This window comes from Mesoplodon mirus (assembly GCF_964341445.2).
Source record: "Mesoplodon mirus genome assembly, chromosome: 16".
NCBI classification, from domain to species: Eukaryota; Metazoa; Chordata; class Mammalia; order Artiodactyla; family Ziphiidae; genus Mesoplodon; species Mesoplodon mirus.
The window spans coordinates 73,401,733-73,473,821 of NC_138992.1; the positions used below are offsets into that span (position 1 = coordinate 73,401,733).

Genomic DNA, 72,089 nt, shown 5'->3' on the forward strand with positions numbered 1-72,089 from the left:
GTCACCATCCCCTCCTCCGCTCGTGCTGCTGGTCCGTGTGAAAGGCAAGGTCAGTCTGGTTCCCTGGGGACCCTGACAGCAGGTCTGGGGTGGGGATGAGCTGACCAGCCTCTTTCTTGAGACCATATGGTCTCTTCATTCCCATTGTTCTCAGCTTTGGAACCTGTCAAAACTCCAAGACAGTGAGAAAATTTATACCTCACCTCCTGTTGCATGTGGTCAATGCCCCCTCTTTTTTTCCGGGCACCAGGCATCATGTCATCAACTGTTGATCTGGCCAGGTCTGGGCCAGGTCTTGAGGAAGTTACGAAGGAAGATGAGGTTACAAGGCTTTGAGAACTAACTGTCGACTGAAAAAAAAAAAAAGCACAACCTAAAAGTTGAGAGCTACGTTTTATTCACCGGACATTCTGAGGACTTCAAGTCCCTGACACAGCATCTCAGATAACTCTGAAAGACTCCTCAGAAGAGGCAAGGTGGTGGGGGAAGGGTGAAGCCAAGAGATATAGGAGTTTTTGCAACAAAGACCAGGTAGTTGGAACATCTAAAGATTACTGTGAATTCAGGAAAACCAGATATCTCAAGTTAAGGAATTTAGCCCTTTTCGGTGTATGAGAGAATGCAAAGTCTGGGCTCACTGAAATTGTTCCTTTGATATGCACCCCAGCTCTCTGGGGCCAGTATCCTGTGCTTTCTCAACCTGAGTTTCCTCAGGACTCACCATAGGGAGTGGCTGCAGTCTGATGGCTGCTAGATGGCAGGTATTCTTTCCTTCCTGCGTTCCCTCAGGACTCACCATTGGGGCGGCTGTAATGCGATGGCTTGATGGCTGCAACATCCTTTGTTTACAGATATGGCAGGCAACATTTTTCATTCACATAATCATCCCAATAAATAAAACAAATGGCTTTAATTTAAAACACGTTTAGTCAACAGCAGACCTATGCCAGCTGGCACAGCCTGATTAGGCTGGTCAGACCAGGCACAGGAAAGCAGGGCTGAGGAGCTGCCTCTGAGGCCAGAGTCCCTGGAGGGGATTTGGTGGGAGCTGATGTCACCCCCTCCTCGAGTCTTCCTCAGCAGCCACAGGACAGTGGCCTAAGGCCAGAGTCTTGGAAAGGGAGAGGGCATGGGGAGGGAAGGGTCTTGGAAAGGGAGAGGGCATGGGCAGCTGGCCCTGTCCCACAGGGGAGCCTGGAGAGTGCAAACACAGGGGCCTCCCTGTGTCAGCCAGTTCAGGGGCCAGGGGGGCCCAGCTGCCCCACCAGTGTTCCCAGTCCACAGGGAAAGAGCTTCCTTAGCCAGAAACAGCCCAGGAAGTCGATGTCTGCCAAGTGCCTGTAGCAAGTGGATGGAAGAAGAGTAAAACGTGGTCTTCACAGTGTTGAGAAATGCAGGTAAAGAATGAGAATTTTTGGTGGCCAGAGTGTGTTTCTTTGATTGCATGAGACTGGATCATGTTGGTGGAGAGTTATGAATATTATGCATAATTAGGAAGACAACGCAGTTCTAAAGTGAGCGGTAAAGGTGAGGCACACCATAGAGAATGGGCTGACGGAGGAGGCTGGAGGGGCATGAGGGTCACTTGTATGGGGCCAGGGGGCTGCTGGGACTTGGGGCGCAGCGGGAGGGAAAATAGCTTCAGCAACTGAAAGAAACACGCCGTGTAACAATCTCATCCTCTTATTCCACAGAAACAAAACACTGTGCTTTTCTTTTGCATCTTTGTTCCCTCTAGTCTCAGCCCCAGGAGCCCTTTCCCGGACATCGCAGCTTTGGCTGAAGTAACATTAAACACTCAGTTAGGATGCCAGAGGAGCACCTTTCCCAATTCTGGAGTGAGCATTTGTCCCCTCCTTCTATGTGGCCATAGCCTTGCTGTGATTAATGTAGACAATTGGCTTCACTTTTAAATGATGCCCTTGTTTTTCTTATTCAGGTTCATCTTTGTAGGACCCCAAGTCACAAATCCACCAGATGGGGGGACCTTATCACCAGCATGATTGATACTCATTTGCCATGTGCTCCTTCAAAAGGAATACAGGGTGACCCATTCCCCAGTCATCTGCATTCTAGGTTGACTAAAGGAAGGGTTGTCTTTTCTCTCTCGATTCTTCTGTGTTTATTTCGACCTTCATAAGTCAGTGGGGAGAATGAGCTTGCAGATTGTGCAAGACAGAAATTGAAGATATTTCTTGGCCTCTTAGAACATTTCACCAGCGCAATCTTGTTGGGACAGGCAGTATGGCATGCCCGTGACCATGGCAGAAATGCCGATGTCAGCTCTACCCCCGCCCTACTTTGTCTCGAAAGAGTCACACTGGCATGATATGCACCATCTGTTTCTTGACTTGGCCTGTCGGTCTTTCTTTCCTTCTTCCCTCCCTCCTTCCTTTCTTGCAAAAAATCAGTTTTATAATGTATAATTTATATACCATAAAATTCATCAATTTTAGGAGTTTGATTTGCTGAATTTTAACAAATGTATAGAATCAGGTAACCACTCCCACAATTAGAGAACACTTCTGTCACCTAGGGGTCTCTTGCAGTCAACTTCCTCCTGCTAGCCCACCCCTGGATGTGAGCAGTATATAAAGAGCATGGCGGCATAAAGTCCCCTAGGGCTTCCTATTCTTTATCTACAGTAGTTGCATTTTGCCGGTCATTTCTTAATTGGTATCCCGGAGAATCAGGAATCCTGAAAATCTGTCTACCTTTCTCCCACTTCTTCAGAGGCACCCGCTGAACTCACCACTTTCATTGACTTGCCCCATGTATATCAAAGATAAGTTTGCTCCATGTTTCCAAACGTATGTCGCTCTAACTGACATCTCTTCAGAGGCTGAAAGAGCAGTCTGAGTTTAAAGAGAAAGAAATGCACGTCTGAAACTAAATCAAGTAAACTCTACATCCACCCTTGCTTCCTATTACCCTTTGGTCTGATTTAGATAAGGTTTTAGATCTGAGAGATGGCTACCCTTATTCTACTAACCTACGGGAAGAGGAACAGATAAGAGTTGAGAACAAGGCCCAGTGAAGAATCGGGGGACAGGCAATGGCTGTGTAAATGTTGGCGTGGGGAGGTGAACAAAACACATAATAAATTGTTTGTTGAGTATGCGTTAAGCGCGGTGCTGGGTTCTGGGACACCAACCCAGAATAGGCTGTGGGTCTTGCCCACAAGGAGCTCACAGTCCAGGAGGGGAGGCAGCCAGGTCACCAGGCGGTGATGATATGATGAAATGCACGAAATGACAGAGGCACCCCGTTTGCTACGGGAGTGAGCACACAGAGCATGAAGTCCAGGGACGCCTCCTGGGCACTGTGATAGCTAAGACCAAGCTTGAAGAACTTGCAGAGTATAAAACCCGAGGATTTGTTTTTCAGGGTTGTTCATGGTAGTAAGCAACTCATAGTGTAGAAATTGGAGAATATTAAAAATTAAGTGGTATCATTCAGAAGCGCTCAAGAAGTGAGAAAAAATTTTAAGTGTGATCTGAATCAGATTATATGCAAATCTAAAATGATTTAATTAAATTCTAAAAGACATGGCGGGTGTGGCAGAGGGAGATCGTGCCCTGTAATGGCGCAGGCACTGTGGCAGGGGCTGAGAAGCCAGGCTCTGCATTTGAGGGGCTGATGCTCTTGCTGCCTTCCCAAGGATGGAAGAACTTGTAACTTCATAATGACGTATGAGGATGTTAAAATGTTACTTGAGGGACTGTAGTAGATGGGTCATGATGGCTATAGCTGTCCATGGCCCTCCGCAAAGGGAAGCATCGGGCCATTGTTTTTCAAGTAACTATGGCTTTTATCAAGTGTGGGGATGTCAAATGAAAGTAATCTTGCTACCTTGGCTAAAATGACTCAACTAGCGCCAAGTACACCCATGTAGATGCATTACAGAACTACACCATGAGAAATAACTTGGCATGAAATGCTGCTAGTATGAGTGATCCCTTCAGGCTGGTGTGAACATGAGGCAGGCAAGAAAAAGTGGATCACTGGAGCTGGCTTTGTATTCTACAGGACTGTGAGTCATCCTTGAAGTACTCTGTGATCTGCTGAATATTCCAGTTTTAGAATGACTCTAAGTTGCTGAGAAGGTCCTGGGGTTCCTCATGACTGCAGATATTCTTACATAAACCCTTATCACCGAGAGCAATCTGGGTGTGTCTCACCTTTTCTAACTACAAAAGCCTTGAGGACAGGCAGGGTGAATGGGGCTCTAGGGTAAAGACAGATGAGCAAGAGACTTAGTTCTGCCAAAACGATAGGTGCTTCTGGAAGACACTTTGTAGCAGAATATAGTATCCTTAGTAAGTTCACGCTGCAGAAAAATGTATTTTCTATTTGCTTTTGGATTTAGATGAAGAAATCAAGTTGTGAAAATTGGCTTTATGACTTAATTGACGATGTGGGGATATTGACATTCAAAAGCGGTGAAGGGTCTGAGATTTCACCCTACTGGCAGCTAGTTAAGTTAGCCTGCCAGTTTCATGGAAGCTGGCGGAGAATACGAGACTCCTGGCTCAGAGACAAAGCAATTGCGGCATTCAGAGTGTCAGCATTCCCACTTGTTTCTCAAGCCCCAATTCCCACGGGGTGACACTTAGAGGGTCAAGACTCCTGCACGCATGCACAGTGGCTTGCCTAACAGGAGAGGAACTTTGAACTTAGGGACCCTGAATCTTTTATAATTGGTAGTAAGCGTGCCTGCCATTATTTTTGTAGGGGAAACAAATAATAATGTACAGGAAACAAATGTGTCCTTTTCCCTGGAGGGAGGTTCCATCTCTGTCTTTCCAAGCTCTTTGCTGTACAATCATCCTTGCAAAGATAAATCCTTGAAAAGGGAGTCAGTGCCTCTGCGGGAAAGACAAACAGAAAACACAGAGACTCACAGAGAACTGTCTCCCAACAGTGACCCATGAATAGAATCATGAAATAGATTTAGAGGGTTTAAAACCACAGAAGGATATTTCAGGTCATAGGGTAAGCACTGTTTAGTGAAGCTCTCTTTTGTTATAGCTATAAAGTGAAAAAAATTTTTTTTACCTTTTTTTTCATTGGCAAAAAGTTTGAGACACATAGGCTAAGATATTAAATTATAGAGTTCTTACATTCTGGGTGACATGACTTGGCTTCAATTATACTAATCTGTGCAGTAGTAATGTGTATTACATTGGGGTTCTTCTGTAATATAAATTTTGAACACAGTTCCATAGACTATATATTCTAATCATATTTGATAAACACATTCAAATGCTATTTTTTGCAAATCAGAACATTCCAGATACTAAATATTTTTTTAACTAAATGGGTTGGTGTTTTTTTTTTTTTTAGAGCTTTTTGATGTGGACCATTTTTAAAGTCTTTATTGAATTTGTTACAATATTGCTTCCTTTTATGTTTTGTTATTTTGGCCACGAGGCATGTGGGATCTTAGCTTCCTGACTAGGGATCGAACCCACACCCCCTGCATTGGAAGGTGAAGTATTAAGCACTGGACCGCCAGGGGAGACCCAACTAAATGGAGTTTTAAGAAGATAATTTTACCTTATTTAGGTTTTGGGTTGATAATGGGCAAAATGTGTAATATGAGTTCAGACTACCTACAGAAGAAAATATAATGTTGGAAATTTTACGTTATGAACTGAACTGATGCTTTGCCAAGCACTGGATTTAATAAAGAACACACACAAAAATTAACAAATATTTGACTTCTCAACAGCTCCAAAGCTAATATTTATTTCAGCTTACTTGTATCCTTGTGAAATGAATGTTTTGAACAGACAAAATGAATGTTGGGTCTTTAATGTATTTGCTAAATTCAATATTTGAAAAAAAACACTTCACACAATAGACAAAATTTTGTTAAAAATCCAGTTTCATAAATATTTACTGAGTTCACACATGCAAAAGATCTGAGTTAGGTCAACAGATATAAAGATATGTAAGATACCTACCTGGCTTCATGTTGATCATATGGATTAGAGTGATTATAATTTCAAAGGGTAGAAATTATATCCAGTTTTCTATTGTACATACCTACAACATTGCCTCTATTTTAAATAAGTTTTAACTATTATTATTGCTAAGACAAGGGCTGCAGTAAGGGTTATAATGCTAACATATTACTTTATATGAAGTGAAAAACTTACTCATTTAGTTGAGTATTTCTAAATCTTGGGGGAAATCAGTTTTAAGAATGGACATAGATCATGTTTCAGAAACTGACCATCCACAATCTTAACATATGCAAGACATTGTCCCAAGAATAGTATGATTTACCAAAGAGAGAACTTTAGTGGCAGAAGCAAACACCATATCACTGGATCTACTAAAAAACAGAATTATTGATTTTATAGGATTAAATCATTTAAGGGAAGAATATACAAATAATACTCTTTTTGGAAGTTTAATACTTAAACATGAAGAAATACCATCAGTTTGTTGTTTTGTTTTGCTTTCTCAGAAAAGTAGTAAAACCACTGTTACCTAGGGTTCACCTGGCCTGAACTTTTAATTAATTTAATTGTCCCCATAAAATGCACTTTTATACAAAAAAAGAAAAATACAAGGAAACTAACTGGCAGAGACTTACCACAAGCACACTAAGTTTCTCCAAGGTAAACGTGGGGGTCAGGAGTCATTCAGACAAACCAAAATATGCTCATCATTTAAGACGTTAATAACGTTTCATAAATGGGTCTGACTTATTTCACACACATTGCAGAGCAGAAAGAGAGGTGGTGCTTGTAGGAAGAAGGTAGTAACAACACCCAGGCGTTCAGTAGAGCTCCTTGTCTGACGTCCTCAGGACTGTAGCAAGTCGGTTAACTGAGAAAACTCAAAGTGGGGAATTATAGAACAGATTAGACATCTTAGGCAATTAGAAGATGTAAATATATCATCATTTGTCTATCTTTTAGTGTAAGGCAGGGCTTTCTTTGCTGGCACTTGTTGCAGTGTCAACTATATGGGTGACGCATTGTCCACAGGATGACCAGATTGGTTTCTTTAAGTCCAGCAATCTGATTTCAGCATCAGTTTGAACTTTCACAATTCTTTTTCTTCACAATCAGTTTTTGCTCCAACACCTAATTTGATGGAAATTTTTGTTTTTGGTGATGCACCTTAATCAAGATATTTAACGCTTTCAGCTTTATATTTATACTCATGTTTGATTCTCTTATATGATATTTAATTTACGTGTAATTATAATAACAACCACAATGGCAAAATGGGGTTGAAATAAACAAAACTAACTCTTACGGTGTATATAAAGTTTTACTAGTGGGAGTGAAAGGGGGCAGGTGTCCCAAGAGCACATACCCTTACTAGGTGTGAGCACATAGAGAGGAGTATGTGTGAAGCCGGTTAAGTGGAAGGTGGTTAAAGAAGTTTCTGCTCTAAGTCAATGCTTGTTGCCATCAGCACTTATACAGAAGAAATATTAGTCCTCATATTTTTCGACTCCTAGAGAAAAGATTATTTTTGAAAGATCAGTTTGCCTCAGTTCACAAACCTATTATCTTACATTTACTTTCATATAATTTTCATTAGTATGTATGCAGTTTTTCAAGCTTCTAGCAACTTGTTACTGAAAACACAAGTTTCTTTCAATCAAATTCCTATGAAGTTTCAACAGCGGAATGGATAAAGAAGACGTGGTACATATATATAATGGAATATTACTGAGCCATAAAAAAGAATGAAATAATGCCATTTGCAGCAACATGGATGGACCTAGAGATTGTCATACTAAGTAAGTCAGAGAAAGACAAATATATCACTTACATGTGGCATGTAGAAAAAAAGGGTACAAATGAACTTATCTACAAAACCGAAATAGAGTTACAGATGTAGAAAATAAACTTATGGTTACCAGGGGATAAGGGGGGTGGAGGGATAAATTGGAAGATTGGGATTGACATATACACACTACTATACATATGATAACTAATAAGGACCTGCTGTATAGCACAGGGAACTCTACTCAATACTCTGTAATGACCTATATGGGAAAAGAATCTAAAAAAGAGTGGATATATGTATATGTATAACTGATTCACTTTGCTGTACAGCAGAAACTAACACAACATTGTAGATCAACTATACTCCAATAAAAATGTTTTTTAAAATTCCTATGAAGGTTCTAAGACAATATCGCTGTCCCGCATGTAAATTGTTCTTCTGGTCATAAAGTTTCTCCTAAGGATTACATGCTGTCTTTTATCAATATCTATTATCAGTTGTTACCTGAATACTAAAGCACTTGGAACTACAACCTTTAAACTCACTCTCATTCTTTGCATGTGCCTTGTCATCTTCTCTCTCAAGTCTTAATCCCTTTCCTGCAGTATAAATGCCTCAGAGCTTTTAATATCTGTGTGTCTCACGAAGGCTTTGTATAGTGCCACAGTGAGCATAGCCCAGTATTCCTTTCCACTATCCTTGGAATATACTATTAATTATTTTTACAAACCTCAGCCAGACTTTCCAATAATGCTTTTAATATTTTCACAACTACTATGCAACTCACATCTTTTGCTGATCTCATGGTGCAGTTTGAGGTGATTCGGTTGAGCTGAATGAAGCCTTCACTTCAACCCTGGTTTTTATATTTATCCCTGGATTTGGTAACCATAATTACCCTGTGTGACCTTCACCTTCAGATTTCTTTGGAAAGCAGCATTGCTTAATTGTGAAGTTGCTCCCCAAAGCTGACAAAGACGGTGCCAGTTCCTTAAGATTTGGTGCCGTCAACACTCCAGGAACTGTTCCTATGTTGATTTGTATTTGTACGTGACTTTGTGCTGTGATTATAAGCGAGGAAACCAAGCAATCAATAGTCTTTGTTTATTGTATCTGTATAACCACAAGCAAATTCTACAGGTGCTCTGAACTCAGAGGAAGTGGTAAGAGTCAGCTGTCTCTAACAATTTGCTCAGCAATGGATGTTCATAATCCATTCTGTATACCTAAAGTTTTTAAGGTCATTAATATTAAAGCTCAGGGAGATCAGCTCGGTGCTTTGTGACCACCTGGATGGGTGGGATAGGGAGGGTGGGAGGGAGGGATACGCAAGAGGGAGGAGATATGGGAACATATGTGTATGTATAACTGATTCACTTTGTTATAAAGCAGAAACTAACACACCATTGTAAAGCAATTATACTCCAATAAAGATGTTAAAAAAAAAAAACCCAATGACTTTTGGCTGCGAACAGTAAAACCGGCTGCATTTTAAGTTGATTTTGTGTAAATATTCTAACATTTAAAATGATACTGCTCACCTGAATATTCACTTTCAAGATGGAGGATAAACTTACTAACGCTTATTATAATACTTATTAAAATTTAGTAAGGACTCATATTATTGCTAAAATCAGTGGCATAGTAGAAGGCAGTTACTTCTGTTAAATGCTTCTGCAAGTACATTTGAAGGGCCTATCTTGACCCAGAGATTACATACTCTAGATTGACGGGCCACCCTGAGACAACCTTTATATCGCCGGCCATTCCTCTGCCCCTCAGCCTCTGGAAGGCACTGTATGGGTAAGGTGGACGTGGCACCGAGGCAAGCCCGGAGTGTTTTCTCACATCGTGAAAGCCCAGAATCAAGGTAAGTTCTTCACCTGCCTAGAGGATGGTTTATTCTGGTGGGTGAAGGTAAAGGGAAAAAAATCTATGCAGACATACAAGATACAAATGCATAAACATTTAGACTGGGGCGCCGAAAGAATAAAGAGTCAAGTAAAACTCCTCCCATCCCCGCCCAACTCCCGCTCCGCCTGGAAGAGCGCCGAGAGGCGATTTAAAGCTGCAGGCTCTGCCTACACAAGCGCCGACGGAAAAAAAGCATAGGTTTCTCTTAAAACGGATTGCAACGTCCTCCGTTCCTCAATAATCAGAGTGATGGGTCGTCTAGACTGTCCCTATGGCTCTATTTCAGCCATACGCTGTCGTGCAAAGAGAGATTTAATTTAAATTTCCACACGGCACTCAGCATCCTTCCGTGCCTGGGAAGTAGCTCCGCCACATCCCGGAGTGATTTGAAAACCCAAACACCGCCGTCCGACCGGAATAACTGAGGCGCCGCCGTCCAGCACTGCCCGGAGCTACCGGCCGGCCGCCCCGCCTCCGGTCGCCCCGCCCAGGGGGAGGGGCCTGGCTCACCCCCCGCCCCTCACCCGCGCCCCGCCCCCTTGCGTAACCCGGATACACACCCACGCTCCCCTTTCACCTTACGGCCGTTGGCTAACGTGTAAGCCAGGCGCGCGGGCCGGCTGAGTAACTGGGAGCGCGCCGCCCGGGGGAGTCGGGCGTGCGGAAAGGCGGCGAGGGGATTCTCGGCGCGGCTCGGCCTTTCCCGGGAGCGAGCGATGGGGCGTGCGGGCGCCAGGGAGCGGGCGCCGGTGTAGTCCGCTCGCTGCCCGACCCGGGAGCGCGGGCAGGCCTGTGAGGGCTGCCGCCCCGAGCGCCCGGCCTCCCGCCATGGCCCCCATGGGCATCCGCCTGTCCCCACTGGGGGTGGCCGTGTTCTGCCTGCTGGGGCTCGGCGTGCTCTACCACCTCTACTCGGGCTTCCTGGCCGGCCGCTTCAGCTTCTTCGGCCTGGGCGGCGAGCCGAGCGGCGGGGCGGCGGGGCCCGCGGCCTCGGCCGACGGGGGCACAGTGGACCTGCGCGAGATGCTGGCCGTGTCGGTGCTGGCGGCCGTGCGCGGCGGCGACGAAGTGCGGCGCGTCCGCGAGAGCAACGTCCTCCACGAGAAGTCCAAGGGGAAGACGCGCGAGGGGGCCGACGACAAGATGACCAGCGGGGACGTGCTGTCCAACCGCAAGATGTTCTACCTGCTCAAGACCGCCTTCCCCAACGTGCAGGTGGGCGTCGCGAGCCGGCGCTGGGGCGGGGGGCGGAGCGGGGGCCTGGGCGCGGGTCCCGGCGCGTCGACTCCTGCAGCAGCCCCAGGCGTTCCGGCTCTGGCTCCCGATTTTGCAGATCTGGAGATGGAGACGCACAGGTTTAGGTGCTCAAGGTCATAACAGAGAGTTCGTGGAAGAGCTGGGTGAGGTCGCGGGGCGTCCGACTCGGGGCGCGTGACCTGGCCCCTCCCCAGGTGTGCGCGCCCGCTTGGCACCTGGGATCTGGAGCTTTGGCTTCTGGGTGGGCCCTGCTCTCCAAAGGCAGAGAAAGTTAACTTCGCTCCCTGCCGAAGGCTCTTTTGTCGAATGAAAGGGTTGGACTAGCACCCCCAAGGCCCTCTAGCCTCCTTTCATCTAATTGCTGGAAGGGTCGTGACTGTAAAATACACGTTTTCTGGCGAACCTGCCAGGAACCAGCTGAAGGCCACGGTAGACGTCTTGCTGCAGAGCTCTGGGTGTGCAGGACATTTGTGGCTGGTGTGCCCACGATTTACTTTAGCTGTGGTCTCATCAGGACCCTCTTACTGGCATGTATTTGGGGGGCCCTTCAAGGAAGTGTTTCGAAGTATATTTCCCAGCGACTTCAGCCTTCTATCCCTTATTTACTCCAAAAAGTAAGGATTGAAGAACGTTTCTGGGGAAGGAATTGACATTTTCTTAGGGAAATCCAGACATTTTGGATTTGTTATTAATACTTTAAACTTCATCATTTCAGCGCAGCTGCTGTTGAATGAATAAAGCTTTTAAAAATGTATTACAATCCAGAGGAAGAGCTGCCGTAGTGTGGCGGTACTTTCTATGTTTTAGCTCACCTAACGGTAGATTTTGGCGACGGGGAAGAAAAATTGTTTCCAGTGGAATTTTATTGATTAGGTAAACAGTGAAATGTAAACCCCAGCTTCTTTGGAAGGTATCTGACCTTTTACTGTTGTTCCTGTAAGACTTAGGAGTATTGTCATTGTAGAATTACATATCTTGTTAAACCCTCTCTCCAGTCTGTTGTATTACTGCTTTTTCTTTTTTTTGGTCTTTTTTTCTTACTTTTCTTTTTTTGTCTTTTTAAAAATTTTTTTACAGTGGGAAGGAACTTTGGCTCTCGTATCACGAGCTGCTGGGTACCTGATGTAATTGACATGATAGTTCTCAAACAAAACATAGAACATTTCAGGTTTTTCTTTTGCCCTACTGTGCTTTATCATCACAAATAATACTTATCTTGTGTTTGCTTCTGGATGTAAGATGTGCTTGTAAGATTTCTTTTTCACTTCTCCGAAGCACATGTGTTCCCTAAGAGTTTGTGGAAAAAAACGGGAATTTCAGAGAAGTTGATATATGCTAGTTATAACAATAGTAATAATAACCATTTATTGAGTGTATTTTAGGTGTCCAGATCCTGGCTACATAGGACTTGACTTGATCCTCACAGCAACTTTAAGAAGTAAATTTTATTTTCCCACTTTCCACGTGGGAGACCTGAGACTCATGACACTCCACTCCACAGTTTATATGAACTACCTTTAGGAGGCTACTTAAAACTTGTAGTATGATTTTCTGGGGAAAATGTAAAATTGTAGAAGCTTAAAGGCAATAATAGTGAAATATAGCAGCAGAGTTGACTTTTTAAAAAAGGCCAGTACAAAAATATTCTCAAATATTGAATATGTATATCCATATGTACGTGTGTGTTCAAATGTGAACTCCACCCCACTGCACATCTATCCAAACTTTTGCCTTGCGTAACTTCCACAGGATTCTGCATTTGTTTTCTCCCTTCTTAACAAACGCTGGGGGAATAGCTGCCAAGGGTGATGAGCTGCATTTTGTTAAAACACAAAAACTAAGCTTTTTACAGATGTTGAAGTCTGCTTTTATGTAAAATAACTTTTTGTTTTCTCGTGACTGAATGTTTGCATGTACGTCTTTTGCGTGTCTTTTGTGTTCGTGTTGGATAGTGATTAGTGGAATAGAGGAGGTTATGTTCATTTACACAGTGTCACAGTAGAATGGTGTCATGATGGGCTGTCTCCTTTTGTCAGTAAGTTGTTAGACTAGAGGCCAGATGTTACTGCCATCTAGGTAGTGACTCAGCCCTACATTCTTTCCTGTCTCCTTCCCTTCCTCCAACACCCAGAAGTACAGTCTTAAATGTCTAGTTGTTTTTGAAGCTGCACCTGAAATTTTTTGGTGAAGATCTTAAGTCGAATCCCACTCAGTTTATGTCCCCATGGAAAATTAGCATTGAGAAACCACAGATCCTCTTTTCTTTTATCCTGGTGCCCTATGCATATGGAGAGAGGTCCCTTTCTCCCATGACTTCCCTGTCTGGAGTCAGAGGCTTGAACTTGCCTATCTTAATTGTTCACTCCTTAGTAAGAGAATATTGCAGGTGTCACTCACTCTCAACTGGGCAGTTTTGCCCCGAGGGGACATTTGGCAATGTCTGGAGATTTTTGGTTGTCACAACTGGGGGCAAAATGCTCTTGGCATCTAGTAGGTAGAGGATAAACATCCCATAATGCACAGAACAGTCCCCCTTAATGAAGAATTACCTGGCCTAATTTTTCAATTGGTGCCGAGGTTGAGAAGCCCTACTCTAAAGCAGTGCCTGTTGGACTTCTCTGGCGGTCCAGTGGTTAAGACTCCCCTCTTCCAGCGCTTCTACTGCAGGGAGCCCAGGTTTGACCCCAGGTGGGGAACTAATATCCCACATGCTGCCCGGCGTGGCCAAAAAAACACAAAGGTGCGTGCTGTCCTAAGAAAACTCAAGTTTGGCCTAGGATCTCTGGATTCCCTTTTGTCTTCAGTCTTTCTCACATTTGGGATCTTGGGAGAGTTCTCAGGGCAGCCTTTCTCCTCTTCCTAAATGCATTGGCAATGCTTGATTTCATTGTGTGAAAATAATAGTAACTGCAGCCATTTGTATGACACTGTGTCTCATTGTATGCTTGTGGATAATGATGAAAATGAAGGCTGAAGATAGGTTTTTGGAGTGGATTTGCACTACAGAACACATTTAGATTTATAGTTTTGATTTAATGTACAGAGAACTCTCTTTTTAATGGGCTCCTGTCCTCAATTTGTTGAAAGTTTTTGACAATGATTTATTTGAAGATAAAGCCTTCCTTGACCTCAGGGATGAGAGACTCTTCTCTCTCAACAGGAGTACTCACTGGAAAAGTTTGAGAAGTGCTAATATAGTGCAAAGAACACTTGCCTTAACGTCTTGTCCTGTCACCAGGCTAGGTGATCCTGGCCAGTCATTTAACTTCTTTGGGCTACAGTTTCCTCTTCTATAAAATTGAGATAACTAGTAATTTTATAATTAATACAGACATAAGCATCACAGACAGAGAAAAACCAAGTTCAAAAGAGTATATATATATATATATATATATATATATATATATATATATATATATAAAACCAAGTTCAAAGGCGGTATAGAGGTGGTAGTGTAGTAAATTCAAGTAGCCTGATGAGCTTGAAACAGATGCACGTGGGAGCCTTACTGTGGAAGAAATTAGGAAGGTAGGCAGAGGCTAGATCCTGTGCTAGTCTCAAAGAAGTTCGAACCTGATCTTTAGTTTAATCCTGGAGTACTAAAAGAAGGCCAGATTTACCTGACTTTTCTTGAAGCCTACATGATGCCATACTTTGTTTGGGCTTTGGCCATTGAGAGGTGAGTGAGACCAGTTAGGAGACTGTTTAAATAGACCTTGTGAGAGATGAGGACCCAAACTCAGGCAATGGGAAAGCTATACTCAGCTTGTTTTACTAGCCAACATTTGTTTCGTCCTTGGTAAGTGGCAAGCCCTGAATTAAGCGTTTTCTTACCATTATTAATTTACTCTTGACAACAAGGTAGGAGGTTAAGTGCTATTTCCTCCATTTTGCAGGTAAATAAATTGAGGCTTGGAGAGGCTAAGTAATTTGCCAAAGGTTACACAGGTAGAAAGTCATCTTAGGCTCACAGAGATTCACTTAATGGTCTGGGAATTATCTCAGGTCTGTATAATTCTGTATATAGGGCAGCATAGGAGTAGCAAATAAAGTGTACTCTTAACTACAGTTTTTAAAGGTTGAAAGAGCTCATGGTGTAGATGCTTAGAGAATGGTTTGGAGGGGGTAGACCAGTTAGGAGGCTTTCTCAAGTGAGAGATGATGCATTTTGAATTGGGGGTCATGGTTGTAGAGAGGATATATGTGGAAGGATATGAGAGCATTTCTAGGGATGTGTGTCAAAAGTGACTTCTGTTTCTGGCTTTCACAGTTGGTGTTTTGCTGGTGCTGAAGGGCAGTGGAGGGTGACAAGTACAAGAGGGCACGTGATGAATGCCATCTTAGACTAGTTAAGTTGGAGCTGCCTTTGAAAGGTCCAAGGGGACTTGTTAAAGTGGTAGTTGAATATATGGGTCTTAAGCTCTGAAGAGACATTTGAATTAGAAATATACATTTGTGAGTCATCAATGTTGTAATATTCATTGAAACCAGTTTTGGACAGGGGTGCTTCGGGAGAGAATATAGTGTGAAAGGGGAAGATCAGGGCCTAGGACCAAGAATAACAAAAACTGAAAATAATTGTTTAGTAAGAATACTAGCAGCCAGCTTTTATTAAGTGCTTACCCTGTGTTAAGCACTATGCTGTTTGTTTGTTTTGCCTGTTGTATTTCATTGATTCAGCCAAAGAACCCTATAGGAAGGTATATTTATCACCCACTTTTAGCAATAAGCACCTACTCTTTATAATGGTTCTGTGTGCAGGTCATTGGTAAATTTTGTGAGTTCTCTTGGTGTCTTGATGAGAAGGAAGCAAAATTTAAAAAGATGGGAAGTAAGGAAATAGAGACATTAAGTAAAGACAAGTCTTTCAAGAAATTGGGCTCTAAGGAACTTGGCTAGGGTATTATGTGGGACTAAGAGAAGGTTCTGTGGATTTTTTTGTTTCATATGTTTGTTTTTAAAGCGTCAGACATCAGAGCATGTTTATTTATAGGGGTATATTTGAGAGGTAATAGCTGGCAGTAAAAGGCTTCTGTAGGTAAGAGGAGAAGAAGACAGCTAGAGATCTATGTATATCCATTTAGAAAATAGTTATTGAATGCCTACTGAAAGCACGGGGTGAAGCATTATATCCAAACACTTATTAGGGTATAATGATTTAGGGAGAAATGCAGTAAATGCTACCTTCTTAAGGCATTAACCAACAGTTTCTTTGATCCCAGAATAACTGAACTGTCATATGAATGGCACTAATTGTATTTTAGGGTCTTGATTTCTTATTCTTCAGTTCCTTGGTGAGGACTGAGACAGATAGGCAGTAGTGATGAGAGTAGATTGAGTGGAGGGTCTTACAGGGAAGAAATGAAACTGCCTTGATGAAGAATAATGTTGTCAATCAAGAAGTATTTACGTAGCATCTACTGTGCCAGGCCCTGGTTTGGGCACTGGGGACAGAGCTATAGTAATGAAGGAAACTGTGTCCTTGAACTCACAGAACTTATGTTCTAGTGAGCCAAGATGGATAGTAAACATATAAACACATACGTCAGATACTAATGAGAGCTTTGAAGAGAATAAGATTGTGTGGGGAGAGGGGTGGGGTGGGGTGGGGCCCTGCTCTGGCCGTGGTGGTCAGGGAAGGCCACTCTGGGGCCCTGTCATAGGGGCTGAGAACTGAATGACGAGAAGCAGCCAGACTGTCATGCAGAGGTTTGGGGAGAGTGTCGATGAACAGAAGAGTACAGGTGCAAAGGCCCTGAGGCCAGAGGATCAGATGAGGGCAAGTGAGTCTGGAGTGTAGTAAATAAGGGCACAAATAGAGAAAGGTTACTGGAGCCAGATCATCCCGGACTTAACCTTGTAGGTGATGGTAAGGAGTCTGGATTTTATCTCGATGTAATGAGAAACCATTGGAAGGTTTTAAGCAGGGAGTGACATGTTGTGATTTAGGAAGATGTCAGGTTGCTGGGTTGAGAAGTAAAGCTTCAGAAAGGCAGTAATTGATCTGTTTTGTTCACTATTATATTCCCTTGCCCAAAGCAGTTTAGAATATGTAGTCATTAAATTGTTGTTGAATGAATGAATGAATCAGTGAATGCACGATTGGAGGCAAGAGCAATCAAAGGCTATTTTTGGAATCCAAGTGAGAGAGAGAGGGTGGTTCAGGATATATTTCTTGGTATACATAGTGACAGATATTTAGAATCGAGAGCTAGAATTTCCAGGGCTTACTGGCTGGTGGAATGTGGAAAATAATTGAGGAAGACTTACACTGGTTTTGACGTTAACAACTGTTGGTAAGGCTGTTTACAATGGTGGGAGTGTTTATTAAATTTGTAGGTGTGACGTGGTAGTAGCAGGTAACAAATAGCTGTTGTGAAAAAACAGATCAGGTAATTGTGCTGGTGTTTCTCCCTTACCTGACTCTCAGTGAAAATCTTTTCAAATAAAGTTCTGTAACATGTTAGCACATACTCAGTTGAAAGAATATGAAGAAGCTGATGAACTCCAAGCAAAAATCTTAATCATTAAGGCACAGTGATAGGGCTTCCCTGGTGGTCCAGTGGTTAAGAATCCACCTTCCAAGGCACGGGACGCAGGTTCGATCCCTGGTCAGGGACTAAGATCCCACATGCCACAGGGAAACTAAGCCCACGTGCTGCAACTACTGAGCCTGCGCACCACAACTAGAGAAGCCTGTGTGCTGCAACTACAGAGCCTGCGTGCTCTGGAGCCCGCGCGCCACAAGTAGAGAGAAACCCATGCATAGCAACAAAGAGCCCATGTGCCGCAGTGAAAGATCCTGTGTGCCACAACTAAGACCCGACACAGCCAAAACTAAATCAATTAATTAAAGAAAAAAAACGCAGAAAAAAAGGCACAGTCATTGCCACTCAGACTTGGCACTACCGTTTTTGTAAAACTAGAGTGATCAAGACCCAGGAACTGCTTCTGTTTTCCTGGTGTCACATCCATTATTTATTTTAAGTTTATTCTGGTGTTTGCATGTTCTTACTGCTGCATTCATTCATTGAGGTGGCCTAGCATTGTCATTAAGAGCGTGGGCTCTATAACCAAGATACTTTAGAGTGATATTTGCAAGATGGTAGTATAGGAATTCTCTATTGTCATTCCCTTATAGAACATTGATTTTGGCAGTCACCCATGGACAGGAGTTTCTTTGTGGGAGTCTGGGAGTCCAGCGGAGAAGTTTCAGCACATTACTGAGACAAAAAAATCCAAAAATAGATGCATTGAAGAGGGTAAAAGGAACATTTTCACTTTTCTTATGTTGCCCCTCTGTCAAGGTAACACAGCTCAGTGCCAGGAGAGAGAGACCCCTTCAGCCTGTGATTTCACCCACAGGAGTGTGTGAGTGATTGCCTGGCTTTTCTAGCGATGCAGGACACTGGCCAAAAGGCCTACTTTTTTTCACCTCACCTAGATTACTGAGGTGATCTGCAAGTCTGAGGGGTTGGGAGAAACTGTGGGAACACCTAAATCAGGACTCAACTCATCAAACAGATGCTACTAACCTCTTTGCAAATGCCATCAGGAAGCCTGCCCATAAGCCACTGGGGACTCCTTACCTGCAAACCCCCCCAAGTGGCCTGTGAGCACCCCCAACAATACACGCCTCACCCACACCACCCACCCGCTTTGGCCTGATTTTGGCACATGCTCCCACAGACCATGAGATTAAGCCTTTGCAGATGGCTAGTGAACAAATGCAGAAAGTCACCATGACTCTGGGATGGGGAAAAGGCTCACAGACTTGAGCATTTCAGGACACCACCCTAGAGAAAACAAAAGAGAGGCTCTCGGCACTTGGCCTGGCTTTAGGGGATTGAGATAAAGCAAACTATAACAAGGGACGAAGAAGGTCAATCTGTAATGATAAAAGGGTCATTTCGTTGGGAGGATATAACAGTTGTAAATACCTGTGCACACAACATCGGAGCATCTAAATATATTAAGCAAATATAGATCTGAGGCTAGAAAGAGAGCAATGCAACAGTAGTAGGGACTTCAGTACCCCACTTTCAGTTACAAATCATCCAGACAGATCATCAAGAAAGAAATAATAGACTTGCACCATAGATTGAATGGACCTATCATACATATACAGAACATTTCATCAGCAGCAGAATAATACACATTCTTCTCAAACTCACATAGGATATTCTCCAGGATAGATTACATATTAGGCCAGAAAACAAGTCTTAACAAATTGAAGAATATTGAAATCATATCAAGCATTTTTCTGACCACAATGATGTAAAACTAGAAGTCAGTAACAGAAGGAAAGCTGGAAAATTTACAAATATGTGAAAACTAAACAACACTCAGAAAAAGTCAAAAGGGGAATGAAAAAAATATCTTGAAGTAAACAAAAATGGAATCACAACATACCAAAGCTTATGGGATGCAGCAAAAGCAGTTCCAAGGGGGAAATTTATACACAAAAAAGAAAAAAGCCTACATTAAGAAAAAAGAAAAATCTCAAACAACCTAACTCACACCTCAGGGAACTAGGAAAAGAAGAACAAACTAAGCCCAAAATTAGCAGCAGGAAGGAAATAATAAAGATCAGAGCAGAAATAAGAGACTAGAAAAGCAATAGAAAATATGAACTGAGATCTGGTTTTTTGAAAAGGTAAAATTGCCAAACCTTTAGCGAGACTAAGGTAAGAGAATACTCAAATACATAAAATCAGTAATGAAAGCATAGACATTACACCTGATACTGCAAAACACAAAGGATCATAACAGACTACTATGAACAGTTATATGCCAACAAATTGTATAACCTGGAAGAAATGGATAAATACCTTAAAACAAAAACCTACCAAGACTGAACTAGGAAAAAATAGAATATCTGAACAGATCTGTAATTAGTAAGATTAAATCATTAGTCAAAAGTCTCCCAACAAAGAAAATCCAAGATCCAGATGACTTCTTCAGTGAATTCAACCAAACATTTAATGAGAATTAATTCCAGTCCTTCCCAAATTCTTCCAGAGAATTGAAGAAGTAGCAACAGTCCCAAACTCTCTTTATGAAACCAGCATTACCCTGATACCAAAGTCATACAAAGACACTACAAGAAAAGAGCATTACAGGCCAACATCCCTGATGAATATACATGTAAAAATTCTCAACAAAATACTAGCAAACTGAATTCAACAGCACATTTAAAGGATTAAACACCATGATCAAGTAGAATTTACCCCTGGGATGTAAGGACAGTTTAACATATGCAAATCAGTCAAGGTGATATACCACTTGAACAGAATGAAAGATAAAAATCGTATGATTCAACATACTTCTGTGATAAAAACTCTCAACAAATTAAGTATTGGAGGACTATACCTCAACATAATAAAGGCCATATATGATAGGACCACAGCTAATGTACTCAATGGTGAAAAGCTTTAAGTTTTCCCTCTAAGAAACAAGACGAAGATGCGCACTTTTACGACATCCATTCAACATAGTACTGGAAGTCCTGGCCAGGGCAATTAGGTAAGTAAAACAAATAAAATGCATCCAAATCAGAAAGGAAGAAGTAAAATTGTCTCTGCAGATGAGCCAGTCTAACATATAGAAAACCCTAAAGACTCCACCAAAATACTTTTGAAGTAATAAACAAATTCAGTAAAGTTGCAGGATACAAAATCAATATGCAAAAATCAGTTACATTTCTGTACACTAACAACAGTGAACTACCTGAAAGAGAAATTAAGAAAACAATCCTGTTTACAGTAACATCAAAAACAATAAAATATGAATAAATTTAACCAAGGCAGTGAAAGACCTATATACTGAAAACTGAAAGACATTGATGAAAGAAATGGAAGAAGATACAAATAAATGGAAAGAGATTGCTTGTTCTTGGATTGGGAAAATTAATATTGTTAAAATATCTGTACTCCCCAAAGCAATCTTCAGATTCAGTGCAATCCTTATCAAAATTCCAATGGCATTTTTCAGAGAACTAGAACAAACAATCCTAAAATTCATATGGAACCACAAAAGACCTGAGTAGCCAAGCAAGAACAAAGCTTGAGGCATCACACTTTCTGATTTCAAATTATATTACAAAGCTATAGTAATCAAAACAATATGATAGTGGCATAAAACATACACATAGACCAACGGAATTTAATATAGAGTTCAGAAATAATCCAGTGCATATACGTCCAGCTAATCTTTGACAAGGTGCCAAGAACACACCATGGGGAAAAGATAGTCTCTTCAATAAATGGTGCTGGGAATGCTGGTTATCCATATGCAAAAGAATGAAACTGAACCTTTATCTTACACCACGCAGCAAAAATTAACTCGAAATACACTAGGATTTAAGTGTGACACCTAAAACCTAAAATTCCTTAGCATGGTCTTAGCAATGATTTTTTTTGGAAAAGGCACCAAAAAGCATGGAAAACAAAAGCAAAGATAAACAAGTGGGACAACATCAAACTAAAAAGCTTTTTGCACAGGAAAGGAGACAGTCAACTAAATGAAAAGGCAACCTATGGAATGGCAGAAAGTATTTGCAAACCATATATGTGATAAGGGGTTAATGTCTAAAACATGTAAGGAAGTCACTCAGCTCAGTAGCAAAAGAATAAATAATTCAATTAAAAAATGGGCGGGCCTCCCTGGTGGCGCAGTGGTTGAGAGTCCGCCTGCCGATGCAGGGGATACGGGTTCGTGCCCCGGTCTGGGAGGATCCCATATGCCGCGGAGCGGCTGGGCCCGTGAGCCATGGCCGCTGGGCCTGCGCATCCGGAGCCTGTGCTCCGCAACGGGAGAGGCCACAACAGTGAGAGGCCCGCATACCGCAAAAAAAAAAAAAAAAAAAAAAAAAGGAAAAAAAAAAATGGGCAAAGGACCCAAATAGACATTTTTCCAAAGAAGACATCTAATTAGCCATCTGATGTATGAAAATGTGCTCAGTATCACTAATCATTAGGAAAATACAAATCAAAACCACAGTGAGATATGAATTCACACCTGTTAAGATTGCTTTTATCAAATAGACAAGAGATGAGTGTTGGCAAGGATGTGGAGAAAAGGGAGCTCCTACCTTTTATACTGTTGGTGGGAATGTAAATTGGTACAGCCATTATGGGAAACAGTATGGAGGTTCTTCAAAAAACATTTAAAATAGAACTGCTATATGATCCAGCAGTCTCATTTCTGGATATATATCTGAATAAAATGAAATCAGTATCTGGAGGAAATATCTGTACTCGCAAGTGCATTGTAACAATATTCGTCATAGTTAAGATATGGAAACAACGGATAGATACGTGTCCATCTATGCATGAATGAATAAAGAAAATGTGATGCACACATATAAAGTGGAATGCTATTCAACCTTTAAAAAGAAGGACGTCTTGCCATTTGGGACAACATAGATAAACCTGGAGGGAACTCTGCTAAGTGAAATAAACCAGACAGAGAAGGTAAAATATTGTATCACATTTATATGTGGAATCTTAAAAGAAAAAAGAAAAACAAGTCAAAATTGTACAAACAGTGAGCAGAATGGTGGTTGCCAGAGTTTAGGAGATGGGGTAAAATGGGGAGATGTTGGTGAAGTGTATAAACTTTCAATTAGGGACTTCCCTGGTGGCGCAGTGGTTAAGAATCCACCTGCCAATGCAGGGGACATGGGTTCTAGCCCTGGTCCGGGAAGATCCCACATGCCATGGAGCAACTAAGCCCATGCGCCACAACTACTGAGCCGGCGCTATAGAGCCCAGGAGCCACAACTACTGAGCCCACGTGCCACAACTACTGAAGCCCGTGCACCTAGAGCTCATGCTCCGCAACAAGAGAAGCCACCACAATGAGAAGCCCGCGCACCACAGCGAAGAGTAGCCCCTGCTCACCACAACTAGAGAAAGCCCGTGCACAGCAATGAAGACCCAACACAGCCAAACTTAAATAAATAAATTTATTTTTTTAAAAAGCAACTTTCAATTATAACTAAGATGAATAAGTTCTGAGGATCTAATGTGCAGCAAGGTGACTGGTTTATATTACTGAATTATATACATGAAATTTGCTTCAAGAGTAGATCTTAAGTGTTTTCACCACAAAAGGAAAAAGTAAATACGTGATGTGGTAGATACGTCAATTTACTTAATTGTGGTACTTACTCCATAGTGTATGTGTATATCATCTTGTCATGTTGTACACTTTAAATACATTCAGCTTTGTCAATTATACCTCAGTGAAGCTGGGGGAAAAAGCCAAAATATGTCAAGGAAAGTCATCCCACCATGATATTTATATTTATATATATATATATATATATATATATATATCACATATATATCATGATATATCACATATATATTTTTTTCCTTTTCCCCAAAATGGATTGTTCTGTTTCCAAGAAGGGGTTAAAAAAAGTGTAGGGATTTTGATTGAAGTTGCTTTAAATCTAGAGTTTACAGATGGGAGAATTGACATCTTTATCACTGTTTTTAAGTCATATTGTTTTTAAGGCATAATTTTAAGTCCATTGTCACTTTTTCTGACTCTTATAGTTACTTGTGTTCAGTGTTCCATAATATTGTCAGTCCATTTTCACACTTTTAGATCTGTTATTTTTCCTAAATATTATTAAGTTTTAAATAGCTTGTTTCCTTGATGTTTAGTTTCTTTTTATTTTTCTCTACGTTTAGATTCTCTGTCCTGCTTACACAACAAGCTAATTTCGAATATTAGATTGGAAAGCACTGGAAGACAATGTCGCTGGAATTTCTTACATATTTTCAGTTTTCAGTGGCATTCCTTGAAACAAAAATACTTATCTACTTTCAATTTATGGGATTTTGTCTGAATTGTTTTTCTCTATTCTGTTTTTTCCAGGTAGTGATTTTTTTCTAACTTTAAAACTTTTTTAACTGTCAATTATTTTTAATGCAGATAAATACTGAGGAACATGTGGATGCAACTGATCAGGAGGTTATCTTATGGGATCGTAAAATTCCTGAAGACATCCTAAAGGAAATAGCCACTCCTCAGGAAGTACCAGCAGAGAGTGTTACTGTCTGGATTGACCCCCTTGATGCTACACAGGAATATACGGGTAATTTTCAGTTAAAGCTGATCTCAGACTTTATGTTGCCATTACGTATCGGAGAACCAGAACGAGGGCAGGTGGTGTGTTCCTGGTGGTAGGTACTTCACCAACCTGACACAACTTTTCCAATTAGATTTTAAGATGGAGAGCTGGATTAAAGCACTGTGGTGTATGCAACTTCTGGAGTGGATCAGTTATTCTCAACCTTTTTTTTTTCCTCAGACCACTGTATTATGGCATCCTCCTCTCACTGTGTCACTGATTCTTTAGTGAAGGGATGTTTCTAGCAGTCACAACAACAAAATAGTTCCTATCGGGCCCCAGTTTATTGAAGTGTTGATTTACATATTGATTGATTTATTGAGGTGCTCGTTATTGAGGTATTTATTTATATAGCCAGAACACAATATTCACTTGTGATTTTTGGAATTTAGGTTTTATTCCATATGCATCTGTTCTTGGAATTCAAGATAGTGAATCCTAGGCACCCAGGGAGCAAGTAACCAGCAAAACAGAGTTACTTCTCCCACCTCCTGTTGCTGCTCTTTTCACCTAGTCCTGGCTCCTGTCTCACTTCTGTGGATCTTCTCTCAGTCCTTATTTCTTACACAGAGATATATAATTTTCTCTGTTTGCTTTGTTCTCTTGGTACATAAAAGTTGATTGCTTATAGATCTGTTCTTCTAAACGGTACGTTCTCTGAATGTGGAGGCTTCTGCTTTTTCACCTTTGCACTCTAGCGCTTAAGTACGGAACTTGGCCCAAAACAGACACTCAGTAGAGAACTATTTGGAGAACAGGGAGAAGACACTAGGTGTGTATATCTGATAGTAACTGAAATTATAAAACAATATTTTGCAAAAATAGTACAAATATGGAATATTGAGGGGTTTGTTTGTAAAAAGTTTTTCCTAGACTGCAATTGATTTGATGATATAATAATGATATTTAGTGAGCACATCCCTTGTACAGGGACTATTCTAAATGCTTTTTAAAATTCTAAATGCTTTAAAAATCGAGTTTTTAAATTCAATCCTAAAATTATTATTGTTGGATTTTTTTTTTTTTTTTCTTGTAGAGGATCTTCGAAAGTACGTTACTACTATGGTGTGTGTGGCTGTAAATGGTAAACCTGTGCTAGGAGTAATACATAAGCCATTTTCTGAATATACAGGTAAGAAATATGCTAGAGCTTCCAAGAGTTAACGTTATTAAACCATTTGTCTGTAGTATTTACTGTCCTTTTGGAGTCTCAGCTGTAGCTCAGTAATTGTTAAAGTCAGCCCCCTACCCTACCTCACCCCCTCCCTGGATACAGTGAGGATTTTATTGTTGGTACTAATAATATATGGCAAAGCAGAGCTTTCTAAACCTTGTTTAGAGAATAGAAACTGTGTTAAATGAAGATGAACGATTCTTAGTGTGTCGGGGAATACAATTGGGCATGGACTCCGGGCAGCTGAGCTCCTCTCTGCTTCTGTCATGCTGTTGCTGGGGATAAGGTCCAGGGCTCTTACACGTTGGATTCTGAGATCCACCACGTGAAGTGGACTTAGCCCAACCTGTTGTCATATCAGGAAATGAGCTTGATATTGTGGTGGTTAAGGGCAGTGCCAGTCTCAGCATTACAGTTGGGTGGTATCACTGTGAAAGTCTTAATAATCAGGCCAGTCCCTCTGTAGGCCTGGACGCCCTTCCGAGCTCCTTTAGACCCTTGCTTCCCCACCTTCTTGATGCAGTAATGTTTGTTAGCTTCCTGCAGGTGGCAGGTCAGATCCATGACAGTCGTGTTGGGAGGGGAAATATGGAAGGCCATGCCAAAGAGCTTGCCCAAAGCCTTGTCAGAGCTAATGAATCCTGGGATGACATTTTGGGGTCTGCAGTTTGCCCGAGAGGCTAGTCATGGTCTTCCAGACGTCAGTGATGGTGTGCACTCTGGGTTACAAGTCCACGATGACACCGTGAGTTTTCAGGGTGGTGAAGTGGAGGGAAACAATGAGTGGTATGAGCAGTACTGCTGACAGTCCGAAGGGAATCCTCATACTTTTCATTGGTAAGTCCCATTAGAAACTTGAGGCTAGGATTATGGCCCTTTTGGCGCCAGTGTTCTCTAAGATGATGAAGTTCTTGATGGAGACAGTACCTACTTTGCCAGTATTGAAAGCAGCCCTGATGGCCAGTTAGAGTCGCTGAATTACGTCTCCTTCAAATTCACGTCCATCCCTGTATTCGTTTTCTAGAGCTGCCATTAAAAATCCCATAAACAGTGTGTCTTTAAACAGCAGATATATAGCCTGTCACAGTTTTGGAGGCTAGAAGTCCAAAATCAAGGTGTGGGCAGAGCCATACTCTCTGAAACCTACAGGGAAAAATCCTTCCATATCTTTCTCTTAGCTTCTGGTAGTTTGCTAGCAATCCCCGGGGTTTCTTGGCGTAAATCCAGTCTCTGCCTCTGTCATCGGTGTGTGTTGTGTCTCCCTGTGTGTCTGTGTCTGTGTGTCTTTTCTTATAAAGACACAAGTCATGGTAGATTAAGAGCCTGTCCCACTCCAGCATGACTTCATCTTAACTAATTACATCTGCTAGTAACTTAGGATCCTGTTTTCAAATAGAGGCAGATTCTGGTGTGCTGGGGGTCAGGACTTCAACATATCTCTAGGGGGAAAACAGTTCAACTCATAACAACCCAGAGCTTCAGAATGTGACCTTTTTTGGAAATAAGGTCCTGGCAGATGTAATTAAGGTAAATATCAACATGAGCTCATCCTGCATTAGGATGGGCCCTTAAACCAATGAGAGCATCCTTAGAAGAAACAGAGAGCACGCAGACATACCAGGGGTCAGATGGTGTGATAGGAGGCAGGGCCTGGAGTGATGCATGCAAGCCGAGGGGCACCAAAGACTGCTGGCAGCCGCGAGAAGCCAGGAGAGAGGCACAGAGCAGACTCCCCCTTCGAGCTTCCAGAAGGAACAGACACCGCCAACATCGTGATTTTGGACTTGCTGGCCTCCAGACTGTGAGAAGATAAATTTCTCTCATTGTAAGCCACCCAGTTTGTGGTAATGTGTTACGGCAGCCCTAGGAAACTAACACCTCGGGCATCCGTATAGTTTGATCTTTTACTCCAGCCTCATCCATCGTGTCTCATTGGTGTGGCTGACACTGCATAAAAATGCTGTCTGTCAAGTGGAGAGAAATAGAGACAAAGTTCATTTTTTATTACTCTAGATTATTTGCTTTGCAGAATAACCTTGTACCCGAGTGCTGGCTGCTCTGAGATAGGCTAAACATATATATGAGGATTGGGTCTGCATTTCAAAATGAAATCTGCTTTGTGTTATCTGACCTTTTAACTCCTTTTCATAATTCAGGTAGTTTTTTTCAATTGACAGTTTGATGAGCTACAAAAGCTTCATGCCATTACTGTGGTCGTGTGCCTTAAGATTAATGACATAATTGCTTAATGGTTTACAGATTGCTTTCACATATTTCATTTAATCCTTACCAAATTAGTTATTATACAGGTTAGACTTCTAGCTGAAGCTGTGTAATAATCTGCACCAAAATACAGGAGATTGAACAAAACAGTTAATTCTCTCTTCTCCAGCAGCCTGTATGTAAGCAGACCATGGCAGCTCGCTGGTACCAAATTCTCACACAAATTCTCTTGCTGTTTTGCTGTACTAACGTTAGTTGCCCTCATCTGCATGACTGAGGATGGCTCACTGCTGCATCCACTTTCCAGCAGTGGAGAGGGCTAGAAGGCAGACGCGGGAGATGTTTCCCACTAAGGGTTTGACCTGTAAGTTGTACACATCACTTCAGCTCACATCCATTGATCAAAACATAGCTGGAATCCAGCCACAAGGGAGGTGAAGAAATGTAGTCTTTACTTTCAGTGGCCATCCAAGCTGAAATTCAGGGGCTCCGCCCCTCAGGGAACACAGGGAGAGTGGATATTGGGGTGTAATGTGGCAGTACTGCTACACCTTGTCCGGCTCCCGAGGGAGGGACGCGGTTACTACCAGCGTGGCGCTTACAGGCGAGGAAATGAGACCCAGAAATCTGGTATGTTCCTCGAGGTCATCCAGCTGAAGTCGAGGAGTCAGCCCCAGGGGTTTCACGCAAATGGTGTGTCACACACCACTTGTGTAATTATAACGCCATGATTCCCAACGTGTATAGTGCTTAGAAATTTATGTTACCTCACTTGAACCTTTCGATAACTCTGGGTGACAAAGAAAAATGTTGTCTTTTTTATAGATGAGAAAAGGGCTTTAGCAGCTCAATGTTGTCTTTTTTGTAGATGAGAAAAGGGCCTTAGGCAGCTCTCATCGAGAAAGCCATGCAGTTTAAAATGTTACTGTAAGAGCTAACCACTCCTTATTAGTATCTTACATTTGTTTAGTATTTTCACAGTTAGTGAAGTGTATTGACATACATTCATTTCAGTCTCAAAGTAACTCTGGAAAGAATATAAAATAGGAAATAGGCGACTTTCTTTTAATAAAAACAGGCACATAAAGGTTATGTACAGGGCTGAGGTCTTTGAGATCCTCTCATTCTTCTGACAACGTCCCTCATGCCTGTTTCTGTCCGTTAGGACTGCCTTTAGCTGCGTATAAAATAAATCGTCTTTGCAGTGATTAAACAAGTAAGGGCTTTATTTTTCTCACCTAATTAAGACGGCCACAGGGTAGGAGTGATTCAGTGTCTTTCTGATTCTCTTAAATGCCTGACTCCTCTCTTTTTGTTTTTTTTCCTTAGAAGGTGGCATTTTGTTTGCGTGCTCACAAAAATGGGCGATTCCGGTTACCATGGCTCTATTCCAGGCAGGAAGAAAGGGCAAAGAAGAGGGACAAAAGATCTATCGTAGATTTTCTTTCTGTTTGGAAGGACTGACTTTGAAGCCCTCTGCTTCGTCTCATTGACCAAATGTCACGTGGCACGCTTAGCTGCCAACAGAGCCTGCTGCCCAAAGAGAATTAGAACTGGGATAGAGGAAACGCAGAGAAAGTTGATATCAGAGAGGCCGACAGGTCCAGGTCTCCACATCTGTTCATGTTAGGAGAGAGAAGGGTGATAATAAAACCTCCATTTTTAAAAACCTTTATTCCATCAGAATATATGATATGCCCCCCTCATAGGCTTAGGAACATAAGGTGCTTGCTAGTCAGCAAACATTCCAGAAGAATCAATATGCCCTTAATTAGGTGTGGGTTGACCTTCCATTCCTGGATCGAAGGTTTGTTTGGCTTGTGCCCTCTTTGGGACTATTGTTTTCACATCCAGACTGTATATTGATGTTGGCAGAGTACAAACTGTCAAGTATTGTGTATTTACCGGAATTTAGCTACACTTGACTATAATGGGAGCCAGATATTATTGTTGCTGGCAACAGTTAGGACAAAGCTGATCAAAATTCTTCTCAGACTTAAGTAGAATTAATTCACTGAGTGAAATACTTAAAAAAGCAAGAGATACTAGAATAGTACATATTTTAATGAAGTAATATATAAGTGGGTGTAGTATATCCACTCAGTGGAATTTTGTGGCTATTAAAAATAAGTTATAATGTCTGAAGTATGTGTCGAAAAGTACCAACCACTTTTTATTTCCTACTGGACTTTTTGTTACCATGTCTTATAGATAGACTAAACATATTCTGTTGGCTGCTATTTTAGCTTATCACTACTACCTTATCATCAACATCAATCATTTATTTAAGCACCTACTGTATTTTTTTAAGGGGCTTGAAATAATTTTGTCCATATAAATGTTATGACTGAATGTCTTGAGTTTATGTGATCTGAAATATATATTTTTAATATTAAATGAATAATCCTTATCTAAAATTACTCTGGTACTATCTACTGAGATATAGTCTTTATTCTCTTACACAATACTGACCTCTAGAGATACAGCATTGTAAATTCACTTCTTAATAAAACTTTTTTTGATCATCTCTAAAAAGAATTTAGAGGATTTTTTTGCTTCTCATTTCTTATTTTACTTTTATTATGAATAATTAAAAAAACCAATTATAATGAATTTTCATGTACTCCATCCAGATTTAACAGTTGATAACATTTTTATATATTTGCTTTTATTTATTCATTTATTTATTTATTTGCCTGTGTACTTTAGAGAAAATTACAAGGAACATGACATTTTACCCCTGTATATTTCAATATGCATGTCTAAAAAGAACACGTTTCTAAACAAGAACAGTACTATTAATATAATAATAAAATTAAGAATTATTCCATAATCGATCCAATAGTCACATTTCTCCCAATTGTTCCTAAATTGGATTTTACAACCTGTTACCTCAGACCAAAATCCAGTCAAGGACAAGCAATTCTTTTGGTTGTTAGGTTGCTATGTTAAATTCTTCTAATCTAGATCCTAGAACAGCCCCCAGTCCCCTTTATCTCCAGACATTGACTTGTTGAGGAGATCAGGTCCCTTGTCATAGAATGTCCTGCCTTTTGGATTTTTCTGATTATTTTCCCAGGCTGTTATTTAACTTGTTTATTTTTCATCTTCTTTTTCTTATGAAGGGTAACAGATCTGGAGGCCTGATTGGATTAAGGTTAAATATTTTTCTCAAGAACACATTTTAGGTACTCTTCATGTACTTCCTACTGCATCACATTACGTTACATATGTCTCATCTCGCTATTAATGGTGTTAATAAGATGGTTAAGGTGTTCATGACCAGACTTCTCAGTTATAAAATTATAGTGATTCTCTTGGTATCAGCAGGTAATCTAGAGAGAGATTTTGGCATCATTTGAAATCAGGATTCCATTAAACCTTCCATATAATAGTTTTAAGATCTATTTAAGATGTAAAATGGGATTTTCAATTCTGTTGTTTTTTTCTACATATGTTAGCTGAAGTTCTGTAGAGAAAGTTCTCCATCAACTTGGGGTTACTTGTTTACCGTAAAACATGGTGTCTACTCAAAGACACCATACTTTTTTCCTTTACCAATTTTCAGGTTAGGGTTAGGGTAAAAACCACCTCCGGTGCAAACAGATGTTATTCTGGGGCAAGAGTAGGCATTCTCTCTCTTTAGTATCCTGTCTCCTGGATTTTTATATATTCAATGTATTTCAAACTACAGTTATTATTTTTAAGTTTAATTTGTTCTCCTGTTGCATTTTTTACTAACACTTTAATATATACTTTTCTCTTTAAATACCACTATATAGTCATCTTCTTCAGGTATTACCTATTGGTTCTCTCCTAGCAGCAGCAATTAAATTAGCTTAGTTTAGCCTTCTTGACCAACTATCCCATTTTAGTCAATCATATTTTTTTGATGTTTATCTTTCTACTCCACTATTCAAATCTTCAGATTTAAATGGTGTCCTTCAACTCTCAGTAATCAACTATGAGGTGACATTTCTACACCTCTTTTCCTATCTTTGTCTTTCTCTTAAATCCACAGTTACACTTATTCAGTGCTTACCAGCAGTACTTCCGCTGAGAGTTCCTCAGTCATCCTTTGGTTGGATAAAGCCTGTCCTCTAATAGATTACTTTAGAAGAGCTAGCTCATGAATGCCAAATTACCTGAGTTCTTACATGGGAAAAGCTTTTTCTATAGTGTTGATACTTGGAAAGACCACTTGGCTAGTTATAAAACATATGTATTTTAAAACTGTATTTGTTTCCTAGGGCAGTTATAACAAATTACCACAGACTGGGTGGCTTAAAACAATAGAACTGTATTCTCATATTTCTGGAGGCCAGAAGTCTGATATCAAGTGGTTGACAGTGTCACGCTCAAGAGAAGACTCCTTCCTTGCCTCTTCTGATATCAAGTGGTTGACAGTGTCACGCTCAAGAGAAGACTCCTTGCCTCTTCCAGCTTCTGGTGGCTCCAGGCATTCCTTGGCGTGCCTTGGTTTGTAGACATTTCCCTCCAATTCATGTCTCCTTCTTCACGTTCTCTTTGTCTCTGTATTTCTGCATTTCCTCTTCTTATAAGGATACCAGTCATTAAATTTAGGGTCCACTCTAATCCATTACGACCTCAGCTTTACATCTGCAAAGACCCTATTTCCAAATGAGGTCACATTCTGACGGCTCAGGGTAGACCTGAACTTTGGTAGGACGTATTCAACCCACTATACCCCGTTTTTTCTTGGTTAAATGGTATAAACTCTTGAACTGGTGTGACATCTGTGTAGGCATGTGTTGAATCTTGACAGAAAGGCTTATAGCCTGATTTTCTGTTCTTTGTAAGTAGTTTGGTCTTTTTGCCTGGAATGCCAAAGAACATTATCTTTAGAGTCTCATAAAAGAACTATGACTTATCTAAGATTCAGAGTTGGCATTCTGGGCAGTTGTCTCCATATTATGTCTCAATGTGGACATTTAGGTTCTCTTTATTTCAAGGACATTTTAAAGATTAGTTCTGCTTCACTTTGTTTTTCTGTTTCACGGACTCCTAATGTATGTATGCTGACTCTTCTTTCATTGGCTTCCATATGGATCAGTTTTACTCTGGTCCCTTTTATGTGTTTACTTGTTTCATTTATTTTTTGTTTTTCTTATTGCTTTCTGTGCTTTTGGGCAATCCTATTGTCCCTTGTGTATCCTGTGATTTAGCCCTAAGCCTTTAATGATTTTGTCCTTTTTTTTTTCCTTCAGTTTCTTTCCTGTGTTATATGAGTTCCCATTTCATGTCTTCCTATTGTTTATCTCTTATGATTTGTTCTTTTTTATTTGTTCCATAGCATTCTTTTTATTTTTTTTGTTGCTTGTTTATTTTTAACTATGCTGCAGTGTTGCCTTATAGTCTCAACTCTGCTTTGTAGAACTTTTCAAGTAGCCTGAAATGTTTTAATCATCGTTCCTTATGTTTTCTTCTTTCTCAATAGACATTGCGGTTCTATGTTTCTTATTTCTGTTTGACCCAGTTTCTGTGGAATTGGGGGAAGGGCGGTAGCAGGACAGAGGTTTGGGTGATTCTTGGTTCCCGAGCTTTCTTGAATGTTAGTGTGAGGAAGGCGTTGTCTTTATTAGTAGGCATCTGTTTTTGTTGTTTTCACATTTTTTCTTTCGTGTTTGACCCCTTCTTGTTTCAGTAGGGCCCTTACATTCAACCCCTTCCTTCTTTTTAGTCCTCTTTGCTGTCTTCTAAATTGTCTCTCGTAGAGAAACGTCCTAAAAGATGTTGTACTTCTTCCAGTATGCTCTTGAGACGTCCCTTTTGTTTCCGTGTCTTCTCCAAGCCTCCTTTACTCACTGCTTTGTTGCCAAGTCTCAGGCCTCCTTTCAGTAGTTCTCATTTTAGATGGGACCTTTCCTTCTGGGCAGAGATTCTGGCTATTACTGTCTGAGTTGGCCACCACTGACGTCTTGGCACTTCCACGAAGCTCCTGCCATGTTCCCTGTACAGGGTCAGCCACAGTACTTACTCTGCTGGTCTTTGGTATTTACTCCCGTTCTTTCGGATAAATTTGTGTTTATAGCTATCCTCTGTCTCCTACTTATTCTTTAGGTATTAGTTAACTCTGTTTTTGTTCTCTTTGTTGCTGTGTGTGGTTTTGGAAAGACGTGTGAGAAGAATCTGAGAGACTGCCATCAGCTGGGGGAACTCAGAAACCTAGACTCAGTTCATTTATAAAATTTTTTTCTGCAGCCAGGAGTAAGTGGTAACGTAGCTGCCTACATTGCTAGCTGTGGTGGACTATATTTTATCTCACAGTGAGTGACTACTAGAACAGTAATCTCATTGGGATATTTCTGAGTAAGTTTGTTTTCTTGTATAGTTTGGTAGTCAGTAAAGAAAACTTCGAAACCAAGAAAAGCATTTCAAGCCATCTCTGCAATCTCCTCACCTTCTTAAAAATTTCTGGTCTACTTTGAAATCTAGTGCTTTTTCTTTTTATACTCTGATGTAGGAGGTATGTAAACCTAACTCACCTCTTTGACTGTTTTATATTTATAAAGCTCATTAGGAAATTGAGCCAATATACAAATAATTGAAACCGTGAATATATTAGACGAAAAGGTAGTATAGAAGAAAAGTCATTTTTAAATTTTGAATTATGTCGTAGGTTGCCGCAGGTTGTGTTGCCCAGGAATCAGACTTTGGGGTGGCGATTAGAGTGCAGGATGTTTACTAGAGAGTGCTCTTGGGATCAGATTTGTGGAAGGGAGGGAAGGAAGTAGGAGAAGTTGAGTTGCAGCATGGTCCCAGTGAAGACTCGGCAGCTACCCTACAGGGAGCTCTGGAGCCTGGGCTTTCTTAAACCAAGGAGTTAATAGTCACTGTTTCTGGTTGGGCAGGATTGCATAGCCTCTTTTAGTTTTGTCTTAATATGTGACTATTATAAAAAAATAAACATATTACTCTTGTGCTCAGAAAAAGAAAGCTTCCTGTTTTGGAAAAATGTATGAGTAATTCTTTGGAAGAAGTTTTTTTTCAATCACTCTTGGTACTTTGAGTTCTGGTTTTAAAAGCTTCAGTGCCATTACTGGCTATTACATTTTCTTTCCAGCTTGGGCGATGGTAGACCGTGGGTCAAATGTGAAAGCCCGCACTTCTTACAATGAGAAGACCCCGAGGATCGTTGTGTCTCGCTCCCATTCAGGAATGGTCAAGCAGGTTGCTCTTCAGACTTTCGGAAACCAGACTACAATCATCCCGGCAGGCGGTGCTGGTATGTTCCTACTCCCCTGCGGTGCCTGTGCAGTGTCCCCTGCATGGCCAAGGCTATGTCAGGAGGCAGATTTGGTTGTCCCCTCCTTGGGAAGAAAGTGAGAATGGACAGTGGGCTTTCAAGACAGACGTGGTCTCCTACTTGGTGATCTCAAGAGTGGGATTCAGTCACACGTGCCTCCTTGGTAGAGACAGTCTCACAATAGAAACAATCTCACAATGGTGATTTCTGTTCCTCTAATACTACAAAAGCGTATTTCTGACATTGATGGTTGTTATATGTATGATCTGATTGTGAAATAATTGTGCTATTAGTTTAACTGTAAGAATAGCAAGGGGAGAAGGAAAGATCCAGCACATCAGAACACTTTATTTAGCAGCAGGATGCCAGGAATCATCGGGAGTGTTATTAGAATGCCTAACCCCTTGGTCACTGTTCACGCCCCTGAACTCCTCAGCTTTCATGTCTGGGAGGAGCCACAGAGTCTAGTGCCCATCCAGCTTAATGTAGATTCTGTATTATTGCATTCCCTATGTTCTAGCTCAGGGTCAGCTGACTTTCTCTGAAAGGCCCGATAGTAAATATTTTAGGCTTTGTGAGTCACATATGATCTCTTTTGCATACTATTATTTGATTTTTTTTAACTGTGCTTTAAAAATACCCCCCCCCCAAAAAAATCTATAGCTTGAGGGCTGTACAAAAGCAGGCCATGGCCCAGATTTAGCTCATGGGTCATTTGCCCACCCTTGTTTTGAGTGTTGTTTAATATGACAGAAGTGTTTTAATTCAAACAAATAGCAGATTATAGTCAGAAACGTTTGTGTTTGAAAACCTTTTCAGCAAAGTAATAAAGGGAAAAGTAGTGTTTTTAACCTTTAAGCCTAATAGTTTTAGTTTACTGCTGACCTATACGTGTCTTTCTTAACATGGCTTTATTGTTTTCTTACAGGCTCTCAGTTTGGTTAGGAAAGGTGATATCCAAAATGCCCAGTAGGAATGGGATAAGCTAGATTTTAGACCCAGTTTCTTCTGGGTTTGTTTTATTATTTTATTTTTAAAATTCTGCCTCATTACAAAAAAGACTTAAGATAGTAGCATTATTTTGTGCTTCCTTCTTTCAAATCCAGCCTTCCTGGAGAGTCAAGGGAAACCTGTGGGTGTTTAGCTTTAGTGTAACAGTCCACAGGAGACGATTCATGTTGAAGGTATCACCCCGTAGAAGACAAGCACAAAGTAGATTTAAATTTAAAACATTATAGACATATATTTGTTTATATTTAAGAACCGCTTAATAAATTACTTTGCAGTATTTTTTTTTTGGCTCATTTGGGTTTAATGTCTGCACTATTACTTAAAAAACAAACTTTAAAAAGATAAGTTTAGACTTAGCAGTTGCAGAGATAGTACAGAGAGCTCCTGCACACCCTGTACTGTCATTTTAACAGTGTTCTCAAAACAGCGAGCCCCTTCCTTCACATCTTTCAGACAATAACCCGAGTTCTGTGTTTATCTTGTAGGTTATAAAGTGCTAGCACTCTTGGATGTGCCTGATAAGAGCCAAGAAAAAGCTGATCTATATATCCATGTGACATATATCAAAAAGTGGGATATATGTGCTGGCAATGCCATCTTAAAAGCCCTTGGGGGGCATATGACTACCCTGAGTGGGGAAGAAATCAGTTACACGGGCTCTGACGGCATGGAAGGAGGGCTTCTCGCCAGCATCAGGATGAACCACCAAGCTCTGGTCAGAAAACTCCCCAGCCTAGAGAAGACAGGACATAAATAAGCCACGCTGGTGACGGGTCACCGCTCCTCCAGAGCTGGACGGTCAGCCTGGAACGCTGGAGGCTTCAAAGCATCGGTGGAGACTGCATGGTTCAGGCCATCCCGAACTTTTTAAAGTATTTATGAAGCATCAGAGACTTATTTTCCCTGTAATAGGATGCAAGATCAGGGAGAATGGGTTGCTTCCTGTCTCAAGTATTGTCTTTATTTTTGAGACTATTTTCGTACAGTTGTCATACACAAGGCGCATATATATATATTTGTGAATTAAAATCTATAGTCGAGTCTACATTGTTATGAGTCACCGTTTTCACACAATATCATGAATCTTCACTGTTTGTTAGTACTTTCATATAGAATTGGGCTGAAGAAAGGATTGATTTTGTGTAGATGTTTAATATTACTTTACAATTATATCTCATTGAAAATAAAATAATTGGGGGTTTTTACCCCTAGTTCAGATGGAAAGCACAAGAAGCTACAAATTCATTAATATGCACAAATTCTCTATCGCTTACCGAATATATTTCTTATGGATTAAAATAGAAAAAGCTTAAATTGTTTTTTTCTTTGAAATTTTAATAACAGGTTCACCAGCTAGTAGCGAATATAGATATATGATGGTTGCGTTGTAGCTGTAATTTCTGTGTGTGTGTGTTTTGTTTTGTTTTTATAAAGAAAAGTGTGTTTGTACCTATGGGTTCAACATTTCTGCCATCTTGCTGGTAATTTTCATTTGCCCTATGGACGGTGGTGCATGGTTCCATCCTTTCCCTCTTGACCAGCATTTAGTCTTTAACTTGTAAGGTTTGGATTAAGGTTTCAGGGTTAGCATTAGAATTTGGTATATTTTCTCATTAGGGATAAAATATGCTGTATAAGGCATTATAAAAATATAAATGATCCTCTTATTAACTGAAAGTTATTTGACATTACGTGAATTGAGCTAGCTTTTATTCAAAAGCCTTGTTATAGTACTTTTTAAAAAATTTGCCAGGTTTGTATATAGAGATTCTCTCATTATCAAGAATAAGTTAAGGTTGCTTTTGCCGTGGTTAGTTTTACCATTAATAAATGGATCTAACCTAACCAAACTAAGTATTAACTTTTGAGATACTTTGTGTCTTTCCTTCAGATTAAAAAAATGAAGATTGAAGTTACTTTTTGTTGAATTTTTTTCCTATTCAAGTGTGCAGAATCTGGTTTGAAGAAAGGTTGTGACATATTCACTGTGTCACTGTAATTTGAACCTTGCTTTGTAGGATATCTTTCATTGGGATGTCTGATTTCTCTCAATGTGATAGCTGGAAATTTCAGGTAAACGGTAGCGTTATTTCACGTGACTTTGCTATGGTTTTATTCCATAACACACTGATAAGGAGAGGGATTTCTTATGGTTTCATGGTTTCTTTTCTTTATATCTTTCTTCCTTTCTCTCTCTCTCTCTTTCTCTCTCTCTTTCTTTTTCTCTTTAAATTTTTTAACCCTAAATCAACTTGCCATTTATTTTCCTATCTTGGAGGTAAAGTTGACCAAAAGATGGGCATCCTCACCTGGTGGAATGTGCTTACAACTTTAGGTTTGCAAATTACACTGTCCAAGGTCCTTATTCCTCATTGGGGAATTGGACCTAGTGTGATACACACATTGCCACCCGGTCTCTAGCAACTGGTCACCAATCTGGTAGGGTAATGGGCCTTGATAGGTAGGGTTTTGTTCATGAAAATTCATTCAAAGTTTTGGTAGTTGGAACACTTGATATTTAAACAGGACTTAGGAATTCTGAGCAGAATATTAGAGACTGCATCTTTTTTTGCAACAAGATGAGGAAATCCTTTTTCTCAGGAGGGATGGCAGAGGCATATGCTGTTTCCAGAGTCCTATAGTACAAGCATTTGTTTTCATTGTAATGTGTCAAACTTAGGGAAAAGGGACTAGCATATTAGGAAATGGGACTAGTTCATATTAGCAAGCATGGTGCTTTGGTTTTATTTTTAATTTTATTAAACCACATGTAGATAATGACTTTGTGAAGGGCTTTGTTGTGTGCAAAAATTAAGATATTGGCCGACAGTTAAATGCATTATGTTTGTGATTTGTTGGGTATAGTATAGTACTAATGATTTTTAAGTGCTTTTATAAAAATTTCATTTTAAAACATTTTGTTTCTAAAAGTCAGTATACATTATAGAACTAATGTAAGTACAAAGAACAGTATTTATATTTATTTATGTAAGACATTATTGTGCTAGGACATACCAGTAAAACACCTTCATGAATAAGTGAGACATAATATCTCCCAAGAATGACATAAATACAATTATTTCTAAAATGTTTACTTTTAGTGATCCTCACCTCCCCAGTTCCTTGTCTCCCTTTCCCTCATCTTGACATTGATAACCTCAGGATCCATTAACTGTCCCCTTCCTCAGCCCCTCTTTGTCTCTACCTTGTTCCCTATCACCCTAGCCTGTTGATTAATGTTCTCCTTTTATTTCTGTTTCTCTTTCTTCACCAGTATCCTCTTCCCCAGCACTTACTCCCCGAATTCTCTACTAGACCTACATCTCCACGATTGGTTGCTGAAATCTTAGGGCAGAATGGAGACTCTAGTAAAGTTCCGATGGAGAGGGTCGTCCTGGCATAGTCCTAGCGGACTATTACTTTTCAAAGACTCCTCAAAAAGTAAAGGAAAATCACCGTCAAAACCACAAAGTAACTGTCAAGTATAACGCAAGTCCTCTGTCTTTACAGAGCGTTTCTTCTGACACATCCTTCAAAGAATGAAAATGCAGAAAATAACAAGAGGTGGCTGGCTATGCCTGCTGGAGAAAGCTTGCTTTCTCTATTAGTTTTCATATTGTATCCCTATTTCAGTTGAGAATATCAGAGCCTACAAGATGGGTCATATTTGTCTTTGTCATTCAATTGTCCCCTTTCCCCGATTTTAGAGTTTTTCTTTGATTCTAAATATTGAATTGTTTATGGCTGTATAATGAAGTAACAAGCGTCCTGGTCTGTGTGTTTTAAGGAGTTATTGTGCAAATTCTTCCTGTTTTCTGGGTGCTTCCTTTGAATGTTGTGCAAATTGAGTCAGAGGCAGTGGGAGGGGCAGTGGCTAAGAAGAGACTAGGGGAGGAGAAAGCCCAGGGGAAGGGTGGCCAAGGGAGGATGCCAAGCAAGCATCTGCCCCGTCTCAGATGTTTAATTCAAAAGTTGGATTTTACTCGGGCTTTGAAGGTGACAGCTGTCTCTCATAGCTTAAACATAAGTAAAGAAAGCTGGAGTGCCACCCCCTATTCCTCAGAAAAGAAAATATCCAGCTTGCCTCTCCTTGATAACAGCTTGAAAATGGCCTTCTGGAGACAAGCTCTGGCAGGTTTAAAACAGGAACTGTTTGGAATCTAGTTGCAACTACTTCTCTTGGCTATGTGTTGACTGCTTGTGGATAGAAGCAGTGATTTTTCAGTTTAGATCTTGGTTTGAATGTAAGACTTATTTAATTATTTTCAGCATATGCCTGCAAAAGTCTGCCTTGTAACTGTTGTGTAAAATAAACCTATGGTTTCACTTTTATCCTAAAAAAAGTTGTGCCTTAACAACAGGGCATTGTATGTTAATAAGGGAAAACAAATTTTTTTTTTTAATAGATGGGGAAAACAGGAACTTTTGCCCTTAAAATTTAAGTTCTTTTAATGTTTTTAATGTTAGAGTTGGGGAAAATTCATTAAAGTTAAAATTAATATAAAATTATTTTTGCAGATACAACTAAAGTGCATTTTTATAAGAACTGGCATCTTGATGTATATAGGTCTGAAATGATACTTCATCCTTTGGTTTTTAATTTGAATTAATAAGACCATGATAGATTTTTTTTTTTAATTTTACCCTTAAACTCTTTCAGTGTTCTGTTATATCTGTTCTAGTACTCTGAGTCACTTTGGTTCTAACAAGTATTTATGGTATCATGTCAAGAATTTCTTAATGTTAAAAAATACTGTATGTATGTGACGTAAACCAGAATGGTTCCTAGATCGGGGAGGGTTCGGATTAGCATTTACTAAGAGGGCAAGAAGAACTGAACTTTGTACTTCAAAAGGAGGTTTTGGTTTTATGAGGTGCTGGTCATAGTAAGTCGTTTATTTTTATTTCATCAAAGCCTGGCAGGTGTTTGCATTCCAATTTACCATTGATAAAGGCTTACAGGGAAGCTTCTTTTTTAAAAATTATTTTTAAAAATGATATATGAGTTAATTCTGTGGGAAAATGCGATTTATAAATATTAGTTTTCCTTTACAATAAAATAATATAACCCAAACTTTCAGAAGTTAAGGATGATGAATAATATTACAACTTGTTGTGCATTGTGTTCGTAAGGGTTCCCTAAAGTATTAAAATTCAGGTAATTTGTGTAAATTGCAAAAGCAGAAACTGTGATGTTTGATGAGTAGTATGTTGCATTAGAATTCTTTTTGCGGTGTATGTTATACATATGGTAAACTATTATTCAGGCTTGTTCATCCTGTATTTTTTAAAAATAGGAGATACAGCACCCCAAGTCATCTTTAGATCAGCCTGCAAAGAGTTCATCTGTCTCCCCAAATCACCTCTTAAGCCCTGTTCGTCATCTATGTTCAGTTACGTTGGAAATGTTTATAGACTTTACTTTGTGTGTAAGCTATGGACTGCAGTTTCCATTGTGCCCTCGCATCCACCCTTGGCAGTAGCCACAACGAGCTTTATAGTCTTAACGGGGGAGGCTGTTCCGCCATGATGAACTGTGATGCCGCCACTGGGTTTTCTTCCTCTTTTGATGGTTTTACTTAAGCTACCAAATGGGTATACACAAGCAGTTGAGTCTACACTAACACTATGAAATGGTACTTCCCATCTATGTCCCTGCCTCTTCAAACTTGGATGTGGTGTTTTGTGATCATTTTCACTTCTTAGTCAGTCTCTTATAATGGGCTAATGATGAGAGGGATTAAAATAAAACTACATTGAAGACCCCTTCCCCTCTCACACACTGAAGGCTGTGGAGGAACTAGACCATTTCCTGTTGCCAAGACATGCTCAGACACCAGAGTTTTCTTTGCTCGGCCTACTATCCCCTGCCTCACCCACACCGCCTAATTTAAGAGGGTCCTGACTTCAGCCTCTACTGAGAAGTAAAGGTAAACTCTCCTCCCTCCAGGTTTTTGAGCAGGCTTTTTGGCACCTCACCTGTAGCCCTCACTTCTACATGTGCTGTTGTAAACTTCTTAAGGACAGGGATGACGTCTTGGTGATTTTTGTACTTCCACCTCAGCCTCGGCAGCTACCCCAGTGTCTGGAACAAATTAGGTGCTTACTGTCTGTCGAACTAAATGGAATAAAGGGTTTCTACTAGCATCAGCATTTCTCATGCCTCAGTTGTGTAAGCTGGTTGTTTGGTTTCCTCCGCAAATATTTATGTTTTATCACCCTCACACCCTAAATTATTTTTTAAAGTTTTGTTTTCTTTCCTTCGGATGCTACCCCATGGCCAAATAGCTCTAGAAAATGTGGTTGCCTCCGATGAAATGATCATCCCAAACTTTGCCCCTGGATATACTTTGCCAAACTGAAATTTGAATTTTCTGAATAAATTGGTCATGTCTGAAAGATGGTGTGCTGCATCTACATTTTTTCCTTTTTTAAAAAAATTTTTGCTGTGAGGGAATATACGTAACAAATTTACCATTTCAACCATTTTTAAGTGTACAATTGGGTGGCATTTACATTCACAGTGTTGTGCAAATATCACCACTATCCATTTGAAGAACCCGTTCAGCCCAAACAGAAACCCTGTGCCCTTTGGACAGTCACTCCCCATTCCCCCCTCCTGGTAAAAACTATACTGTTTTCTGTCTCTGAATGCGTCTGCTTTTTTTTTTTTTTTTTTTTTTCCCTAAACATCTTTATTGGAGTATAATTGCTTTACAATGATGTGTTAGTTTCTGCTGTATAACAAAGTGGATCAGCTGTACATATACGTATGTTCCCATATTCCCTCCCTCTTGCGTCTCCCTCCCACCCTCCCTATCCCACCCCTCTAGGTAGTCACAAAGCACAGAGCTGATCTCCCTGTGCTATGCAGCTGCTTCCCACTAGCTATATTACATGTGGTAGTGTGTATATGTCCACGCCACTCTCTCACTTCGTCCCAGCTTACCCTTCCCCCTCCCCGTGTCCTCAAGTCCATTCTCTGCGCCTGCGTCTTTAGTGCTGTCCTGCCCCTACGTTAGTCAGAACCATTTATTTTTTTAGATTCCATATATATGTGTTAGCATACGGTATTTGTTTTTCTGTTTCTGACTTACTTCACTCTGTATGATAGACTCTAGGTCCATCCACCTCACTACAAATAACCCAATTTCGTTCCTTTTTATGGCTGGGTAGTATTCCATTGTATATATGTGACTGGATGGGTTTTAGTGCACCTGCAGTATTATTTGATTTTGCTGATGCTCTACAAGTTCTCTTATCCCCTCAGATGTCAGCCTATCCTCATCCAGAGCCATGTAGAAACAGGAGGTAAGGATTTGTCTGTGGCAAGCGCTTCTCTGGCCTCATAAGTTCACCGTTTTAGGGCAGTGGTTGCCAAGCAGGGCATCAGGATCCGCTGGGAACTTGAGTATGCATCAGAAGCAGTGGTGGTGGAGTGGTCCAGCAATCTGTGTTTCATGCCGATGCCTACTCACATCTGAGAAGCACCGGTTTGGAGTCCACGTTAAATATAAACCCCTAGGTCATCTTTTTTTCTCTTTAATATAACAGCTTCATTGAGCTACTATTTACATGCCATACAGACCGCCCATTTAGAGTACATAATGCAGTGGATTTTAGTGTATCCACATAGTCGTACAACCATCAATACAATCGCCTTTAAAACATTACCATCACCCCCCAAAGAAACCCTCTAGTGGATCCTCCCCCATTTTCCCTTCAACCCCCAGCTCTCTCAGCTCGAGGCAATGCCACTGATTTTTTAATCTCTGTGGATTTGCCTGTTCTGAACATTTCATATAAATGAGATCATACAATTCGCAGTCTTGTGATTAGCTTTTTTTCACTTAGCATGTTTTCAAGATCTATCCATGCTGTGGATGTATCCGTAATTCATTCCTTCTTATGACTGAATAATATTCCATTGTATGGATATGCCACACTTTCGTTATCCATTCCTCAGCTGATGCATATTTGGGTTTTAGTTTGGTTTTATGTTAAAACTCTGTAGTGCAAGCTCTTCCTCTCCTCATGGAAAAATGTCTACACGTGACAATTTTGTATGTACACACATTAGTATTCTGACTTAATATTTCAGTACCAAGTGGGCCACCAGTGTTTATGAAGGCTCTGACTGCACAGCTTTCTCCCCGACGGATTTAGAGTTTGTCAGGCTATTCTTAGTGTTACTATCACTGCCACCAAAATAGAAACGAATTGAACGTGTGGTATTTAATCTGATGCTTGTTTTCTGAGTTTCCCGCCGTGGCCATCAGCAGGGGTAGCCCCATGAGTGCTGGGGGCTGGTGTCCAGCTGGTACTCAGCTCTGGGCCCTGGGCCAGTCTCACGTATGGAGAGCTTGCATGTCACCTTTCCAGGCCTTGGGATTCCTGATCTTCCACGACACACTGGAAGTTCTTGAGACGTTGTGGCCCCAAATGTTTGACTCAACTAGTGCAAGAAGGTCATGGCCGACTCCCCTGTTCGGTAGCGTGTCAACAAGGGGATTTGAAGATTGCGGGCAGGAGACGTATGTGCCTTGCAGGTGGACAGGGAATTCTGAACTAAGACATATATACCTGAAGGGGATGCCAGATGTCAGGGGGAAAATATTCAGAGGACTTTCCTCTCTCAGCAATGCATGGCTGCCATATGACACTGATACGAAGCCAGGTGACTAGTCTCTCCACAGGTTGACAAAAAAGGCCACAAAGGTATCTCTCCAAATGAAAAAAATATTAATTCCTAAGCAACCGATAATAAAGGATGTCTCCAAGAATTTATTGGTTATGGACATGAAACTCAATGTAATATGCTTTTGCATTTTGGAGATTTAGGTTCTTAGAAACAGCTGATACAGAAGTCAAAGACATTAAATAAGCAAATTCATAACTAGATTTTTTTTTAATAAATTTATTTATTTATTTTAGGCTGCGTCGGGTCTTCGTTGCTGCACATGGGCTTTCTCTAGTTGCAGAGCACGGTCTCTAGGTACATGGGCTTCAGTAGTTGTGGCACATGGGATTAGTAGTTGTGGTGCACGGGCTTAGTTGCTCCACAGCATATGGGATCTTCCCGGACCAGGGCTCGAACCCATGTCCCCTGCATTGGTAGGTGTATTCTTAACCACTGCGCCACCAGGGAAGTCCTCTTACCTTCTTTTTTTTTTTTTTTTTTTGAATTTTTGAATTTTATTTTATTTATTTTTTTATACAGCAGGTTCTTATTAGTTATTCGTTTTATACATATTAGTGTATATATGTCAATCCTAATCTCCAATTCATCATGCCACCACCACCCTTCATAATTGAATTTTTTAAAATGCTTTTTATTTATTCATATAAGTAAATAATAGAGAGCTCTATTCTACATCCTAATTTAAAAATTGAGATGTAGACCATTATTTTTAAAAAGACTTCTAGAATTTGAGTATTTTGAAAGCACAGAACCATTTTTAAACGTCTCAGTGCTTAATAACGGCAAGGACTATTTCCTTCCTCCCTTTTAAGTCTTTTGGGTGGCTCTTATAAAGAATATCATTTCAGAGTTTCCAAAGTGCTTCAACATGGATTCAAGTTTTCCTGAAAGAGGGGTGATCCTGTGACCAAGTGACATTTCAGAGGTCACATCTGATTTTTTATTTTTTGACACTTGCACAAACATGAATTTGTCTTGCTGGAACACTTTGAAGCTTGGAGCAAACGAAGAGGAAACATGATTCACAGTGAATTCACTGGTGGAGCCCAGTACCTCCCGTGGTCTCCATCTACTCTCTGGAACTTCTGGGCCTTCCTCCCAGCCAGTGCTGTTGGCCCGCCAATCATGCCTTGGGGATTAACATGAGAACGTCAGGAAACAATGGATCACATCTTGTGGAACAGAGAGCAGAGTGGTTTCTTTCCCAAACCAGATTTCCGATTGTGAAACACGATTTCCACAGCTCTGATGGGAGATCTTCCCAGATACGTCCTGGGTCACGTCTTATTTCACAGCAGGAATGCAAACAGCTCACATTTGAAAGTTTTTCTGTTTTCAGTGAATTCAGTTCTCTAGCTGGATTAAGATCTTTGGTTACATCCAATCTCCAACTGGCAGAGGACCAGACCTAATTTTTCAAAGAGAACATTGTCATGGAAAATGTTTTCAATAGTGGATATAGTTTTTCCCAAAGCTGCTCTTGGTAGGTAAGCAGTGGAGTGCCATGGGACAGGAGGACAAAGGATCTTTCTCCAATACACTTTTTATTCTCTGGGGAAAAGATAAAACATTCTTCAAACAGTTGTTTTGGACCGCAAGCCAAATAGTCTTGGAAAACCTCAGAGGATTAAATACACCAACAAGAGGAAACACTGACAATGGGAAGGTCTGTCAGACAACAAAAGGATACCGCACTAACAGCAAGAAGTGAATTTCCAGTAGTGACAGGTCACCGTCAGCCCTGGACTCCTGGAGAGTGGCAGGTTGGATGTACTAAACCAGTGGTCTGTGTTTAACGCAAAAGTTCAAGAATAGTTGACCATCGAGGCAAGTCAGAGACAGGAGTTAGGAATCTCCAGAGAGAAGGGTGATGAGTATGAAAATTTGCCCCCAGAACTCGGGTGCAGCAGTGCCTGCATTTGAATACCCCTCTGCTTATTAGCTGCGTGATTTGGGGCAAGGTACCAACCATGGGGTTGTCATGAGGATGAAATGAGATAAAATATGGGAGGATTTTAGAACAGTCACACGGCGCCTAAGGATTCACATCTCCTCTCTGAGCCCCTGTTTATGTCTGTCTGATCCGAAGGCTTTTACTCCATGCTGTATTTATTAGACAGGACTCTCTTGCTTTCTAGAGACAGAAATTAACTCAAATTCACCTAAACAGAAAACAATTCATTGGTTCAAGGGCCCAAGAAAGGAGGTTAGGGCTGAGAAGGTCAGCTGTTGAAATGATGTGGCCATATCTCTCTCTCTCTCTCTCTCTCAATCCCTCCCTCTCCCCTTCAACCCCTCTTCCTCTCTGCTGGTGTGCTATTTCCTTCTCTCCTTTGATAGACCTTCTTTCTCCACAAAATGGGGAGCCCAGACTCACATTCTTCCAGCAGTGCCCACATGCATGGAATAATCTTCCATACTCACTGTACGGAAAGTCCCGGAAAGAAATGTGATTGATTTGGTTGGGTCATATGTCCTCACCTGTCCCAAACTCTCCTGTCCAAGGCGCAAGACAGGATCTGTGAAGAAAAGAAGGAAGGAGGTTAGGCAGAGGAAAGCATAGCTACTAAAATCCAGTCAATAAGGACTTCCCTGGAGGTCCAGTGGTTAAGACTCTGCACTTCCACTGCAGGGGGCCTGGGTTCGATCCCTGGTTGGGGAACTAAGATCGACCAAAAAAAAAAAAAAAATCCAATCAACAAGATTTATCTGTGAGAATGGGGTGAGGGGGCCCATCCCAGGTCAGTGCCCGGCTGTCAAGGGCGCTGACAACTGTCGTGTCCTTGGGTTTCTCACTGTTCTCTCCTGGTTGGGGGCCCGGGTCTCAACAAGATGGAGCTCGGCAGCCACAGGCACCTCCTCCATTGCCTGAAGCCCAGCCGGCCACTCTTCCCGGCACCTTGCTCTTCTGGGGGTGTTGGGTCGGCGAGGGGCAGGTGGACCACAGATTGGACTGCACCCTGTTTTGATGCTTAAAACTCATATCCCTATCTAGTTCCCTGATCCTTCTTCTTCTGTAGATTTCCAGGAGTCCAGGCTAAAGCCGTCACTACTCTGGTAGCGTGAGGGGCAGATGGCCTGCTCCCTACTGGGAGTCCTTGGTATTTGAAAAGCTTCTGTGAACTTCCCTGGTGGCCTGGGAAGAATCTGCCTGCTAATGCAGGGGACACGGGTTCGAGCCCTGGTCTGGGAAGATCCCACATGCAGCGGAGCAACTAAGCCTGTGCACCACAACTATTGAGCCTGCGCTATAGAGCTCGCTAGCCACAACTACTGAGCCCACGAGCCACAACTACTGAGCCTGCACGCCACAACTACTGAGCCCGCGTGCCACAACTACTGAAGCCTGAGCGCCTACAGCCCGTGCTGCACAACAAGAGAAGCCACTGCAATGAGAAGCCCGCACACTGTGATGAAGAGTAGCCCCTGCTCGCTGCAACTAGAGAAGGCCTGCCTGCAGCAACAAAGACCCAAAAACAGCCCTAAATAAAAATAAATAAATTTTAAAAATAAAATAAAAAGCTTCTGTGCTTTCAGAGTACTAACATTTAGAAATGATTTTTTAAAAAAATAGTCTAATCCTAAGAATTCTCTATTATAATGAGCAAGTAAAAAAGCATTTTTAAAAACCTGGTGATGAATTTGTTTATTTAACATCCTTGACCTCTGCATCAGCAATTTTTAGGATCATAAAATTGTTTCACATCTAGGACCAAAAATTCCAGGGAGGTTCCCCTTATCCTCTGTTGCTTAGAAATGAGTATCTTGTTCAGTTTCCTGGCCTCAGTCATCATAGGCCAACCTGCACCCACAGCCCTGGCTGGTCTGAGTCTTTGCCCTGACTTCTCTGGTTAAAGTGAATAAAATTACACCTACATTAGTTGGCTTTGGCTGCTGTAACAAAGTACCACAGACTGGGTGTCTTCATAACAGAAATGTACTGTCTCCCAGTTCCAGAGCAGAGTTCCAAAACCAATGTGTCATCAGGATTGCTTTCTCCCGAGGGCTGTGAAAAGGACTCTATTTTATGGTTCTCCCTAGTTTCTGGTGTTTTCTGGCAAACTTCAGCTTTCCTTGGCTTGTGGTACATCACTGACCTCTGCCTTCATCTCCAAATGGTGTTCTCTGTGTGTGTCCAAATTTCCCCCTTTATAAGGACATCAGTCATGTTGGATTAGGGGTCCACCCTTCACCACTCTGACCTCATCATAACTAATTACACCTACAAAGACCTTATTTCCAAACAAGGTCACATGATGAGAGACTGCGGGTTAGGACATAGAAATTTGGGGGGAAAACAACGTGACTCAATAATACGCCTAGGAAGAAATAGAATAAAGAGATGAAATGGAATAGAGATCATGAAAAAGTACTTTTAAATCCATGATAGTAGCATTTTCAGTGCAACTAAAGCATTTTTTAAAACTTTTGTAAGACTTAATGAGTGTTTTGTTTGCTTTTTAAGGAATTACAATTATTTAAGAGCGTCTGACGCGTTTGACTTTTGAAAAGGCTATGTTTTCAATTAGTGTTTAAATGCTCTGAGATAGCCTATGTATTAAATGAATGGACTTTGCTGTATTTTTTGAGGGTAAGTCATACTGGCATATTTAGATGAATATCAATTAATTTAAAATGAGAGACTGAATATTAGAAAAATAGTAGTGAGTGTTCCTCTTTACGAAAGCCCGATGTGAACGCATCTGTGGACAGGAAGCCACAGCAAACACTCAGATCTGCAGGGTCCTTCAACTCTCACATGTTCCTGCCTCTTCCCCCAACTTGTTAGGAAAGACAAGCGCTGCCCCGTGGAATTCCGTGTCCTGAGCTGAGCCCGGCAGGAGCTGAGTCAGTTTTCAACATCTTTGAACTGCAGGACCTTTCGTGCAAATAGTATCTTACAATGTAAACTCAATCTACAAAACAGGTTAAAGCCAACATCCTTCCCTGTCATTGGGAAGTTTTCCTTTGAATATTATCCTTGTACCCCTTGCCTCAGAACCACCCAGAAATCACAGTTTAAGAGGTAGATTCGGGGACCTACAGTAGACTCCCCGATTCAGAGGTTTAGCCTCGAGGCCCATGAATCTGCATGTTCGCACACTCCTAAGGATATTTCGCGTATACACTAAAGTATAAGCGTTGCTTCGTTAGCTTAACCTATGTCCTGGCACACATTTCTCTACCTCTATCGTTGTTGAATATCCCGTTAAACAATGCACGAAGGCCTCAGCACAGGGCCTGGCGACTCAAAGTGTCACTGGGTTTGTCACCGTCAGAATTTCCATTGTTGTTGTTACCACGCCGGCTGTTCTTAATGGTGACACCTCCAGGTTGCCCTGTGGGGTGCCTCAGGAGCACCAGTGACCACCACTAAGTGACAAAGCCCTGCTTCTACTCCCCGGGAAGTCACCACATTGTCCCTAGGAAACCGACGCAAGCCGCCACCTGCCGTTCGGGTCCCTGCCTCCGGCGCTTCTAGTCTGGGGCTCACGTCGTCCCCACGGTTGCCCCCTCTGACCACCACACCTCCCTCCCAGTTGGCGGGTCCTGGTCATTTCAGTTGTTCTAACCTCGTGGGTCTCGAACATTAATGTGCATGAACTCCCCCGGGATGCTGTTAAAATGCAGCCCCTGGCGCCGTAGGGTCCGGGGTGCGGCTGAGACACAGAAGGTCCCAGGGGACTCCTGGTGCAGGAAACACGCTCAGAGGAGCGAGGTCCCAGAAAAGGGTCTATCTCTCTGTGTGGTTCTCCCTGGGTCCCCGCCATGAGTGCTGTTCCAGCCACAGCGCCTGTACCTCAGGTTAGAGCATCCACGAGGCCCTGTCACCCACCCTCGGCCTCGGGGGCTCCAGACAAAGACTTCCCAGGGAGGTGACGCTGTCCCTACACCCAGGATCTTATCTAAACTTCAATTTTCTGCAGGCTGTGTACATCATTTTCTGATGAATAGGAATTTCACTTTATTCACATAGATATTATTATTTTAATTATATCTCTTGTTGCTTCCCACGTCAGTGTTGCATGAACTAAAAAGCAACCTTAAATAATGTTCTCTATTTCTACAGTCGTAGAAGGCTTTTGAAATTTAGAAGAAGGCTTTTGAAATTTAGAACTAAAAAAAAAATTCTATAAGCATATTATAAAATAGCTGTTTGCTTTTTGACTCTAGCCTTTTGTTCGTAAAAGAAAATCAAGATATGGGTAATTTTTTAAAAAAAAAAAAGCCTCTTGGCAGTGCTTGCTTCTTCCTCCTTTTGTTTTGGCTATAAATCTGGTTTCTTTGGGGTGAAATACCGAACTTCGCCACACGAGGGCAGCAGAGCACCGCTGTCTGTGCTCAAGTAGACAAGCGCTGCTTTGAGTTTGGGGGTGAATTTCAAAACCTTGAGGTTAGAATTGAAAATAACAGAATGTAATAAACCTCTGCTGCTGGTTGAAATTCCGCAGGTATAACCTCCTAACTTAAAAGTTTATTTGAAGAATCCTGTTTTGAGTAAGCTGTATTGTTAAAGGAAACTGCTCATCTCTTTTCATCTGGTCCTACAAGCCTTGCAGGAGTGGGTAGTTAAGAGGGTGGAGATGATGCAGCACCAGCGGGGCACTGATTAACTTAACTCCAGTCCAGGATATCACGATGACCACGGCTTCTGGCAGAATATAGAGTAGGCAGGGGAAGAAAAAAGACAAGAAGCCTTTGAGGGAAGAAAACTGATTTGGATGAATGCTGTATCCAAGAGCTAAAGCAGAAGACGGTCTGAAAGAATCACTTTACAAAGAAAAACATTATCTTGAAGAATCATTTTGGAGACCATTCAGATCATTTGAGCCTGTACCTAGAACACCAGCTGTTCCAGAAGGTGACAGGATTTATTTTCATTCTTTACTTGGTGTTGTGAGGTTAGCCTTTGAAGGCATGCAGTTTGGGACATGCTTCTATTTTGTCTCTGTGCAAACTGACAAAATCTTATTCATCTGTGTTCTCATGTGGAAAATGAGGCAAAAGTGTGACGATTTGAAATTCTGTAAGACACACACGCATGCAGGGTCAGTATTCTGTCCTGCAGCTGTGTGGCCTCACGTCACACGGAAATGGCTAAATGCTAAAGGACGACATGAGTTCTTCCTGCATCTCATTCCTCCTCTCCTTCTTTAGGCTGGAAGGTTGGACACGAGGAGGATTTTTCCAGCAGATGCTATAGTCCCTGAGTTGCTGTGAAGATGCCCTGTGGGTTGAGGGGTATGTTAACTCACCACACCGCCTGACCTGGCCTCAGGATATGGGGCTGGGCAAGGCACCCTCAGCCCTACAACACGGGTGAAAGCGCAGACCCAGCCCACAAGAGCGATCGCAGAGACAAAGTCGGGAGGTGCTATGCCACTCGAGGGCCCTGTGGCATGCGGTAGTCAGCAGGTAAATCCATGAATGCCTCGTTTCCTTCCTGGGGTCATTAGTCCAGCCCTGACTCAGCTTCTGAGCTCCGGACCCATAAATGCCACTGCCGACCTGGGACGCCACGAAGGCACTGCTTCCAGGTTAATGCTGTGGCTATGAGCACAAGGCCGTGTGCCCGACGCACCGTGAGGCCAAACAAAATGAAACGTCAGAGTTTGGAGCAGGGGGATGTTTATTGCAGGGCCACGCAAGGGTCGCTCATGCCCAGAAGACCCCGAGCTCCCCGCAGGGGTTCCTTAAAGCACTTTCAAATGCCGGGTGAGGGAGGAGGGGTCACAGGGTATGTGATCAGTCCATGCACAGTCCTCTGAATGGCTGATGGTGAGGTCACAGGGGTTCACATGACCAGTCCTTAGGCTCCAGGAGGCCTGGGGGCTGTGTGCTCAGGGTCCTCAAGAGTTAACCTCTTCCATTTGCTGGGGGGTTCACATCTGAACCCTGAAGTCAAGGCTGTGACAACACAACTAAGAGTTACAGTTACGGGAGGTCCTTGCAACCGTGGCACCGGGAGGGGTCCCCAGGGAAGCACTCGGGGGGGGTGGCAGGAGGCTGAGAACCCAACCTTTGGGGTGAACCGTATAAGGTGGACAAGGAAACAAAACAGGCCAAAGCAAAACAATAACAACAGACAAAACGCGGTCAGAGGAAGGAGAGAAATCGGAGGTATTGGTGCCATGGGATCCAAGAATGGAGGAGGAGGAAAGACCAGTGGTGTCCAACGTGGTAGAAAGATCAGGTAGGATAGCGGCCAAGAGGGCACTGGGGTGGCGTCCGTGCCCACCTGGAGCTCCAGGTGAGGAGGAAGCCTGCTTTCACCTCTGCCTCTGTCTCTGGTGTTTGTTGGCTTGAGGCAGCCATCCTCCATGGGTCTTAGTTTTCTCCCCCGTGAGGGGAGACATTGTGTTAGTTTCCCAGGGCTGCTGAAACAAAGGACCACAAACTGTGTGACTTAAAACAGCACACGTGTTCTCCCATGGCTCTGGAAGCCAGAAGTCCAAAATGAAGGTGTCGTCAGGGCCACGGTCCCTCGGACGCTCCAGAGGAGAAGCTGTTCTTTGCCTCCTCCACCTTCTGGCGGTGGCTGGCTTTCCTTGGCTTGTGTCTGAACCACTGCAGTCTCTGCTTTGTGGTCACATCACCGCCTCCTCCTGTGTCCGTGAAAACTTCCTCTGCCTCCCTCTTGTAAGGACCTTGTCACTAAATTTAGGGACCACTCTGATGATCCAGGATAGACCCCTCTCAAAATCCTTAATCACATAGTTTGGACCCCAGAGGGTAATATTCACGCTTTCACCATATCCAGGAAATATTCACAGTTTCTGGGGACTAGGGCATGGATGGAGCTTTTGAGGTGCAGCCTTCTACCCACTACCAATGGACTGGTGGACACTCAGACCAAATAATCCCCTCAGTCCCTTCCGGTGGTGACATTTAATGAATCGCCAAAAGACTGACAACATGGGAAACTCTACTATTATTTAACACAAGTTCAAAATAGTTGACAGAATAAACAAGTATTATTTTCAACAACTAGAATAGCTTACCTCTGGGTTGCATTCATTTTTTTACAAACCTCTCACATGCTGTCCTGTGGTTGGCATGTCTCTGACCCCCACACACAGGAGAGACCTTTGGTGAGCTGTGCACTTTTTCACCTACTCACCTGATATCCATTTTCTCTCTATGGCCTCAACTGAAAATTCTTTGCAGAGTGAAGTTTGGCCACCGTCAGTGTGATAAGGGGAAAAAATTGATTTTGGAAACTTAAGAAATTTTATTCAATTCCTTTGAAATCCGCGACGTGCACCCTGTGAAGATGCCGGCGTGTGGGTGGATAGGGGGAACTCTGGGTAAGTGGATACGTTAATAAGTGGGTAATTTATGAGGATATTTAGTGTTCAGGAGCAAAATTTGCATATAACATGGTTTTCTAAATTCCCTAAAATAGTTTCAAGCTTTAAGCGTTACCCTTGCTCACATTTTTAGATTGCTTTGTAAGTTCTTATTTCACGGAGAGTACAAAGGTACAGCCCTGTGAGCTAGAGTTATTTCAAATTCTGATTTAGAGGATTCTCAGAAATAAATGGGGCTTCTGTCATACTTAAGAGAAACGAGGTTGCATTTTTATTTGGATTTGGGGCCAAACCAGGCGGGGATACCTTCTGTCTCTCTGTCAACTACCTCTTCCCCACTTTGAGTACGTTGAGAACGTTTGCTCTTCTCTTTAACCCTCATCTGGTCTAGTCTGCTTTCCCTTTGGCTAATATTGTGTATTTCTCAAGGGAAAGAGATGCGAAGGGAAAACTCCAAACATGCTAAGAGTCTCCAAGCACCTTGAAGCACACACACGACAGTTCATAAGTGTTTGTTTACGAGACGCGAGAACAGGACAAACTTTCCACCAGCACTTTTGACAATTTTCCAACTCATCTCTATTTTAGAGACTAGACATTTCTATCCACTGTGTTTCCAATATGTGGGATCTTTTCCCTACTCTGTAAAGAATGAGCAAGGCAAAACTTTAGAGTCTCAAAACCCCTCCAAGGCTAAGAAGTAGGTTGAAATCTTTTAACGCTGAACACTAGATAAAACAAAAAAATACCACCAAATAAAACACACACACACACACACACACACACACAAACCTGCATAATTTTTTCAATATAAATTGTAATCAACTAAATGTTCCTTAAAAAGGCCATTTCCGGGGGTTGCCGGGGAGAAAACAGGAGAGCAAGATCTCTCTGCAAAGAACTTATGCCCAGAGAGGTGAAAGGCAGGGTGGTGAGCGCACATTGGAGGCGGCGCTGCTTGCTGCAGAGGGGATGCTTCCTGCCCAGCCGCAGGGACCCGACGTGGAGCAGAGTGTAAGGGTGCCACTCACTTCCTTCTCTGCACTGCTCAGTGTTTGGTTTTCTCAGCCGCCTACTTAAAGTCTGCATCTCCTAAGACTGCACACTCCGACTTTGCTTCCTGGACCCCGACCCGCCTCTGTCACTCCACCCCAGCCTCCGCTGCTCCTTTGCTGCCTCTCAGTACTGTAAACGCTGGTTCTTCCTTTGGAAATGGGACCCCACTGCTCTTGCGTTGGCTGGCTCACTACTAGCTGCCTTCTTTCTCTTCCCCTTCCTCCCGTTCTCTCTATAAAAATTTTTGTTTAAGAAATGGGTTCTCTGTTCTGCGAAGCTTTGACAAAAATGGACCTATAACGTTGTCTCTGTTTTACCTACAGCTATATCTGTCCATCATTTGAAATAGTATTTATCGTTTTTCTCTCTTTTCCTTGATAATAGAAGTTCTTCCAGTTTATTTGGGATATTATCTTATTGTCTGTCCTGTATGTTACAAAGATTTTTTTCGAATTTGTCACTCAAGCATCAATTTTGTTTATGCTACTCTTTCATATAGAAGAAGAATTTTAAAATTTATATCTTTGTTTATATTTGTTCATTTTTAAGTGTTCATATATTCTCTAGTACTATTTGTTTATATATTTTCTTTTACTTATTTTGATACTACAAATGTATTTTTTCTTTTTAATTTTTTAATTGTTTTATTTTTTTTAATACAATTTTTGAAGGTTACACTCCATTTACAGTTATTACAAAATATTGGCTATATTCCCCATACTGTACAATACAGCCTTGTATTGTTTAAACATTTAATATGTGCAAAGATTTTTCAATTTCTAGCTTATATTGGAAACTAGGTATCTCCAATAACTTTTCCCAAATGTGTTGCCAGTGTTCCAACATTAATTATTGAATTTTTACTCCACTAATTGGAAAAGCTGGTTTATTAATCCCTAAATTCTATTTATGCTTGACTCTATCTATCTGAACTCATACATCTGTCCTACTGCTTTATTCTTTTAGCTAATAAGGGTTTAACTACCCTTTCCTTTGTGCTCAAATCGTACCCTCTTCTGTGGGAACTACCACTGTCCTCTATTTAATCTTCTACTAATCTCATTTCACTGATCTTCTTGAGGACACCAACTTTGACACTTATTAGCTGCTCAAGAAATTTTCATTTTTTAAAATATTTATTTATTTTGGCTGTACTAGGTCTTAGTTTCAGCCCTCGGGCTTCTTAGTTGTGGCATGTGAACTCTTAGTTGCAGCATTTGGGATCTATTTTCCCCAACCAGGGATTGAACCCAGCCCCCCTGCCTTGGGAGCGCGGATTCTTACCCACTGGACCACCAGGGAAGTCCCTGCTCAAGAAATATCTTGAATGAGGAAATAAAGGAAATAGTTGAGGCTTGCTGTGTGGTTTTGATGAGATAGAAATGCCACCAAAACCTGCTTTACTAAGGAAAGAGCTTTCTTATCTGATACAGTCAGGTATGATTTCATGGACTAAAAACCTATCAGGGCAAACATAAAGCTTTTGTTGTTTTTTTGTGGCTGAACTTAATCTAACCCAGAAGCTTCCATTTCTTGGACGGCAAAACCTTGCCACTTCAACATAACTCAGTCACTTCTGGTTTAAACTGGCGTCTCTTGGATAAATACCCAGCAAGTCCAAAGTCTCCCTCGCCACTTCCCTACCCTTTCGTGGGGGACCCAGGGTTAAGGGAGGACCCCTGGCCTCTGGCCTGTCCAGCCCCCTCAGGGAAGGTCGCTGGTCTCTGTCTGGGCTCAGCCGCATGCCTGGCTCACACTGTGTGCTAACTTTCCCTGGCTCTGCTGTGCCCCGTACCTGGACCCTGCCTGGGACTCCCAAATCTGTGGCTTCTGCTTCAGGGACTTGGCTTGTATACAAATCTCTTTTGGATGAGTTTCTAACTGTCAGCTTCTAGCCACCTTCCCCACTGCCTCAGGCTGGTGGGAAGCATTTAGAACAACCCCTCATGCCTCATCCTTCATCCCTGGGAGTCTGGGGAAACCCAGGAAGTGTGGGCAGCTCTCTGGGGCTCCACCCCCCCCCAAACCTCTCCTCTCTCCTTGGCTCCCTCCCAAAGGACGCCTTCAGAGTGGGTACTGGCTGTGGAAGGTGAGCATGGGAAGGACTACTGTGCGTGGTCCAGACCTTGGCAGTCTCTGGTCTTGGGTGAGCTTATGAGTCCCCACAGCTTTGGGCTTTCCGTGCGGTGTTCCTCAGGCTCACCATGTGAGCTCAGCCTGCCCCTGGCTTCAATTCAGGGCTCACATCTCAGGGCTTGGCTTCTCTCTTTCGTGTCCAGTATAGCTGTGTTTGAACGAAGACCCTTTATGGTTCTATACGGTCTGAAAAGGGGCCATGACTGCTGGACACAGAGTAGAGATTATCTATATACACTGCCCCATCCTCTATTTTAGACTGATTGGTTACCAGGACCATAAAGGTATCCCATTTCCCTCTTCTTCTCCCCCACCAAGAGCAGGGTATGCGAGTCTCAGATCCTAAAGATCTAGTGAGGAAAGATGTGTTGAAAGACTCTGGTACACAGAGGTGCTCAGTGATGTTAATTTCCTTCTTCATAGTGACAGAAACGGCGGGTATAAACAGCTGAGTAGACAAAACTTTCTTTTTAGAATAGAGTCACAGATGTAGAGAACAAACTTATGGTTACCAAGGGGAAAAGGGGGGTGGGATGAATTGTGAGATTGGGACTGACATATATACACTGCTATGTGTAAAATAGATAACTAAGGAGAACCTACTGTAGAGCACAGGGAAATCTACTCAGTGCTCTGTGGTGACCTAAATGAGAAGGAAATCTAAAAAAGAGGGGGTGTATGTATACATATAAGTGATTCACTTTGCTGCACAGCAGAAACTAACACAACATTGTAAAGCAACTATACTGCAATAAAAATTAATAATAAAAAAAGAACCTGACAAGGAAAAAACAATAAAACTTTCTTTTTCAAAGCTGGAGAGCTGCCTCCACCCTCAACCCACCAAAACTAAATTATGTAGTCTGACCGTATTCTTCTATGTGCTCCAGTTTTTTTTTAATGTTTCAAAATTTCATTAATAATATTTTTAGATATGGAATTGATTAAAAAAATTAAATAACCCTCCCTAACTCAATTTCTTCCATGTTCATGGATTTGTCACTTTAGCTTTATTCTCTCTAAAAGAATGATCAGTTCTTCAAGCCCTTAAAGGTCAGGCTCTAGTGATTCTCATTAAAATATGATACACATGACGCAGTGTTCTTAAAAAATACAGATTCAAATCACATTGATTCTCATTAAAATATGATACATATAAAGCAGTGTTCTTAAAAAAATAGATTCAAATCACATTCACCCAGCAATTAGAGTTGGAGAAAAAAGAGAATACACAAATATAATTTGCCATGTATGAACATAAGACTAGTTCTTATTGAAGACAAACAGACTTTAATGCTTATTTATTCAATAAGCCAGTAGTATAATTGGGAACAGAATGCCAGTTGTTCAGAAGTGACTAAAAGACCTCTTCTTAATGGGCTGGAGCTACATTTTTAAAATTTTTAATTGATGTTCAGTGGCAATATTTGTGCTGCATATTTTCTGAGCACACACTCTAACTTTAAATTCTCTAAGTGTAATTCTCTAAATTCACTAACTTTAAATTCCCAAGTTTCTCATGGTAGTAAATCTGCTGCATTAAGCTAGGCTTAACCCCATGTAAGAACTCAAGATACCCTTTATGTTTTCTGTTGGTTCTTTAAAGCAATGGATGAAGTTGCCAAATTATTTCATGTGACAAGAAGTTTGGTCTGACACTGTTACCCCTCCTGAACCAGAGATTGCGCTCCTAAGAGTGATAAAAATGTTTCTAGCTCACAGGACTATTGTTAGGATATGATGACTGCAGACATGGAACCATTAAGCGTAGTACTGGGCACACAGCAGAACTGAATACGAAGCTAGATTTGAACTGAGTGGCTGAAAAAGGATGGGACATCCCCCCAGCCAAGAGCCAAGCTCACCAGGCACCCCAAGACCCACTTAGTAAAGTCACAAAACCACCTGCAAATGAAAAATTGCCATGGCTGAATTTTGGCAATGTGAGATAAAAGATCAATTTCAAGTAATTTAATCAGGTGAGAATATATGTCAATAATTACTTGCAATTTGTTTAAAATTTTCCTTAATGAAAACAAGTACTTGGACCATGTATGAAAATGAGTGAAAACAAACAAACCAGCAAACAAAAGAAACAATTACATTTCCAATAGTTGGGAAAATATCAAATAAATATATATGGATAAATTTTACAGAAAACTTAAATGATATTTATGAAAAAAGCAATGAAACCTTATTAACAAACATAAAAGAGAAAATCTGAATGAATGAAAAAGACATTACTTTCCTGAACGTGAAAACTTAATATTGTAAAAACATTAGTCTGAATACATTTTTAGGTCAATATATTTGATGCAAATTAGATTAAGTTCTAAAAAGTTGGTTGGAATATAAAAATGATTACGAGGTGAGTCTGAATAAAAGACCACACGATTTTAAAAAAAGGAGAAAATAGGGCAGGGGGTCATTTTCCTTTCACTCATATGAAAAAATTATAAAATATAAAATAATAAAGCAGTAGGACAGATCTATGAATTCAAACAGATGTTGAGTCAAACATAAATAGAATTTAGGAAATAATAAACTGGCTTTTCAAATTAGTGGAGTAAAAATTCAATAAATAATGTTAGAATACTGGTAACACACTGGGAAAAAGTTATTGGAGATCTGTAGTTTCCAATATAAACTAACTTTTAAAAAATATTTATGTATACTAAATGTTTAAATAAATAGTGTTAGAGAATATATAAAAGTTTAAAAATAAACAAATACAAAGATATAAATTGAAAAATTCTTCTATATGAAAAAGCACCATAAACAAAATTGATGCTTCAGTGACAAATTAGAAAAAAAATATTTGTAACACACAGGACAGATAAAAAGATAATATCCCAGATAAACTGGAAGAACTTCTATTATCAGGTAAAAGAGAGAAAAAGGATAAATAATATTTTGAATGGTGGACAGATATAGCTACAGATAAAACAAAGACAATGTTATAGGTCCATTTTTGTCAAAGCTTCAAAGAACAGATAATCCATTTCTTAAATAAAATATTTTATAGAGAAATGGGGAGGAACCACAGCTGAGTTAATTATGAGGTTAGTATAAGCTTCATACCCAAACCAGAAGATGAAAGCATAAGAAAAGATGTGTATAAGACAATTTCACTTACAAATATAGATGTTAGATCTTACATTAGACACTAATGACTCAAATCCTTTAACGGTTGTACATTTATATGTTATCTGTCTAAACCTTATAATTTATAAGTATATAAATACCTACAACTGTGGTATTAGTATCAAAAGCACTTGGGTCCAAGAACATGACTCCCTTTAGGCGGGAAGAAATTTGTATCTCAGATTGGAGGTAAACAAGGGCTTGACTTTACGGGTAATGTATTGTAGCTTGAAAAACAAAAGGACTGGAGAAAGTAAGTATTCTTAATTCTTGAGATTTAATAGAGCTGGATGGTAGATTTAAAGGTGTTATATATTAGTCTTTATGCTTTATTTGTGTGACTGCGCAGGACCCTATGGGGCCTTCCAGGGACAGACCCCTTCTGCTGTAGCGCCTCTCTCAAGTACCCAGATAACAGTATCTGATGCACATTTCCTGAGTTCTTTACAGGTCAAAACCCCCCAGCAAGTGGAAGAGGTTAACTACTTGAGACCCTGAGCACAGAGCCCCAGGCCTCCTGGAGCCTAAGGACTGATCATGTTAAAGCCTGTGACATCACCCTGTGACCTCACCAACAGACAATCAGAGAACTGTGCACAAGCTGATCACTTACCTTGTGACTCCCCTCACCTGGCCTTTAAGAATGCTTTGCGGAGGGCTTCCCTGGTGGCGCAGTGGTTGAGAGTCTGCCTGCCAATGCAGGGGACACGGGTTTGAGCCCTGGTCTGGGAGGATCCCACGTGCCGCGGAGCAACTGGGCCCGTGCGCCACAACTACTGAGCCTGCGCGTCTGAAGCGTGTGCTCCGCAACACGAGAGGCCGCGATAGTGACAGGCCCACGCATCGCGATGAACAGCGGTCCCCGCTCGCCGCAACTAGAGAAAGCCCTCGTACAGAAACGAAGACCCAACACAGCCATAAATTATTAATTAATTAATTTAAAAAAAAAAAAGAATGCTTTGCGGAAACCCTTCAGGGAGCACTAGGCTTTCAGGGCATCAGCCACTGTAAAGGCGTGAGTCTCACATGCCCTGCAGTAAACCTTTCTCTGATCCAAACTCCGACGTTTCAGTTTGTCTGGCTCACTGTGCATGGTGGGCACGAACGTGCCTTAACATTTGAAGTATTTCATGATAAGAAGAATATGAAAAGCTCTTCACATCAAAGAGGAAAAGAAAAATATTCCCAGTTGAAAAATATTCAAATGATATGCAAACACATTCACAAAAGAAAAAAACAAATGACGAGGAGCACATTAAATAACTCAGCCTTACCTATGAAGTATGTTTGCTGTTCATTATTCATAAGGTTGTGAGAATGCAGACCAACCCATGGAATGTCAGTATCAACGTAATTTTATCAAAAGATCTTGTGAAGAGTTTAACTATACTTATTAAAAGATTTAATATCTTGTATGTCTCTGGTCTTGAAATTCCACACAGAGGAATGTACATTAATGGAATAAAAAAATAGTGTCCATATAAAATTAAGTGTAAGTCTCCTTTCAAAGCACTATTTATAACAGTGAAGGACTGAAAACATTCTGAGTATAGCACAATAATGAAATGGATAACTAAGCTATTAAAAATGTTACAGAAGTATACTTAACGACATAGGAACATGTGTGTGGCATATTGTCAAAAAATAAAGAAGTTAAAAATATTATGTGCATTACGATTGAAATTTTATTATACACACAGAAAAATATATGACCTTACACACACATACACACACACACACACACAGAGCAAAGAAAAACCATGACTGGAAATCTCTAAAACAAAATGTAAACAGTGATTTTCTCTGGGAGGTGTGATTACTGTTAGTTCCATTTTCATAGTTTAACTTGCTTGAGCTATACAAAATTTCTACTGAAAAAGCTGGTTTTTGTTTTGTTTTTAAATTAATTTTATTGGAGTACAGTTGATTTACAATGCTGTGTTTCTGCTGTACAGCAAAGTGAATCAGTTATACATATAAATATATCCACTCTTTTTTAGATTCTATTCTATTTAGGTCATGACAGGGTATTGAGTAGAGTTCCCTGTGCTATACAGTAGGTTCTTTCTATCTTATATGTAGTAGTGTGTATATGTCAATCCCAATCTCCCAATTCATCCTCCCCCCCCTTCCCGCTTGCTAACCATAAGGGCTTTTTTTTTTTTATCAAATAAGAAAAACTCAAATTTAACAAAAAGAGGAACACCTTTTATTACAAAGGTCATCTCTAAATCCTTAGATTGTTGAATTATCATTGCATGTTATCTGTGTTTTCTTACATGAAAGCACATTATTCCTCCTTTACCCTAACCTTTCCTTGTCTTGTATTAGAAGGATAATATAATTAGTTGCTTGTCTCATTAAGGCTGGTTTAGTGATCAAGGCATTTCTTGAGACAAGGCAGATGTTTCTGATTAATTTACTCTGCTTGATTAGACTAAAACTCTGAAATGGAAATATTCATCCAGGTTGAAATTAGCTTTGCGAGTTTGTCATGCTAAATGGTTGTAAAGCTTAGAATTATACTGAGCTAAGTAGATTTACTTGAATTGACTACTGCTCTTTGGTTATTGCTTTTACTGTTCTGAAGTTAAAATTGTCATCTTTTGACATAAACTATGATACCCTTTATATACGCTTTCCTTTTGTCCATTTTAAGTTCGACTGAATAAACATCTACTAATGTTCTCCTTCATATACTGCCCAAGGAGTACCAGAGAGGGCACGGAGTCAAGGTGGAATGGCTACCTGCTAGTGCTTTGTGCTCAGGTGGTGCATTCAGATGCACGTATATTGGGAGACGGGGGTGGTCTTCTAGGGAGAAAGAAAAATGGAGATGAGAAACGGAATATTGCCTGCCACATCAGTAAACAAAGGATGTCACAGTCATCAGCCATTGCAGTCACCTCCGTTGGTGAGCTGTGGAGCCTCAGGGAACTCAGGAAGGAAACAAAGAATACCTGCCATCTAGCAGCCATCAGACTGCAGCCACTCCTTAGGTGAGCCCTGAGGGAACTCAGGATGTGAAAACACAGGATACTGGCCCCAGAGAGCTGGGATGCATGTCAAAGGAATGATTTCAGTGAGTCCCGACGCTTGCATCTTCCCATACAGAGAAAAGCGCTAAGTTCCTTAACTTGAGATGTCCGGTTTTCTTTTATTGACGGTTGTCTTTTGTTCCTACTACCTGCGCTTTGTCGCAAAACTCCTATATATCTTAGCTGCCCCCCTCACCTCCTCAGAGAAGTTTTCTCAGGGTTACTTGAGTTGCTACCTCCTGGGCTTGAAGTCCTAAAAATTCCCACCGAAGAACACACAGCTTCTAGGTTGTGAATATATTTTTTTAGGCGACAGACGTCACCTTCAGGTTCTCCTTCGGCTTTACAGCAGATCCAAGTTGGGTCCAAGTTTTGTTGACGCTGCTCGTGCCACTCTAGGAGCATCTGCTTCACCTCCACTTGGCCACTACCCTGGGCTAGACCTTCCGTAAGTCTTGCTGGTACAAACACACTAGCCTCCCAACCAGTCTCTACTGTCTCTTGTCTTTCCCTTCCCTATTCTAATAGCTACATTTCTTTCTAAAACATTCCCTTGGCTAAAGTATACGACTGATGCACCAGGCATTCTTCCTCATGCTGGGAATAGAGCAGTGTATAAGGTAATGGGCTCCCTGATGTGCTGGGACTGACCACCTAGTACTTTATCTTATTTTACTTTTTTTTTTATTTTTTGGCTTGCGAGATCTTAGCTCCCCGACCAAGGATTGAACCCACGCCCTCGGCAGTGAAAGCGGGGAGTCCTAACCACTGGACCACCAGGGAATTCCCCATTTATTTTAAAATCAGAAGAAAAACAACTTTTAGGTCAAAGACAATGTTTTATATTTATCTTTATACCAATGAAGTTGTAAAATATAATGTTTAAGTATACTTTTATGGGGGAAGGAACCACAGAGGCAAAAGTGCCCAGGGCTCATAAAAGCCATGATACAGCCTTGGGACAGAGCTTGAGGGCTGCTTTAGAGTGAAATCAGGGACCATCTCCTGAGGGGATACCTTGAATTTGAGGAGACAGAAAGCTAGAGAACAGAAGAGTGGAATCGAATAAGGATAGAAGTAGAAGAAATAGAGTCCAGCAACCCCTGTCTGAGAGCGGTTGTCCCATCCAGTGGTTTGCAGGTCCCTGGTACCCTTCAGTAATAGACAACAGCAGGGTATTAAGAATGAGATGGCAACGGGTTTGGAGGGGATGGAAGGAAAGGCTAGGAGACTTCCTTAAAACTACAGTGTTGGGGAAAGATTGATGGGATAATCACTGAGGAGGAAACCGGGGTGAATATCTCCTGTGTTCGTGTTCCTTCACACTAACTTCTTTTGTGCGCCACAATTTCCACATCTCTAAATGCTGTTCACGTTGTCAGGGGAAAAATTTGTGGAACTGAACAAATAATTGAATCCTGTCCAAATGGTACTTCAGTCTTCATTGTGCTCTATAGAGCCCAAGCCCACGCCTGCTAATGTTGGAGAGAAGGCTCGTGAGCTAACAAAGTCTAATGAAATGACTTTGCATTCCCTCCTCTTTTTGGACTTTTCCAGTCCTTAGGATGAGTTAATGTGACAGTCCCTATCTCATGTCACATTTGCCTAAATAATTTCCCTCTTCTCATCCTTCCCCTGATATTATTTAAACTCTAGTGAAGGAGATTATTAGACATCTAGCTCCTGACTCACTGTCACTGTAGTCAGCCTCATTAATCTTCGAGAACGTTTTCATTTACCAAAGAGTCTGTGACTCATGCAGACACACAGAGCAGTCAGCGGTAAATTGAATTGGGATCTGTCTCCTACTGCTTGGCCTTTCCTTTTTTCCAGCTGTACTGCTCAAAAATGTTGCTTAGACCAAAGTTCTGAGAACTAAAACAGTGATTTCTTTCTCAGATGTTATGGTGCTAGCCTGTGGAATACTTACACACTCGTATTTCAAGAGTGCACTCGAGGGCTTCTTATCCTATGGAGGATTTTTCTCACTGTCCCTCAGCCTCTTTCTCTAGTTGGAATTAACTCTTTCCTATTTTATACCACCCCATTCTGAACATCCATCATAATGGCTAAAGAGTCTGTATTCTCAAGTGAGATCTGCCTGGGTTACTTCACTTCCTTTTGTCTCAGTTTCCTCACTTATAAAATGAGTACAATGTCTTTTCCTAGCATCAACCTTCGAAGAATATTTTAAGAAGCAAATGAGTTAATACATGGAAAGCTCTTAGAACTTATTAAGAGTCAATACATGTTTAACGACTTTTTAATATATGTCCTTCCTAGATTGTAAGCGACTAACTTGAATAAGTAGTATGATCCCCTGTTATTTCCCCAGGTATGGTCCTGGGGAAATAACAAGATCCCAGAGGAGAAATGGTTGCATAATGTTGCTAGGAAGCCTCGCAGTTTCCTGAAGCATGGTATGTGAGCAGCAGAGTAAATCACAAGTATCCAAGAGTAGCAAAAGTTATCTTGGAGATCTCTACCCCAAAGGATTCCGTGGGGCTTTCTGTACTGTCACTGCTGGCAGAGGACCAGATGGGAGATGAACAGGTCACAGGGGCTGATGTGGCTGAAAGATAGGGAGGAGGAGATAGACCATAAGGTTGCCCATGCCCAATGTCAGTACTATTTATATCCCAGAAACTTAAACCCAGCCCTAAGAGAAGGGCGGAAATGAGATCAGAATTCTTAAAATAACTACGATCCAGTTTTTGTCACTCCTGCAGATTAGGAGGAGGTCAAAATAATATGTAGGTTGAATTATATAAAAATAACAAAAAATATCTTTCTTGCTTGCTTGACTAGTAGGCTGAGACTATTCCTGGTGTCAATAGCCCTGCAACTACGGTCCAGGCAAGGTCAAAATAGTCAAGAGAGGAATGAATCATTCTCTCTTACCCCCTTCCTGGGACAGGGAAGAGGATGAGGTGAGGTGAGCTGCCTTCTGCTTTTTTATCTTGTCCCTCTGTCTTCCATCGTGAAGATAAAGTGTGTAGCTAGGCATGATGTTCTTAAAGCCACTGTGGAGCTCCTGCTGGCAGCCATGGTTTTTCCCAAAATAGTATTTCAAGAGTCACCGTACTTTTAGTCACCATTTGAATATCCCACTGCAGAACCAAGAGCTGACATTCATGCTGGTTTTGTTCATCTGTGTAGTCAAGCTGAGAAAGTTATGTCACCTCAATGTGTCCTAAAATAATGCCAATTATTTGTCTGACTAACTAGCTGGGTAGAGTGGACAGTTCTAGAAGAAGAAATGCACAAGCTTTGGAACCAGTCAGACCTAATTCTAATCGTTCTTTTACTTAATAGCTGTGTTGTCTGGAATGTCGTTTAACTTGAGTCCCAATATTCTCATATATATACTCTAAGGTATAAAATTAATTTACTAATACCTGTTTGGTAAGGTTGTTGTAAAAATGTAGAATAATATATGTAAACTACTTAAAGTAGTTCCAGGCTCACTGATGCTTCTCAATAATAATCTATCAATGGCTGATCAAATGTTCTTCGAATTAAAACAAGAAGCCAGGAAGAAAAATGCCAACAAAATTCTAATGTCATGTACCATGAAAAACAACACATAGGGAGAACTTGTGAAAAAAATATTAGGTCATTTTCAGGAAAAATCAGGAGATGTGGAATTAATTTAAGGCTTCAAGTGTTTATATATCTATGCACAGTACCTGGGCGAAAGTCAAATAAACCTGTAACTTTAAGATAAGTATAAATTCAGCTTAATGAATTCATGTTGGGTATATTTCAGGACTGTTCTAGCCTCTGTATTTTACAGAGATGACTATCACATGGCTTCTGGGAAGTAATTTACAACCCAGAAATTAAATATCTCCAACTATGGATGGCGTGAAGTTCACGACTGAAACAAGACAACTAGAAGGTAAATTTCATTCAAAAGGAACAGCTCCAATAGAATGGACTAATCATGTTTCTCCAAAATCACATATAACATATAAAATGTCATGAAGATAAGGAATGGTAGAAAACATTCAGGTGAGGACAAAAGGAAGAGAAACAAGTGACACTATTATGATTGTATAAAACAGGTTTCCTGGCCAGGTAGAAGGTATCGAGGATGGCTCTTACTGGAGGATGTAAACTGGCTCAGAGGGAAGACGTAACTGTGCAGAAGGGTTTCAACTCTCAAAACGTTCTGCAGAAAGCAGAACATCTGACTCTCTTTATTGACAATTCCGTCTGGTAGCAGGTAGAGGAAGTAGCAAGGAAAATTGCTAATCTGTACTTAATTTTAACCAACAAGAAAGAGCTTACTGTTGGAGTAAAAGTTATATGAACCTTGGGAGAAATCAAGTCATCCTGGAATTCATAACAGGATGAAGAAAGGAAGCAGTGGGCTCCGTCAGACCGGCGCTCTAGACTTTAGGAAAACAGATTTTTCAGAAGTTCATAAAAAGGTTGGCGTAGTTCCATGGCTAGAGAGTCCGAAAGGAAATACAAAAGTAAAAAGAGTCAGAAAAAAATATTATTTAAAGGACTATAGAAATAAAAGTATGGATATTAAACAGTCAAGAGAGAAAGGGACAGAAACAGGGACAGAAACAGAGAGAGAAGAGAGTCGACGGAGGAGACTGACATGGACAATGATGCAGAGACACAGAGCCGGGGAGGGAGAGGGATCGGCTAGGGAAGCAGACAGCAAGCTTAGGTACATCCCAAGGTTCTGGGAGGGTGGTTCCAGCTTCCTGTGGTGTGGAATCCTCTCGCAAGCAGAAGGTCAGGGGAGCCGAGAGCAAGTGACACCCACACTCACAGGTGACCCTCGATTCTCACCCTCTCAGGCTCACCTTAAGCCCAGAGGCTGCTTTCCCCAGGAAGACTTCTCTGCCTAGGGGTGTATAATGTAGTGGTGTGACCCCTAACTGGTGTCTCCCAAAGAGCACAAACAATAGCTCAGCTCAGACATTTCCCAGGCATAGACTCAGCAGAAAATATCATCTATGAGGAATGTGAAGTTTTAAAAATGAAACTATACAATCACAAATGTTCCCCATTGGGAAGAAAAGGTATAGGCAGCCAAAGAAATTCACATTTAGCTGCACAGGAAGCTCTCAGATGATCTTAGATTTAAAATACATAGACAAAAGTAGGAGGAAACATTACATAACCAAAAGTGAAAAGAAAAATGAAATACTAAATATGGCATAAAATATTCTTAAAAATAGACTCAAGTAGGCAATCCAGAATGAGTCGAAACTTTGGAAAAATGCTGAGAAGGACAAGAAATCAAAACTTCTAGATCAGTTCTTATACTTTAGATAACTCAACAAAATTCTAGAACATCCTTCACTTCTTCAGTTGTTCAATAAATTTATTCAGGATGCTATGATAAGCAGGGCAAGACAGAGGTATTAAAATGAATGGCGCAACGTCTATTGCCATGAGCCTGTGTTCTAATTCGGAGGTTGTGAAGAGACTCTTACCCAAATAAGTATAATGCACAGCAGTGGTGGGTGTTGGAGAATGTGTATACCCCACTCTGGAAGCACAGAATAAATAAAATTGGGTAATGTGTCATCATGAAAGATTGTGAGCTAGGCTTCAATATGGAGAGGACTATAAATAGCGATGGGAAGTGATTATTAAACTACTTTATGGTTGCATTAGTTAAGGGTTGCTAGGCTGAAGGAATGAACGTACTCAAACATGTAAATGGCTCAGGACCATTTTGAAAAGAATACGAGCTCTAGGAGTCAGCGTTCATGCCCAATTAACTGTCGACATGCAGTGTGGTATAAACCAAGGGTATTTTAATGTCAAAAGGTATTTATGAAGAATACCTAATACATATTGAGTATCCAGTGGGTCCCAGGCTGCTACCGTTGGTATGCCCATCTTATCCATGAGAAGCCTGAGCCCTGGACCATTTAAACACATTCCCCAACATCTCAGAGCCAGTGATAGAGCTGGAATTTGAACCTGCCATATCTGACTCAAGGGCTTAAACCCTTAAACATTCTTTTTTTAAGTTTACCATATTACCTACATGGGTAAGGTGTATGAAAATAACGTCAGGTCGGAATAGTAGTAATTAAACAACATACCTAAAATGTTGACTGACTGAATATTCATTGTTAACCTGAGAGTGCTAAGCGGCATTGTATTTGGTCCTTCGTCATCCAGTAGATAAGTAATTTAAATAAAAACACCAAGAACATAATTAAAAAACCTATAGTTTTAAAAAACCTGGGGTATACACTTAATGTATCTCCACATTAGTTATTTTTACAGTAGGATTTCACAGTATTTATTACCTTTTTTTAAACAGATAAAGAAACTGAAGCTCAGACATCAAACTTGACCAAAGTCACTCAGCTTTACACAGGGGAGCCTGGATTCGAACCCGGATTCTATCTGACTCCAAAGCCTGTCCTGCTCCACACGTGAGAGGGACCACATCACCACATTGGTGTTCAGTTCTGTTCAGTTCTGGCCCCTGTATTTTAAGATGTCCCTAGTAAACGATAGTGCATAGGAGGAGAACAGGAAGGGCTCATAAAATCACGAACATAGCATTCCATCATCACCTCTCAGGTTCTTTTCTTTGGCTTCTCTGCCCCTAAGTAGCAGTGCCATTGAGTCCTAGCTTTGGATTACTATAAAATGTTTTGAAGCAACTGAACACTCAGAATACGTAATTTTACTTATTTTAATGACTCAGCATCCCACACTTGGCCATGTCGTTCCTACAACGGTGCAGACCCAGGGGTAGAGTTCTGAACTAGAGTCAGGGACAAGGGATAGTGATGTTTGCTACAGGTTGCTCTATTCTGTTACATTCAGAGCTGAGCCCTTGATTATCATGAACAGTGGGGAACTTTTTATCTTTACTGAGAAAGGAAGGGAGAATTCTGAGGGGCGTCAAGAGCAAGAATGAACCCAACCGTGACAGAGCATACACTATGTGCATATTACCTCTCTGTATTCCCATCCACCTAATTCTTCACTGAATCCTGAGATACCTATTTGTGTTTTCTACAATAATAACCAATTTCTGAATTAGTGAAATCCAGAAATTCAAGTTCTGAATTTGCTCCTACTTGCTGCTTTCTGCTTCTAGTACTAGCGTTTTCTGATGTTTTATCTGAACGTAGCCATAAAAAAATCTATTTTGGTGACAGTCGGAAGAAGCACATTTTAACCAATATGTGCTACAGCCTCGGTATAAAATAGCACTTGCTTTCTTTCCCATTACGGTTTTCTGTGATCCTAGACTCATTGATAAAATAGTATTCACCACAGATATAAAGGTAATCATAAAAAATATTATGAAAGAAAACTCTACCTAAATGCCAACAGGTTTAAGATAAAGGGTACCACCTAGAAATTATACCATTTCACTTAAGCTATGATGATGGTGACAGTGGTGATAATAACTTGGGGATGGCAATCTGAAGGGCAGGCTGCCCTTGGTTGAACCGTGAACCAGCCATAGAGCCCAGCACAGGGTCTGGCATGTAGTAGGTATGTACTGAGTAATGAATTCATAATAATGAATTCATTGGATGAAAAATGATGCCTCTTGTGGAGGCCCACGTGAAGTAAGGTCTCGCTCAGAATAGAGATCAAGCAAGTAAGTCTCAGTGCTAATAACAAAAGACAGTCCAGGAACAGAATGATTCTAAACCACAGAGGACACACTTTGTTATTGAAACTGAGGGTGGCAGTGAGGATGGATGGAATTAATTATAGTAAATTTAGTAAATTTAATATGATAAATTTTTGTATCCCGTGGGTGATGATAAAAGATAACATTGATTGAAGGACTAACAGAAGTCAGGTATTATGTTAATGATTTACATATAAAATTTGACTGACTTCTCAAATCAGTTGTGAGCTACATATTAAACCTAGGTTGTTAGTAAGTAAATTAGAGATCAGGGAAGTAAAGGTATTTACATAAGACCACTGGCTCAGGACTTCCTTGGTGGTCCAGTGGCTACGACTCCACCCTCCCAATGCAGGAGGCCTGGGTTCGATCCCTGTCCGGGAACTAGATCCCACATGACTCAACTAAGAGTTTGCATGCCACAACTAAGGATCCCGCATGCTGCAACAAAGATCCAGCATGCTGAAACAAAGGCCTGGCGCAGAGACTTCCCTGGTGGCGCAGTGGCTAAGAATCTACCTGCCAATGCAGAGACACAGGTTCAAGCCCTGGTCCGGGAAGATCCCACATGCCACGGAGCAACTAAGCCCGTGCGCCACAACTACTGAGGCCACATGCCACAACTACTGAAGCCCACGCACCTAGAGCCTGTGCTCCGCAACAAGAGAAGCCACCACAGTGAGAAGCCCACCACCAAAACAAAGAGTAGCCCCCTCTCGCTGCAACTAGAGAAAGCCCGCGTGCAGCAACAAAGACCTAATGCAGCCAAAAATAAATACATAAATAAATTTATTAAGAAAAATAAAAAGACCTGGCACAGACAAATAAATAAATAAATATTAAACCAACCAACCAACCACTGGCTCTTATGAGGTATTAGAATCAAATCCAATACTTGTCCCTGTGCTATCATGTGGTACCTTCCAAAGAACTTTTTAACTTACTAATCAAAAGACCAGCTGACTGACTGACACATTCCCTGTTTACGAGCCCATTCCTGCTATCTTGGGCCTTTTCACAAAGGGCCCGCCTTATACCTTTTCCACAGACCCAGCGGAACAGTGGGTGGTACATCCTCTCCAGAAGCCCTGGCCACAGGAAGAGGCGGCGCGAGCACAGGGAAGGGCTGGGAAGTGCTGTGTCTTCTAAGGCGGAAACCACATTCACCGCCCACTTCCTCCAGGTTCAAGTTCAAACTGCAGTTAAGGAAGAGGAAAGTGGCTGGCATTGGTCCAAAAGAGAACTCGACAGAGGAGAAGCACTCAGGTATTTCCATCTTTTTCGGACTCTTTGTAGATCTG

General features: G+C 41.2%; 1 protein-coding gene across 1 annotated transcript; it reads left to right on the forward strand.

Annotated features, from left to right (window-relative positions):
• Positions 1–10,257: 10,257 nt before the first annotated feature.
• Positions 10,258–41,901, forward strand: BPNT2 (3'(2'), 5'-bisphosphate nucleotidase 2). The gene is made up of 5 exons (XM_082601755.1): positions 10,258–10,890; positions 23,881–24,043; positions 25,116–25,211; positions 34,561–34,722; positions 36,240–41,901. The coding sequence occupies exons 1-5, from the start codon at positions 10,504–10,506 to the stop codon at positions 36,509–36,511; spliced, it is 1,080 nt and encodes a 359-aa protein (XP_082457881.1). The 5' UTR covers positions 10,258–10,503; the 3' UTR covers positions 36,512–41,901.
• Positions 41,902–72,089: the final 30,188 nt, after the last annotated feature.

What these genes read in the sequence shown, in the direction of transcription:
- BPNT2 (XM_082601755.1), top strand. Translation starts at nt 10,504, where the DNA reads ATGGCCCCCATGGGCATCCGCCTGTCCCCACTGGGGGTGGCCGTGTTC. An exon ending in TGCTACACAGGAATATACGG is followed by an intron (nt 24,044 to 25,115) that starts GTAATTTTCAGT and finishes TTTTTCTTGTAG; the next exon opens with AGGATCTTCGAAAGTACGTT. An exon ending in GCCATTTTCTGAATATACAG is followed by an intron (nt 25,212 to 34,560) that starts GTAAGAAATATG and finishes TTTTCTTTCCAG; the next exon opens with CTTGGGCGATGGTAGACCGT.